This window comes from Uloborus diversus, chromosome 6, assembly GCF_026930045.1.
Source record: "Uloborus diversus isolate 005 chromosome 6, Udiv.v.3.1, whole genome shotgun sequence".
Classification (NCBI taxonomy): domain Eukaryota; kingdom Metazoa; phylum Arthropoda; class Arachnida; order Araneae; family Uloboridae; genus Uloborus; species Uloborus diversus.
In genome coordinates this window covers 124872666-124923376 of record NC_072736.1, presented here as the reverse complement: position 1 = coordinate 124923376, position 50711 = coordinate 124872666, and the positions used below count along the sequence as shown (strand labels likewise).

The 50711-nt window shown below is 31.4% G+C and overlaps 2 protein-coding genes across 2 annotated transcripts in view; one reads left to right on the top strand and one right to left on the bottom strand.

Moving 5' to 3' along the window:
- Positions 1–7675: 7675 nt before the first annotated feature.
- On the top strand, positions 7676–40024 carry LOC129224966 (twinkle mtDNA helicase-like). The gene is made up of 13 exons (XM_054859513.1): positions 7676–7727; positions 8117–8183; positions 8842–8983; positions 10496–10662; positions 13547–13703; positions 20022–20140; positions 24437–24605; positions 25860–25994; positions 31264–31337; positions 33812–33926; positions 36335–36526; positions 38884–38997; positions 39891–40024. The coding sequence occupies exons 1-13, from the start codon at positions 7676–7678 to the stop codon at positions 40005–40007; spliced, it is 1620 nt and encodes a 539-aa protein (XP_054715488.1). The 3' UTR covers positions 40008–40024.
- Positions 40025–44983: 4959 nt separating this feature from the next.
- LOC129224965 (beta-1,4-N-acetylgalactosaminyltransferase bre-4-like) overlaps positions 44984–50711 on the bottom strand; it is a 17053-nt gene continuing 11325 nt past the window's right edge. The window contains exons 5-6 of the mRNA XM_054859512.1: positions 46272–46367; positions 44984–45119 (exon numbers count right to left, since the gene is read on the bottom strand). Of these exons, the coding sequence (XP_054715487.1) occupies positions 44984–45119; positions 46272–46367 (232 nt within the window). The remainder of the gene's footprint in view (positions 45120–46271; positions 46368–50711) is intronic.

Genomic DNA, 50711 nt, shown 5'->3' with positions numbered 1-50711 from the left:
TTATTTGTATTGAATTTACAAACGTTACAAAATAGAAATACGTACTTTTTGTATTGTAGTATTAAATTACAAAGTATCAATCATACAATTTGCATTATTAAGGTAAAATCAGTTTGCTTTTGTTTGTTTTATTTTTAATTCAGTGGCGAGAAGGTCAACTATTTATTACGTGGAATTGTAATGAAAGCATAAGTTAAGAATTCGTGGTTTTGAAATTTCAAGATCACTTTTACGCGGATATGCCACATTTAAAGCAGAAAAAGTTAATAATAATAATAATAAAAACACAGAGCAAAATACTTAGTTCGGCGACATTGATTTGTGATGCTATATAAATAAAAGGCATCTATGCAGTATAATTTTTAATTTTAACACTTGATTATGAAGCATTTCATGTAGATGATTTGAAATTAGTATTATGACTAATCTAAATGCTGGTTTGCCTTGTAGATTATTTTCAAGATTTGAATTTGTTGCAGACTGCTAAAAATATTCTGCTGAGGGGTTACTAATAACAAAAAAATAGCTTCTAAGTTTAAAGCTCTTTCTGAATACTGACAACTAACTAAATGTTTCAATTTTCATGTCTAACTAACATAAAGTAACTTTTCTACAATAACATAAAAATTTGCTCCCTGAAATTAAAAGCAATTTTGAAATATTATTTGGAAAAAAAAAGAGAAACTAATGGAGAAATCAGTGTTAAAAGGCATCCTTCATCAGCTGATTATATCAACAGTTGAATAATTGATTGGTCACCAACCAGTATGCTTATCTCTATATTCCTAATTTGTCCTTTTTTTTTTTTTTTTTTTTTTGCTACATAAAAGCTACTAAAAATTTTTAAACTTAACAATAATAAATAAATATATTCAGTAGCTGGAATTTTATGCTTAAAGTGGTGGGGCAAAAAATAACCACTTTAAGCCATGAGAACTTATATCGGCAGCAAAAAATGAAAAAAGAAAGAAAAAAGTATAAAATTTTGTTAATGCTGGTTTTGAGAATATTGAAGCAGATAAGTGGAAACTGATGCAAATCTAAAAATTTAACTTACATTTTTCGTAGATTTTGATAAATTTTGTGTACAAAAACTTCCTCCAAAGAAACGCTTTAGACATGAATTAGACTTACATAGTTTACCTTGAAGTATTTTGAGGTGTATAATTTTTGAGGTGTCAAGTATGGCATGTTTAAGTAAAACAATTGATTTACTAAAACAGAGGGGTACCCTAGGGAGGTTCAAAAAAAACTTTTTTTCAGTTAAAGTTCAGGACACCTTTTTTTTTTTTTCCAGACTTACTAATAGTATTATGCTGTATAAGTTTTGGCTTATTGCTCAAATTTTAAGAGGGTGCTCAATGATCCCTTAATTTAACATTAGTGGTAGCACAGAAAATGTCACAAATTTAGAAATATTAAATTTCTTCAGCCCTTTTTTCTAAATAATAATTTTTTTGCAATGTATATGTATATTACTTGTGTATATTATAATATGTAGCATTTTTTTTTTTCAGTTCAACGTAATTTTTTAACCCCTCCCCATACTCATAATGTTTGGGAAGGGGGTTCAGCATTCTCTTTCAGTTGAAATACGAATCTAAACTACTTCCAGTACATTACTATCCCCAAGTCAAAAAATACAGAAGGGTGTAATGTAATATAGGAGGAACTTTGTTTACAAGTATTTTTGAAAGACCCTAGGGTACCCCCCCCCCCACACACACACAAAGCAAGAGCCCCTCCCCTAAAAATGAGAAAAATACCCCTCAAAACAACCATCCCCCCTAAAAAATTTAATGGTGCAATCTTAGCCATGACCCATCCTAGTGGACACACCTGACTAAAAAAATTAATATATAGTTATTACTTGTGCTAAATAATGTTTTGTAAACAGATATACAAAGTAAAACAAATAATTATATTCTGAAAATTTTGGCATTTCTGCTTTTTTCATAATTTTGGTTCTTAAATTGGAAAATAAAATAAATAAATAAAACAGTGGGGGAGGGGGGGGGCTTGAATTACCACTACTGAATATGTTGATTTCTTTTCATTTAAGGAACTTTTTTTAATCAAATTATATTTTAAGCATATTTACGCATATATCTACTCTGTTTTTACTTTCTTCTGTATCTAATATATAGAAGAAAGTATTTGATTTTTGAAAATTTTTGAATTTCAAATTTTGACAGATTCGAACGTTTTGAGGTGTGCAGAGTCCATTTCGACCATTTTTGGAAAATGTTTGCCTTTCTCTGCGTGTATCCTTGTGTGTGTCACGTATGTGTGTGACCAATTTTTTGTGGCCGCTCTACAGCAAAAAATACCGCATGAAATCGGACAAAATTTGGTAAACATATGTGCCCCTATATGAATTTGTGCCAATTGGTTTTTGGCGCGAATTCCTCCAAGGGGGATAGAACAATGGGACGTTTCTTGAGTTATGCATGACTGCTATTCCCCTGGAAGTTAACTGGCTGAACCAAACAAAATTTGGTCCATATGTTGCCCTTAACAGGTACAGGTGCTGATTCATTTTTAGTGTCAATAGCTCAAATGGGGGTTGAGCTATAGAAAAATTTTTGTTGTCAATTATGACTGCTGTATCTCAAGAAATAATGAACGGAATCAAATAAAAATTTATCGCTAAGTAGCCCTTAGAGGGTATACGAGCAGATTTTTTTTGGCGTCAATAGCTGAAAAGGGGGTGGCCCAATCGAACATTCTTTTTTTTTCCATTGTGAGTGCCATATCTCAAAAAGTAATGCTATGTCCTGGATGAAATTTGGAATAAATAGAAATACATATGTAAACAGGCGTTGGTTCAATTTTGGTGCCAATCGCTCCATGGGGGGCTGATTTTTTTTGTGTGAATAAAAATAGCTTTATAAATACAACAATAAAATATATATATGCTGACTGTCGTCTGCATATTTTGAATTATTTTAATTGTTGGAAAATGACCAGAAAATCACGATGATTTAAACTTCTTAACTGTTGCCATCTTGTGTTTGTTAACAAATAAATGTTTGAAATTATTTTAAGCAAGGCTTTTAAAATAATATTTAATTTTTATTCTTTGCTTTGCTTTTAAGGTAAAGCGAGAATTGGGATGATCGTCAAGTTTAGAGGTGTGTAATTTTGTTTTTATTGTGAATATTGCTTCCTCGTCAAGCATGGGGAGGGATCAGAATTATAAAAAAATTTCTTAATGGCCACAACATACTAGTTTAATTTTGAACCTTTTAAAATATTTTGAAAATATGATTATTATATTTAAAAAAAATAGTATGCCTTTTTAATCACTCTTTTTTTCTTCTCTTAGTGCAATGGCATATAGCAAGATTTTACATTTTCATAAGACATGGAAAAATTGTCAAAAAATGAAAAATTTGGTTCTTCGATTTGAAGGCAGTCCATTTTATGCTTCTAATTTATTATATGATAGAAATTTGAAGAGTAAGTATTTTTTCATCACCGAAACAAAACTATTTTTTAATAGCAATAGAGAAGATATGTTTATTTATTTTTTATGTTTTTTCTTTCGTTTTTCTCTGTGTGGGTCTAGTAATTTCATTTATGCTGTTTCTTTCAAGAAGTAGAAAAATGTTTAAAGTTAAACCTTATGTCTTTTAAACGGATACAAATATGGATAATTTTAATAGATTTGCAAGCATCATAAAATGTTCAACATTGTTTTGAAATTTTTAAAAAAAATGTATGAATTCTTTTTAACAAGAATTCCTTTATGTTTTATCAAGCTGGTGAGGTACATTGCATTTTTCTTCTTCTTAGAAGCTTTTTAGTATTCAGCTATTTCTTTGGCATAAAATATCTGAATACCTAACTTGAAAAAAATGTGATGTAAGTAATACAAAAAAGTTTCATAATGCACATAAATCATTGCTTAAGTGCTAGTGATTAATTTTTTTTTTTTAAGAAGCAAAACATCTAGCTACATATTGATAACTACTGTCAGCCCCGCTTAATCGGGTAACAGATAAACCCTAGAACCGAAGATTTCTTCATAGGCACAATGTTAAAGATCCCTGCTTAATTGAATAATTTCCCCAGATAATCGAATATTGATCAGCTTTCGGAACTGTTTTTGCTGAGAAATTTTTTTAACAAATTAGAAATAAATTAAGTACAACCAATTGTTGACTTAAAAATATAAAGTAATATTTTTGTCAACAATGGGCGAGAAAAACAAAATTCATATTCCATCAAAACGATTCCACTAGTCTATACAGTTTCTTTTGTCTTGGCCATTACAAAAAAAAAAAAAAAGCATAGTCGATAATTAAATGAAATAACACCAAGAAATATATATTTTAGTTGATAATAAATTGATAAATATTAAATGTAAAACACAGCAGATAAGGAAGGGAAAAAAGAGAGTCAGAAATATGCTCCTAAAATACCTTGAACAAGTAACTCACTGTTATGGAATTTTTCAAAAAATAATGTACTAAAAAGAGGTGCTGAATCAAGGATTTCATAACTCAAATTGTAAGTTTCTCTTTATAATTTTCATACGTACCTATAATATATATGCTTATTATTATTAAACTATTCTGTTGTTTATTTAGCTTATTTCAAAAAAATTTCACCAATAACATTAATTAATTCCTCGATATAGAAATTGATTTATTATTATTATGTTTTAAGACTTATGTTGTCAATTTAAAAAGGTAAATATAATTTTGCTGCTTATTTAAATACCCCGCTTAATCGAATAATATTTCTTGGAACCAACAATATTCGATTAAGCGGGGTGGACAGTATCTTTTTTATAGGTTTTTCTGGCTGTCCCATTCCTCAACCTTGTGTCAATTCTGAATACCCCTCACTTGGTTTTTGATAGATTATACAAAAATAAGCTGTTTGAAAATTATGTGAATGCAATAAATTATTACCAAAATCATTGTGACAGTTGAAAACAAAAAAAAAAAATTAATAAAAAACCAACCTGTGATTTTATATAACAAAATTCTGCTTTGTACTACCATGTAGAAGTGGATAGTTTGGCTTCCCTAAGCAGCATCATGGATTGTCTTTCACCTAATCACATTCTGTTCTAAGGTAGTTATGGAGGTGCTCATTCCCAGTCTTGCATAATATAGACAAACCCACGAACGGAGTTCACAGAAAATTTTTGGCTCTCCAAAAAAAAAATTTCAAACTGCTAACGTTAATTTATTTATTTTTTTAAGGGAATTTTTTTAAAAAATCCTAGTTTATTTCTGTTAAAGCCTTTCTCCAAAAGTCTTTTAAAGCACATGTGTGAAAAAAAAATCGTTTTGGCAGTTTTCTTCAGTTGGTGAAAAATAAGCACTAACTATATTTTATTGCAAAAAAAAAAAAAAGATTTATAGCTTTTTTTTTTTTTGCCTCTTTCATATTTGAATACAAATTTAATTCTTTATTCAAGGGCGAGTTAGGCAAAATAATTTTTTGCTGAAAATTTTCTAGTTAGGATTTGTGTTTGCAGAAAGTTTTTCATTTTATATTAGTCTGCCTCTGCCTATTCCCCCGAAGTTCAATAGCTCAAATCCTCCCCCCCCCCCAACAAAAAAAGATTCTCAACTCTTTTCTTTCCACGGATTTAAACGTTTTGAGGTTTGCTGTCTCCATTTTGACCATTTTTGGAAAATGTCAGTCTGTGTGTGTGTGTGACCGATTTTTTGTGGTCGCTTTACAGCAAAAACTACCACATGAAATCAAACGAAATTTGGTACACATATGTGTCCTTATGTGAACTTGTGCCTATTGGTTTTTGGCGCGAATTCCTCTAAGGGGGGTGGTGCAATGGAATGATTCTTGAGTTATGTTTGCCTGCTATTCCCCAGGAAGTACCTGGCAGAATCAAACAAAATTCGGTCCATACGTGTCCCATAACATGTGCAGGTGCTGATTCAATTTTGGTGTTGATAGCTAAAATGGGGGCTGAGCTATAGACTGTTTTTTGTCCTCACTTGTGACTGCTATGTTTCAAGAAATAATGAACGGAATCAAACAAAAATTTATCTACAATTAGCCCATAGAGGGTACAAGAGCTGATTCTATTTTGGCGTCAGTAGCTGAAAAGGGAGTGGTGCAACCGAACATTCTTTCTTTTTCTTTGCTAGTTATGTTTCTCAAGAAGTAATAGTTCATTCTAGATGAAATTTAAAATAAATGTGAACCTATATGTAAACAGGCATTGGTTCAATTTTGGCACCAATCGCTCCAAGAGGGGCTGATTTTTTTAGAAAATTTTATGCTAATAAAAATAGCTTTATAAATGCAACAATAAGAAAGATAAATTGTAATAGACTTTCGTCTGCATATTTCACATGATTTTAATTGTTGGGAAATAATTGGAAACATTATCTCAATGATTTAAAATTTTTAACTGTTGCCATCTTATTTTTGTTGACAAATAACATGCCTAATCAATCCAAGCAAGGCTTTTAAAATAACTTTCAAGTTTCGCTATTTGCTTTGCGTTTGCGATGATTCAGAAATTGGGACGGTCGTCAAGTTTTTGTATGCGTAATTTTTTAATTTTATTTATTTTTTGCTGGGAATATTGCTTTTTCGTCAAGCATAGAGAGGGATCAGAATTCATAAGAAAGATATAGAAGAATGTTTTGTGATGGCCACAACATACTAGTTTACTTTTAGCCCTCTTTTTTATTTCATCCATTTTTTTAAAATATGTTTTAATCATTTATTTATTTATTCATTTTAAATTATTATTATTTTGTTAGTAACGTTCTGTGCTACGCCAATAACATACACGCAAAATACTTTAAATTAATAAAATAAAAATAAATAGTTTAGATTAAAAATGTATCAATAAATAAATACATTTTAAAAATCCCCCCCCCTCCAAAAAAAATCTTGATGGCACAATTTGCACCCCCCTTGACATGATAGTTGAGCTTAAAAACTAAATCAGAGCTTTCTCCTCTGACTGGCAAACGACATGTGCCACATTTTTTAGCAGACCTATTAGTATTTTACTTCTTTTCATTTCACAAATAAAGCTTATGATTAAAAACTCATATATGAAGCACAAATTTCCAAATATTGCATATTGTCTTAAAGAAATAATAATTATATTCAAAACTAAAAAAAAAACTGCATCAAAATATCATGCACCATTTTGGAGATAAAGTAGTTTGAAATTTTTCATCAAAGTGAGAAATGGTGCCCCGGTTGCCATCTTTGGCGGGCTGTATCTCGGGCCGGAAATTTTTTTCGGGAAAAACAAAAATGTGCTAGTAACTTACTTTTTTCTGTATTTTAACCTATGATAAATTCAAAAACTTCCTAAGCTATGAAGATAACTTTTTTTGACTGAATTGTGATGGATTTTACCAGAAACTTCTTTTTTGCAAAAAGTGTTCAAAAATAGAAAATATTTATAAAGTGCTGTTGTATTCAATCCTTTTACATACTTGAAAACTAAATTTAGGACACGCTCCCTTTCTGTTTGAAAAATTTCCATCTTGAAAATTTTTGTAGCTTTCACTCCTAATTGCAAATTATTTGGCTCAATCTGTATATACTAACTTATTTGATACAATTTAACCCCCCTTGGTATATGGGCACTTTAAATATTTTTCTCTGTTCTGGACTGAGCTTTCTGTCCCCACAAAAAAAAAAAAAAAGCTGCCTGAACATGTCGTGGAATCAACTAGTTAATATAGCAAGTGGTTTTCCATTCTCATGGAGTAATGTTAATCTAAAAATGTATACTGTTTCTATGTGTGTAAAGTGACCAGATGGCAAAACACAACTCCTATTTTTGTCTCAATGTCCAGCAAAAATGGCAATCTCCTGACATTCCTTTAAAGTCCTGCTGTTCTGTTAACACTCAGACAAACCAGGAAGAGATTCATAAGCTAGATTTCTTTCTGTAGTTTTGTGGGTATTGATCATCAAAAACTTAAAGTTGTTCCAAAAAAAAGTTGAATGCATGAAAAAAGATGAATAAAATTTTTAACACCTAAAAAATCTAAACTGTCAGTTTTACTTTTTTTTTTTTTTTAACTTTTTTTTTATCCATCATTTATTCCTTTTGCTATATGTTATTTGAATATATTTATTTATTTATTTTCAGCTGCATTTGTTTCTAATGCTACATTTTTCTGCCATTCTAGAATGGCATCTATACCATTTGAAAACAAGTAAGTATATTTAAATATTAATATCAAAATATTTTCCCTGCATTTCTTTAAATTCCTAAATTTAAGAATATGGATGTAACAAATAGTGATTTGATCAAATAACTGAATATTTATTTAGTGGCCAAATAAATAGTGACTTTAAATTTTTTAAAAAACTTAAAAGTAAATACATATTTTTTATTATTTTAAACTAATTATTTTAAGGTCTAATTAAATTCAGTCTTACTGTTAGTATTTGATTTCTTTTCTTTTTTCTAAAAAAAACATTCTTGATGCATATTTTGCAAGTTTTAAGTTTTTAAAAATTTGCCAAAGCCTTGTTATGATGTCTTTGTGGTATTTGGGGGGAGGGGGAAGTGCTATTGCTCTTGGGGGAGATGAGCACCCCTGCAATGTGTAAGTCACGGTCTAAATGAAATGGAGAAAGTTATACTGAAAAAGTATCTTTATAATAAAAAGTTGTTTTTTTGTAGAAGTATACATAAGTTAATCATCAATGACAATACCTACATGCACACCTCAGATATTTTTTTTTTCCTTATTATTTTTAACATCAGTAATTTAGCAGATATGTCAAATTGGTCAACTCTTTATGTATTTACATATGTTGATGTTATATGTTTTCAAATCTTGTAAAAATTTCAATATTCTTCTTTAGAATTGCTTGTAAAAGTAAGCCTGGTTCAGTTCAAGACAAACAAATATCATTGAAATTGCTTTTTACTCTGGAAGAAGGGTTTTTACTTGATGACTTAGATGAGTGTGATTTACAGTCTATATTTTTGAGATTTGGTCTTAAGGTATGTATTTGTGATGAAAAAATGTTTTTGATAATATGACAGTTTCTTTTAAAATTATTCTTTTTCACTATATGGAGATGATCAGTGTTTCTGTGTCATTAATCTGATATTTTTTCACAAAAAATTGAAAAAATTTTACAGCGTTCCATCTAAGAAGTTATTTTTTAGGGTAAATCAATAAATAACTAATCAGAATAGAACCCAATTTCCCAATAGGCAGAGTAGGCAGCTGCCTAGGGTGGAAAATTTTGCATGAACCACACATTTTTAAAAATTATAATTTTTCAAAGTGGAATTATTTCATTTCCATGGTGACATCCTTTTCTTTTTCTGTAATAATGTTTACTTTCATTCTTCTCTTGAAAATGAAATATTTTTCAAGCATGGTAATAGATTAGTATAAAACAATAAGTGTGAAGACGAAAAGCGGTCATCCGTTGAAGAAAAGCAGTTGTCATTAGAGCTGCGTTTACATGAGTCATTTGTACCTCATATTTCCCCGCTCCAACTCCGGGAAAAATCAGATGGAAAATACGCTGCTCACACATGCAAAAAGAGCTTGTACCATGTATCCAAGGTAACGGTTTTACCCAGCATCCTTCGCAGCTATATTCAGCTAGTGCACAAAATTGTTTTGCAAAGTGCATTCTGTGTAAAAACCCCGCTTTGACTCCAGTAGATTGCAGAAGGAGGAAAACTCCACATGTCCTCGGCAAATATCCGGAGTGTGGTTAAAAGCAGGGCTTTTTCTGGTGTAGAAAATTTCCATGTAAACACGGCTATTGCGTTTGTCCAGAAGTCGCAAAAGATGGCAGTGCAAGGTTCAACTGCAAGTACATGGTACTTGTTAGTTATATCCCAGAAAATACGCTAGAAAATAATCTTTTTTCTGCTGAAATTAAACATTTTATTCTCAAAAAAAATCTGAAAAAAATTTGCCCATGTAGAAATAGACTGCAGATTTTCTTAAGAATCTGACAAATGTTGCAGTGTGGTACTTTTTTACTTTTGAGTACACGTGATTCATATAGTTAGGCCTTTTTTTCTTAGCTATAATGTATGTTTTATAGAATTTCAGAATTATTGAATAACAAATTTGTATTTTTATTCAACATTAAACTTAAAACATGCTTTACAGGAAAATAAGCAGAAGTTACTTAGCACATTTGCGCACTAAACCATCAAACTTCAGTCATGAGATGGGGTCACTTTTATTTCCCCTTTTATCAAATGCTATTTCTAGCATTAAAACTTTTCTCTGTAAAGCCTTCAATTGCACCATAGCATAATATAAGTGACAGGTTCCTCACATGCCTGGTATTGAGTTCAGGTCCTCTTTGTGAAAGACAGCAGCCCTAACCACTAGACAGTTTCATACTAGTTTAGCACTAAAACAGGTACATTATAAATTCTGCTGCTGAGAGGAAAAAGAAACATAAACTAATTATAATACATTTTTTGTCTTGATAATTTTTTTTATGAATCTAATTCTATTGTGCAATATTTCAACAGGGTCTTGGTGTTCAGTTTTTTCGCAAATATAATGTAAAGCTCTCGGCTGATAAGAATTCTTTATTGTTTCCATTTGATGATCTTAGTAAGGAATTTGCTGCCCTTCAGACTTATGTTTGGGCCAATGACTTAATTGATGAAAAACTGATTTCGTATGCAACTGAAAAGTAAGTTTACCTTTTGAAAACCTTTATTATTATTATTATTATTATTATTTTAAATTAGGAGTTTCAAATTAGTAAAACAAACTAAAGTAAAATTGTTGCTATACATTTAGTTTGTTAGTTTAATTTATACCAGGGGTGATTGTGTTCCGGTATTTTACCGAATTTCCGGTATTTTCGGACGTATTTTCGGTATTTTTATGTCCGAAAATACCGGAATTATGTTTTTTTTTTGTTATGCTTTTATCTCCCTACCTCCGCAATTTTTTTATATTACATAGTACTCATCAAATATACCTGCAAGAGCCTTAAGATGGACACCTATCCCTTAAGATGGACAAATGTCAAGATAATTTGTATAACACCAGCTCAAAAGTAACTTTGTAACCAATTAAAAATTTAATCAAATATACACACAATAGACTCAGAACTATTTAATACTATGGCAAAGGTGCACTTAAGTAATAGGGGCCAAAGATTACCCCCCCTCCCCCCGTTCTCGCTTTGAAACTTTCAGGTATTTTTTAATGAACTCACAATCACCCCTGTTTATACCCTTTTGAGACAAATTATTTGTCTTGTCAAATCTGGAAAACTGATTTTTTTTAAATGGCATTGTTTAGTAGGGTAGCTTTGAACAGTGCCATTTGTTAAAAACTTATTCAGGGTGTATATGTAAAAAACATATTTGATAAGGACATTGTATGTTTTGTTTCAGGAACCTTTAAATAGTTTGATAAAAAACTGAAAGATTGAGTTTCTTAAAATAAGATGGAACAGTGTTTATTTCACAAAGTTTGCAGATTACTGCAGACTCATGTTTCGAGGTTTCAAGGAACCCCTTTTTTAATACAACGAACTGTGAACTTTAGGATGAAAAGTCATCCCAGAAAAGCAACAGGGTAGAACAGAAGAAGTATGACATGTATAGTGATAGATAGATATTGACAGTGAATGTATGATGTATAGATATTGACAAAACAAAATGAAAACTAGAAATGAAATTTGTTATGTAATTCCATCAAAAAAAATTAGTAATACAGGGTTTGTACGCTCCTTCAAAACTCCTCCAATACTCCTTCATTTAGGAAATTTTTTCGAAGGGCCCTTCAAACTCCTTCACTTTGGTTTTGACTCCTTCAATACTCCTTCTTTTTTACATAAAATACAACCTTCCTCTATGACAGTAACTTAAAATACTTCGATCGGCAACTTAACTTCGTCACAAGGGCAAGGGTATAAGGGCAATTTTAATGTAGTAATTTGTTTATTTATCTTTTTCATAAAGATGTGATTTACAAATTGATTATAGAAGTCATAAAAGTTGAAAATGAAAATATTATTAGATGGATTAAGACAGTTCATAAGTGAAGTAAAACATGCTCAAATGGTGCTTGGCTATTTTTTAAGTTTTATGATTATTGTTTTTCCCTCCACCACACTCTCAGCAGCAAAGGTCAGGTTTTTAATTATTATTTAATTATTTAAAAACACATAAGTAGATGTACTATATTAGGTGATTGTGTTAAAAGGACAATTGTTTAGTGAATCACAGTTATGATATTGTAAAAAGGTCATCACAAGTGATGTCATGCCTTGAGGGGGAGACAGGTTCATGAAATTGTGACAAGAGGAAAAGAGAGGAGGACAATATGTAACATCACTCAGTTATTGTAACAATATGTTTACAAAAAATATGACATGTGACAAGAGGAGGAGTAGGTGAAGTGTGACATATAGTGACAAAGAGGGGTTAAGTATGTTGTTAAAAGCGTGACATTTAATGACAGCCCATTAGTACTCCTGCAAAACCTTATTTTACTCCTTCAAAACTCCTTCATTTTATTTCTGAAATTGAGTACAAACCCTGTAATAATCTTCCAAAAAATCTGAGAAGCAGTAAATATTGTCAAATAAATGAAAAGTCCTTACTTGTATGGGAAATCATATAGAATTGGCATTAATTTTTAAATCAAAGGCTCCAAACTGTTCCCCCCCCCCCCATGCTCCTGTTCTACTTATTTGAATTTCTTAAAGCTAATTTACAAAGGCAGTGGTGTTGCTATGGGAGACACCCAAAGTGAAATTAAAAGTTTTTGAAAAATATAAGACTAAAATGCATTTTTAAGACTACAAATTTTTAAAAAACTCTCAGGGGGGGCGGATCCCCTCTCTCCCACTTTACATTATGGAGTGAATATTATACTCAGGATTATGTTCATATTGTCAATACTTAGACCTAAAGGTGACTTTCTCTTGAAACAAAAAACTGAAAGTCATTATCTTTCCCTGTGTTTAAGATAATTAAGGGTCCATCAATTTCATATACCCCTTTATTGTTTTGACTTCAGGATAAGATATGCATTCTATTTTGATATTGTGTATTCAAAATAAATTGTAATATTAAAAAGAACAAAATATTCAAATGTAATAGTTTAGAGATTCCAAAAGCTGTTTATTATTATTATTATTATTATTATTATTATAGAGTTTCTGATACACTAAATACAGTAAAATCTCTCTAATGCAGACACTAATGGGACTTTTGTTTTTTGTCCGCAATAGAGGTGTGTCCCCAGGAGAGGGGTTAAATAATGTTATTTGCCATGGAACCCAGGAATTAAAAATTGTCTGCATAAGAGGGGTGTCCACCTTTGCGGGGTGTCCATTAGGAGGGGTTTTACTGTATTTGTTTAAAATTCAAAGTATTACTATTACACTAAAGAGAACTTTCCTGTCGCTGTTGGTCATGGTTATTGATCCAAGGGTAAAATAAAACTGATTTTAAAGAAAAAGATGGTGTATAAGTGAATAATTAAATAAAATTACAAAAATATTTTTAATTGAATATGCAATAATATAAAACATCATTTCTATATTGTTCCAGGCAGAAAGAATCATTACTGTTTGGGTGGTCTCTGATTGGTCCAAATCAAAGACATCTTGTTGTAACTTCTCATCCATTGGATGCTATAGCTATAAACCAAGAAACTGATATCTCTGCTTTATCTTTGTCTTATGAGTTTAAAAACTTTGTTCCAGAAGTAAGTTTTATAAAATAAAACTAGTTTTAGTGTGTTTCATTGTTGTTAATAATAGTGTTAAGTTATTGATGCATATTATCATGCTATTACTCTTAGCACAACCTTGCCCAATTAATGACTCAATATTCAGCTCATTTATGTATAAATGTGATTGTTTTTGAGCAGAGTTTCCCAAAATAATCAATACGGGTAAATAAAATTTTCAAAGGAGTCAATGAAGAGGGTTAATAGAGAGTTGATGAATCTTTAGGGGTCAATTGCAGTTGCTGGAGGCTGATCAGTCCAAAATACATTAAAGTAAAATGAACTTAGAATTTAACTAAGAAATAAGGACCGTAGTCCAAATGTAACTGCACCCATGCAAAAAGAAAAAAAACTTAAGTTCGTAAGCACTGTCAAGTAGTTTTAAAAAGGCTATGTCAAGGTTTGCTCACAGTTTCAGTCATGTCCTATCAAAAAAGCGTGAAATTTTTTTAAATTAAAGAAAATTTTGGAGTTTTTATCTTTTTCATTCCCAGGCTCTTTAGTGAAATACACCCAAACCTGTTTTTATGCAGTGGATAGGGACCGCATATAAAAAGTCTCACATAGAAAATAACCCAAAAACTGACAAAATGTTAATTTTTTAACGAAATAAAAATGAACCAATTGATAATTTTTGCTGAGTGCTCAGACAAAATTTTATACAAATACAAAAGTGTCGACCAGCAACAGGCTCTGGGCCCAGCTAGACTGGTCCTAGTCAATTTACAATCACCAGTGAAGATCAATGGCCCTCTTAAAACTATCTACTCCCTTGCTCATTACCACCTCTTCCGGTAAACTGCTCCAAGGTTCCACTACCCTGCTAAAATAATAATTTTTCCTAACATCCATGTTAGCCTGAGATTTAAATAGCTTAAAACAATGACCCCTTGTCCTGTTTTCAGTGCTAAACTTCAGCCCCATAACATCTTTCATTTTAATAAATTTAAACAACTGAATCATGTCCCCCCGGTCTCTTCTTTGCTCAAGACTGTACAGTTTTAGCCTTCTAAGCCTGGAATCATAGTCTAAGTCAGAAAGCTCGCCTTTGAACCCTTTCCAATACATTAATGTCTTTCTTAAGATAAGGAGACCAAAACTGAACAGCATACTCCAAATGAGGTCTTACCAAACTTCTATATAAGGGCAGAAGAACTTCTTTAGATTTGTTTGAAATAGATCTGTTGATAAACCCAAGCATCTTATTGGCCTTGTTACTAACAATGCTGCACTGTTGGCTAAACTTTAAATCCTGACTTATTAAGACCCCCAGATCAGTAACTTTGTCTGCCCGACTAATGACTGAACCTTGCAAATAATAACTTGTACACTTTCCATGCCCTAAATGTAGCACTTGACATTTCCCAACATTAACAGCCATACCCCATTTATCAGCCCACTCTGTAATACAGGGGCGGCATTTCAGCATTTCGTTTGGGGGGTCGAGTTTCTCAAATATGTATTGCTAGTGTCCCAAACACACATTAGCTAACAGGAAGTGGTCATAAAATCGGTTTAATATGAATAAAAATTAGTGTTTAGAAACAATTAAAATTCTGATTCACTCTCTAATAAGTTATCATGCAAAACATCTCGATACTAAAGGTATAATATCTTTTGGAAAAGTTTTAATGCATGATTTTTGGAATTCGGAAGAGCAGGGAATCGTGTTACTAATCTATCAGTGCCCAGTGTCGTGCTGTTTTGCCAGTACAGCTAAATAGAAAAGATGGTGAAAAAGCTCATGCTCTTTAGCATGTATGAATTCGTTTGAATTTTTTGCCCATTGTGCTTCAAAAATAATTCTCTAAACACCTGAAACATAAAAAATCTTTCTCTATTAGCTGAGCTGATTGATAGTTAAAAAATAATTGAAGTAAAAAAATTATGTATCAAAACACTTTTTATATCTTGCTCTTCAAAATCACCCAGGCAACTACAAAAATTGTGAGGAACTTAATTTTTCATCGTTGAATAATCTAGTTTCGTCGGCGCTCTCAGCTTCAATGAGATGTCCTCTGCCTCCAGCTCTCTTATTCACTATTTTAGAATGGTGGGTCCATATCAAGGACGAAACTGCAGTCTCTGGATGTGAACCGGTCTTGGCGGTATATTGCTTGTAGTTTTTTTTGCCTCATGCTAAAAAATTTTCTCATAATTGAAACATTTTATTTTTCGTTTTCGAAATCCTATTCAGATAATATAGAGCAAACCATACGGAAAAATATTTATCATCAAATCTTGTGTTAGTTTCACTTGAAACTGAATCTATTATTTCATACAAAATATTAAAAAATAAATCTTTGACTTCACATCATCATGTGGGTTTATGTCACTTTTATTTATTTATTTTTTTTTTTTTTTTTTTTTTTTTTTTTTTTTTGCGCTTTTTTAAAATTGGCACGCAGAAAGAATTTTTTTGAAAAGTTTCACGCTTGATTGAAATATACATCTATGCAAAATCTATTTTAAGTTTCAATTGTAGATTGAACTATGGTAGTATGGTGCACAGATCAATTGTAGATTGAACTTTGGCTTGAATAGTCCGAAAATTAAGAGTAGCGGATTGAGGATGTTTTGATAGAGTAAAGCATTTTTTTTTTTTAATTTCCTCAATAAAAATTCAAACAATGTCATACATGCTAAAGGGCATGAGCTTTTTCACCATTGAAAGAATCGTTTTGCAATAATTCTTCCAGTCGTCAAATCGGTGCTTTGAAGTTATCGAGAAATGTTTTAATGGTTTTAACTCTTGAAGACCACTTTTTGTCACTCCAAGATTGCATAGTTATAGAGCCCCATAAAAGGTATTTGTATATGTTTTTTTTTTTTATTCAATAATCACATGCATTTTTAAGAAGTTTCCATGAAAGCATATAATACATTGAGCAGCTGAAACGTGTTTCTAGCAAAAGAATGCGATGGACACTCATTAAATAAATATACACTTAAAAATGAGTGTAAAAGTGAATGTAAAATATCAAGAAATTTTCTTGTGAAAACCTTGCAGCCACACCACTTTGTACTAGCCTCTCATATTGGACAGATCATCGTTACACTGGGCATACAAGTATGAAATATTTAGGCTATATGAGGAAATGTCTTCTTTAGTTAAAATCAACCATTATTCTCTATCAGCTTTCTATGTTCTGAAAAGGCCGGAAAATACTTCATGAATTTCTAAGTCGTCATCCAAATAACGAAAAACACTTTTTCTAATCTGGGAATGTGTCACGTCTCATCAAATAGTTACTGAGAACCAGCGAGATTTTTTTAAATGAACATTGATTTCCGACTTCCATAAATTGAATTCACCCATTTTCTATCCTTCTATTCAAAACATTTGGGGGTGCAACCGCCCCCTCTTGACCCCCCTATTTGCCGCCCCTGCTGTAATATGATCTAGATCCTCTTGCAGCTGTTTTGCTTGTTCTTCATTTTCTACAGTCCCCATAACTTTGACATCATCAGCAAAACAATTCATGTTCCCAGAAATATTTTTGTGAATATCGTTCATAAAAACAATGAACAAAACAAAACATTTTGCGAATAAGGAAATTTTTGGGAGGTCACAGTGACTTCCCATCTGGGTGCCTTATGTCGGCACTTGAAGATACTAGCTACCAGTTTGTTTGGTACTCTTGGCGTCCTTAAAATATTTTCAATCTCCAGCTCAATCACTTTCCTATGCCGAGCTGATGAGTGCAAATAAGCACGAAACTGCAGCCTCGACTGGAAATGACTGAACTGGCGGTGTATTTCATGCATTTCTGCTTTAGCCCTGGCTAATGGGCGCAGTAATTTACTGAATATAAACTTGTACACTTATTTCCATGCCCTAAATATAGCACTTGACATTTCCCAACATTAACAGCCATACCCCATTTATCAGCCCACTCGGTAATATGATCTAGATCCTCTTGCAGCTGATTTGCTTGTTCTTCATTTTCTACAATCCCCATAACTTAGACATCATCAGCAAAACCGTTCATGTTCCCATATTCAGTAAATTACCGCCCATTAGCCAGGGCTAAGAATATACCTCGCACTCGTTTTAAAAATAATTCGTTAGTTGAATCCCAATCTGATTGAAATTTTAATATACCGCACAAAAAAAATTGCATAAAAAACCCACATAAAAACAGGTTTGGGTGTACATTTTGTTATTTGAATTATTGCTTATGAAAATCTAGAAATTTATTAAATGCTTCAGAATGAGATACTTTATAAATGATTTTAAGTAACTTAAAATTAAAATAAATAAACAAATAAATAGTAGGGTGTAGTGGGGGAAATGGTCACACTCCAAATAAATGGCTATAGCTTAGAAACAAATGTTCAAATGAGTATGCTTAGGACTCTCTCTTTGAGGACAAGGGCAGAACCTGGATTATCCCTCACCCCATCTCCTAATAAATAATTCGGATTCTTAAGTGGCGTAGCTATGGAACAAAAAAATCAAGAAAGGCTAACATACCTTCAAGACCTCTGGTTGTAATCCTTTTAGAAGAAAAATCAATTTCATTCCAATCTAGTTTAACTTTATATCAGGGATGAACTAGGCTGGAATACACCAAAATGCCATTCCAGTGCTGCTTTTTAGCCTACTTTCCCAGTAAAAATCAGAGAAAGAAGAAAAAGGCATGAAAGAAGGCTTAATACATCTTAAAAATATCCCGAAAAACAAAAAAAAGTCAAAAATAAATAAAATAGTTAGATAAATATTGAAAAATTAAAAATTGGAAAGTAGGGTATTGAGATGGGGAAAAATGTCTGTCGGTCTGTCTGTCTGTCCCCCCCCCCCCTAATAACTTTTGAATGAATAGTCCGATTCGAACAATTTTTTTTTTTGTTAGAAAGATCTCGGCGAGGACATCTCATTCCCATAATTCATTTTTTGATTTGAACAATTTTTTGTTCAATTTTGAACAGCTCAAAAAAACTTAACATTAGCGCCTACGGGGAAATTCAAATCAAAAATAAATCTTGAACTTAGAAGCGAAGTGGCTTCAAACAAACTTTGTAGGGAAAAACTTTTGATAAAAAACATGTATCAAAAATATCTTTTTGATTTGAACAAGTTTTCGTTCAATTTTGAACAGTTCAAATCTCTTAACATTAGCGCCTAAGGGGAAACTGAAAGTCAATATAGATTCCGAACTTAAAGGCGGATTTACTTCAAACAAACTTTGTTGGAAATAGCTCTTGACGACCTACTCCCGACTCCGACTTCGAGAATTTAGGTACACCTGACACCGACTCTGACTCCTGTTCCCGACAATTAATCGGACTCCGACTCCCAGACTTCGTAGCTTTGGCAAACATTTATACACGGAGGACAAATGACTGACTCCGATTCTTGGATATTCGACTCCGACTCTTTTATCCCAAAATGAGATTGACTCCGAATCCGACTCCGCTGCTGTGGTTTTAACTGTGAAATAATTATTGTTGATATGATTTGTTTTTATTTTCACGCTAAAGTTTTAATTTAGGTATTTAGTTTTCGGTGAATAAACTCGAAAAATATGCGCAGACGATTTTTTTTTTTTTTTTTTTGACAATGAAAATTATTTCTTTAAGTTGACATTTTATTGTTTTTTTTTTATTTTGGTAAGTGCATTAATTCGTTTAAAAAATTATTTTCGGCAACAGGGGAAAAAGAAACGATTTTTTTTATATGATGTATTTATTTTTATGAACTTATTATTATTTTTTTTAGTTTTGAAAGCTGTTAAAAAAATTTTTTAATGGAAAGAAGTGTATTAGCTGCTTTGTTTAAAAGGTGCTGCTATTTTATTTGTTCGTTTTTTTGAAGAAAAGTAAGGAATATTTTATTCCTAGAAATCAGCTTAAAATATTAAAAAAAATATGTTTGAAAAAATTTGCGATTTTAGCTATTTTTGAGAATATTGATCAGGTACTAGAAAGTAGTATGGGTATACGGGAAAGTAGGCTCGTCTAGTTCTAGACGGAACTTCTTGTCTTGAAAGGTAAATTTCCCTTTCACATAAAATTGGTCACGGCTCAGGATTCAATTATTTCTCATTGGCATCATAGTCCTGGAAAATCTAAATTCACTCCTGATGTATGTGTATAAATGTCATTATATGTCGCAACTTTCATTATGATTTACTAATTTCTATAGAAATGTCTTTTTTATTTAATTTTACTGTCAGAAATGAGATTAATATTTTTTGTGTTATGTACTCTAAAATTTCATTATAAAATTACTCACACACACATTTATAGCATGGTATCATAGAATTGTGCATAACTTTAATGTATTTGTAGGTTCTTTATGCCTTGAAAAAATTTGTTAAAGTCATTTTCTGGTTGCATCCATCTTTACATAGCTGTGATAATCATAAAATCATCGGCCATTATCTGGGGAAATCTGCATATTATATAAGGTAATTAATATTATCATAGCTGTTAAATAGATTTCTTTACCAGTTTAAATAGGATTGTCTTTTTTTTTTTTTTGTTACACATGCTTAAAATCTCTATACTATGGCTCTGATAACAAGGTGTTTGTCATTGGACGAGTTCATTTATGTTTTGGTTGAAAAAAAGAAAAATTCTTGTACTGGCATTTTGTAAGTTTGAAAAGTAATTTCAATTTTATGATCACTTGTAACATTTAATTTTGCATTTAGTTAAATGCTTGAATTGAGTTTAGCTTAGGACTTTCGCTTCAATAAAAACTCCTATGTTTGCTGTTCTAACTGAGAAAATTAGAACAATCTCAATATGATAAAGAAAAAAAGGTCTTTCAAGGGACATAAAATGTTAAAGAGGTGTAAGAAATCTTTCATCCCTTAATAACAAAAAAAAAAAAAGCTAATTCAATTTTTTTTAAAAAACACTGCAAGATTCAAACTGATGGAGCTTGAAGTAATTTTGTACCCAGTTTCAAGGCTCTAGGTGCTGTGGAGCCTCCTTGACGCAAGCACACCACAAACATCCTTTTGCATTTTTTTTTAATATATAGAGATAAAGCTCAATATATTTGATGTGCATGTTATGTAGAGAAGGAATTATTTGCATAAGCGTTAAAACTGTCTATACTCTGCCTTTTAAAAACATTTTTAGTCCTAACAGAATCATTATAGAAAGGTTTCACTGTATATATGTATAAAGAGAGAGGGAGATACAGATTAATGGCGTCTTATTTTCTTTAATTTCATTTCAATTGTGTATTTTGTATTTTATACCCATGTTTGGCTATTTCCCGAGCATATTAAATTTTTGCTTTCTGCCTTCATTTTGAGAAGTAGTTTTATATATAGAGTAAACTCTCAATTACGCGCGAGTCATTTAACAATCAGGAACATGTATTTTCATAACAGAAAAAAAAACATCAATGGCTGTTTTTTTTTTTTTTTTTTGAAAAATTGTAAATTTAAACTCAGTTGTTTTTGTTTTATTAATTTTTTTGGTTATTTATTTATTTATTACTCTTTCTTCATCATACATACACTTGTTCTTTATTGATGTTAAGTTCTGTTGGGTAAAAATACAAAGCATTTTTACTTTACTGTATATATTTTCACTGTTTGTAGAAAGTACTATGCATCAATACAGCCAAGTTTTTGAGGAACAAACAATTTGTCTCTTAGTCCCTAATTTTAGCCTTTTTGCGGTTTATCCATGATTTTTATTACCAGCGGCACTTGTGGCACTCAATTCTGCGGATAACTGAGAGTTCACTGTATGCATATATATATATGTGTGTGTGTATATGCATTAGAGTGGTCACAAGGTACATGGGGAAAAACTTTTTTCAACTAATCTTTTGCGGCACCCCCCTAAAATGTGCCAATTGACTGGAAAATGTGATTTACAAAGTTGCAAGTCATTTCGATGATATTAACACGTGCCGCAAATAGGCTAAAGTTACAAAAAATAGCAATTTTTAGCAAAAAATCATAGTTTTTCATCTGTAAAACCAAAACTATTTATTCTAGAAACTTCGTTCTGGTTTCATTTTATAGGGAATTTTATTCTCTTTAAGTCTAATTTCGATTAAATTCTTGTAAAAATTGATTGAACATTATTCAGGATTTTCCAAGTCAGGTCGTAGCCTATATCCTGAAAATCGAGCAAAACGAATGAATCATTAAAAAATAAATTGTATTAGTTCTTTTAATTGATGGTTGTAACCCCTTACAATGCTAAGTAATCAGAGCAAAAACAGCAATATTATCAGAAATGTATGCAGTGAAACCCCGTTACAACGAATACCGATACAATTAAATATCAGATTTAATGAAAGAAATTTTCAGCCCTGATTTGATTTCCATTACGTTGCTCGAATTTCATTACTACTAAAACCTCGTTACAACTAAAATTTCTGGTAATTCGAAGTTCGTTGTAACAGGATTTCACTGTACAATAGTTTTGTCCCTAAAACTCAAAGTTAAAACAAACAACTGCGTGCAAAACTTTTGAAATTAGCTGTAGAAGCCATAAATACGGAATGTTTCTTTATTCCTCGGTGGTCAGAGCTAAACAATAGCTTAAAAATCCCAGTCTTGTAAGGGCTTTCGACCCCCTAGAGAAAGGAAAATTTACAATTCCCAGAAAGTGGTCTGTGTTCTTAGACGGGGACTTGTTAGGGATTCTGCAGTGCAAAACTGCATTTTGTGAGTACAGTTGTTACAGAAAAAGTTTTTGTATTTAGAAAATCTCTACCATATATTAGAAGTTGGTTTAAAAGAAGATTTGATTTGCAAAATAGGTACGTCCACTAGTCCTCTACCAGATATTTTTCAAAAATTTCAGGATGAATGGTATAGATAAGTAGCAATCCAAAGCAAGTATAGAAGATTAAAAACAAAATAAGCAATCCTGGTGAAATTTTAAGCTTTCTTTTTGAGAAATAAAATCAGCCGCAGCCTAAGGATGACTACAAGCAATTCATTCAACTTTGCCTAACTTGTTTAAGGAGTCTTTTTCCAAACAAGGTTACTTTTCGAGTACCCGGCGCTATTCATCGTACCAGATGGATGACAAAGGCCATATGAGGTAGTGAGAAACAAAAGGATGTAAGTGGACTTTTTAAAGTTCTTTATAAAACGTGTTTAGAATTCAGATCCTAGGCTTTCATTGAACTTTTTTTCTAAATTATGCTATATAGCAGCCCCTACCAGAGCTAAAAGTACCATCTCTTGCCCCTAAGCAGAGTAGAGGTTCCCCTATTATTTGTAATGATTATCTCCAAAATTTTAATTCTGTCAATTACATCCCTTTGCTTCTCCCTGCCTCATAAACTCTTTAAAAATATATATTCTCAGGGATGAACTTTTCTTAATCGATTTAAAGATAAAATGTATTGAAGATATTTGGTTGTTTATCATCTATATTTACGGAAAAGTATGGTTTATGTATGTGATTTAGCTTTGGCTCCCAACCAAGATCTACAATTAGTAAAATCCTTGGTTCAATACTAGAGTATTTATGAAGATGATGTAGGCACAGAACTACATAAAATAATTAGCCATCTGTGGTCCTGAACTCAGAGAAGGTTGCACTTCCCTTTTTTGATGATACTTAAAAAAAAAAAAAAAAAAAAAAATCAAAACAAGGGAGGCTACAAAATTAAAATCTGAAGTAGGAGATAATGAAGATGATTGTGATGATATGGATACATAAGTACAGCTCAATCTGAAAGAAGCTTAGTTTATTGGACAAAAAAGTAGATTTTTTCATTTCTCCTCCAACTATTTAAGAGATTCATTTTTTTTAACAAGAGATTCGAAATCGATATAAAGTTTTTAAATACTGATCTTGATGGATAGTGTAGAAACCAATATTATAATAAAGCTAAAAATATAGTAAACAGTTTAAGGGTTGTCAATGTCACAGCTGAAAGAGGTGTAAAACTAATTTCTAACTAACTTATATCTATTACAAGTTATGTCTGAATGCAGGCACATTTTTCCACATTCATCAAAATCTACCATATTGAAGCCATTACTACTTTAATTTGTCAATGAAAAGTAATAACATAATGATGTATGTCTTTTTCAGTGTATGTCATTTGACAGTGTAAGTAATAAAATGCATTAGATTTTTTTATTCTTTTTTGTAGTTGAAACTCTTTGCTTTCTCTTCTAAACAGCTTAGTTCCTTTATTTTAAATCAGCATTTTGTTGCATTTAATTTTTAAAATACCTCCAAATAAAGCCTTTTTAATGGATAAATTAAAATTAACAAAGAGCAAGTAAATGTAATTGAATATTGTAACGCTTTTAGGTCTTTGCCTGAAAATTCCTTATTGATGATATCTTCCATGACCTGACTTGAATAATGCCAAGAATCATTCTGTAACTTCTATTTAAAAAAATACATTAAACATCCCATCACAAGAATAAAATTTCCTATAAAATGAGACCAGAACAAAGTTTCTGAGATAAAAAGTTTTGGTTATAAAGAGGAAAAACTACAATTTTTTGCTAAAAATTGCTGTTTTTCGTAACTTTAGCCCCTTTGTGGCACGTTTTAATATTATCTTCGGATAATATTATATTCGTACGGATTAAGCTGAAACTTTGCAAATCATGTTTTCTAGGCCATCGGCACATTTTAGGGGGGTGCCACGGAAGAAATTCGAAAATCATTTTTTTGTGACAACCCTAATGTGCATGCACAGAAAAATCTTTTAGAATTTCTTTTTAAATAGAAAAATAATTGTATACATACAGGACAACCGACAGTCATTGTGCATTAAAGTGCCTTCAAAATGGGTTGGAGTTAAGACAAATTCTTGCGGAAGCTTGCCCTCTTTATGATGAAGGACTGGAAACTTATGATTCCTACACTAATATTGTAAAAGAAGAATTGAAAGGTCATGAGAAAAATGCTGGTTTAAAAGTGAGTTTTTTCATTCTCAAGTATTTTAAAGTGTTTTTCGCATATGCAGTGTATTATATTATTTATTTATTGAACAATCAAAGATTGCTTATAGTTTTCATTTTGCCTTGAGTGATGTTTGCTGATTTTCCATAACAAAGAGAGGAAATATGTGAAGAATGGAGAGAAAATGTTAAAAAAAATAATTCAAACAGCAGTAATGTCATGATTGTCAAGCTTTTGGTTTTTATTTAGTGCCGAAAAATGAGAGTCCAAATCCAGTATCAGTTTGATATTTGGTGAGCTTCCAACAGAACCCAAACCCTAATGTTAAATATTGTCGATTATTCTTTCATGGATCTCTAAAACTCTTTCGTTATAGTGTTTTCCTAGGCATTTTCAGGAGGGCATGATGCCCTGCCTTCTTTTTTGGTCTTCTCAATTCACCCATTGTGCCCTTTAAGTTGAAACAGCGATTGATTAGAAAATAGAAAATCTCCTTTCTTGAAAGATAAAAAATATTCATGCAACCCTGACATTTAAATGTAAATCCCTTGTTTATCTTACTTCAACTAGAATGGCATAAAAATGATAATAATAATCACACTTCATAGTTGTGAATTAGTTATAAAAAAATTAATGAAATTTTGAAAAATCATTCAATTTCTGATTTAAATATTTGTATTTACTCTATATTCTTCATCTATGTTCTCTTAATCGTTTGAATATGAACCTGAATTTACCTGACCATAACTTATTCAACTAGACATTGAAAAGCTTTTATTATTTAAAAAGTAGTTTTCTGTTGAAAAATACTTGGGTTATGTATGCATTCAGTGTGCAAAAGAAAATCACTGCTTCTACTGAAAAAAGATTTTTTTTAATTACTCTCTTAGCTGAATTGAAGTGATCAGGAAATACCCTGACATTTTTTTGATCTGGAGGAGACATTAAATTATGTTATAGTAAGCTCATGTTATAGTTTCTGATTTGGTATAATGTGCCTCGGCTGTAGGAGTATAAAGTAATTTTTCATTTTCATAGCCAATCTGAAATTGTTGACTGACTGATTTTAAGCTCAACAAATATATAAATTAACATAGGAAAAATTACCAGTATTTTAGGACCAATCAAGCAGCCACAAAATTTTCAAATAAACTGAAAAATATCTATTTGTCACGGAGTGTTTATTCATGATCTTCATCTATGAATAGTTTCTACCAATATAGATATTAATAGAAGGTATTGTTTTTAACTGATGTTATCCATTTGTAGTGGAAGAGATTTTCTGCCCTAAATGAATTGTTGAAAGGTCATCGCAAAGGAGAGCTGACTATTTTTTCGGGTCAAACAGGGACTGGTAAAACAACTTTTATGAGTGAATATTCATTAGATTTATGCATGCAAGGGGTAAGTACCATTACTATTAGTACGTTGCATCTTGAAATGTAAAAACATCAATTCATTCAGTGAATGTTCTCAAAATTATCACAGTAATTACATCAAATTAAGCATTTTATATGTCAGTGAATGACTTGAATAAATATGAGAGTATATATTTATAGAATACAATTAGAGAGTAAATCTATATATATAAAAATGGATGTATGTTTGTGGGTATGTGTGTATGTTCCTTATACAAATCCACAGTTTTCATTGGATTTCTTTCAAATTTGGCACAAAGGTAAATTGCTGCTCAGGAATTCATATAGGCGGGTTTTTGGAATTTTAAAACGACCCAAAGAGGTCTAAATTCATACCTTGAGTCATAAAATTACTCTTTTCTGCACGAACGAATTTTTGTATGGTTATAAATTTAGTCTAAATGAAAAACCAGTAAAAAACTCCCCTGGATGAAGTTTTTTCAAAGATTAACTTTAATCGTTAAATTTGTGAGTCTTGGTTCAAAGCAAATGAAAATGGTTATCAACATCTAACCAAGAGGAGCTATTTTAAATGCAATCAACACAAAATGTATCCTGAACGATTGCCGTCAATGCTATTTAGAGAGAGCGTTAAAGCATGTTTGACGAGAAAGCCGTAGATATAAGAAATGATGCTGTAACATCGTTTCTTAAACTGCGACCTACGAAGCCCCAGGAGTCCATTGATGCTACTTGATTTGAATACTACCGTTAAATTATAATTCTTAAATATTGTTTAACTATAAAATCCACAACAGTAAGGGTTGCGTGTATTTTTTGAATAGTGTTTTTCCCGTTAATAGCAGAGAAAATACGAACATGATTAAGGTAGTAATATTGCATTCAATATTGGCGTACAATCTTCGAATGTTTCAGCATTAGACTACTTTTATTAAAACCACATCTATTTCATCCTTGCAACATAAATGTAATTTAATGTTCTATGATCCTTATGAAACCAATTTGCAATATATAAATTTTCTTTATACTATTCCTTGATTTACATCGAATCTTTAAGTAATTCGGTACAACTATAACCGATAACTTAATTCGGTTTAATAGAAGTCGCTCCAGGCGGTCAAAGAACAGGGGTACTAATAAAGCAAATAAATTGCAAAATAATCATAGTAATGCACAATAGCGCATTCGCAATTTATCTTTCAAAGAGGAGGGATGTTGTCAAGGCTTTCCTTACATGTATCTATATATATAAAAATAGATGGATGTTTGTGTGTGTGTGTTCCTTATACAAATCCACAGTTTTAGTCGGATTTCTTCCAAATTTGGCACAGAGGTAAATTATTGCTCAGAACTTCATATAGGCTGGTTTTTGGAATTTAAAAAAGATCCAAAGAGGTTAAAGTTTATATTTTTAATCATAAAAAGGCTGTTTTCGACGTAAAGAATTTTCATATTTTTATGAGTTTGGTCTGAATGAAAAGCCTGTAAAAAATGCCCTAAATCTCTTCAAAGATTAACTGTAATCATTCAGTTCGTGAACCTTGGTTCAAAGCAAATGAAAATGTTCAGTAACATATAACCACCAGGAGATATTTTAAATGCAATCAACACAAAAAGTACACTTAACAGTGGCCGTAAAGTCGATCAGCGACAAGCGTAAAGCATGTTTAGCAAGAAAATCGAACGGAAAAGAAATGCTGCTATTAATTGTTTTTTGAATAGCATCCTGCAAAGCAGGAATGCATTGCGGTTTCTGACGGTTCTACTTGCTTTGGTATTTCCATAGCAGTAGTGGTAGAGCGAAATTATGGATCAGTATTTTCCACATGAACAGCCCAGAAAATACCAAAATTAGTTCGGTATCAATAATTCATTCATTATCTATGTACAAGCTTCAACAGTTTAATGTTGGATGGTCCTTAAAACCATATGCATATGTTCTTTATGCTATTCCATGATTTACGTCGGATCTTTACATAATTCGGTTCAACTAAGTTTAATCGCTGAAGGCTAACAAAGAACAGGGGTAAAAAATACTAATTTCTCAAATAAATTGCAAAATAATCATATTTGTGCGTAGTAGTGTATCTGGAATTTGTTTTTCAAGGGGGAGGGGAGATGGTCATGATGTTTCTTACATGCACATAAACTACCATACTAGGATTGCCAATGTGTGCTGAAACTAAAGGTTGTGCACCTTTTTTATCCGCAAAACCACACGGAAATATAATTCGGCAGAATTCATACAGTTTGGGAGGGTTGGAGTTTCAAGTTTAAAAAAAATCCAAATAAATATTATTTTAAATTTAAACTGTATTAAACTGCAAAAAATTGCTACGTTTTTTATATAAACAAATATCTTTATTTGAAATTTTATATTATCTTAACGCTCGAGTAATAATACACCTGATGAAGCATCTTCGCCAACTAGCAACAATTTTAAATCTTTCAGCTGGTATGATGCAACTTTCGACAGAGATTACTATTGAAAAAGGCATGAGGAAATATTGCTCCACAATATGAAGTTTTTTTATTCATCGTGAAATTAACTGGACAAAGCTACATCCGCAATTACAAAGCTCAGTTCGATAACTGCTATTGTAAAAAATCGAAAAATATTGGAAGTTTGTAGCTACCACTAAGCATTTCAACCGTTTTTAAAAAAGTGCTGTGAGATATGAATAGAAAATTATCACTGTAATAGCTGAAATTCTCTTTAACAGTATAGGGATAAGGTGAAACACTTTGTATCTCACGTGTAACCACAACGGACCTTTTTTAAACTTCAAGAGATCGTGATCTTGAGTGAGACTTTTGTTTTCTAGCACGAACAACAAGTCATAAGAGCAGTCGATTAAGTGCTGTAGATGCATTTAAGATGTAACTATTTTTGATATAGATAGCTTTATGTTACTTGCTCGGTTGGTTTCACTCACAAATGTAATTCTTCTTGCTGCTAGAAGGCAGACTAAGAACAATATTTAGTAGAAAGTTTTGAGTTTTGATCAAAAAAATTTGAACCATTTAAGTTTTAAATTTTTAGACCACGTTTCAAAACGAAAAATACGAATCGTTTACATTTAAGCTGTGGATAAGGGGAGCAAAATATGCAACAAGATTCTGTAAAACATAAACAAAAGATTTGTCTGTTAGGCAGTTGTAAGTTCAAACAAGACGTTTCTTTTTGATTTCATGGACTGCAAATAATATTTTTAAAGAAATCTAACACGGATATTGACCAAAATGCGTACGCCTACTTCTTTCTCTATAACGCAGTTTAATTAACGGTTTTTAAATAGTTCGTTCAATAAGTTCACGTCCACTTACTTCTATTTTTATTGTTTTAAATAACTTAAAATAATAACTGTGATGTAGTCAATGGACCCATTCCCATCTCTCACGACCACTGTCTCTCAATAAAATAAAGTTTTGGTGTTCTCTAAGGAATACTCTGTCTAAAGCAACAAAACTTAAACATGTGCTCTCTCTACCTGCATCAGTGTGAGATATCATGTATAACATTTACGGCAAGTATTAGGTTTTAAAAATTTGAACACGAACTTAAATCTTGACAAATTTCAAATTGTTACAAGACATTAAAATTGCTGTCTAACTATCATTTTTACCTACGAAAATAGAAATTTGACGTCAATATATGAAATTAAAATGTAGCTGACGTGCGTCTTTTTAGGCAAGTTACACTTATCCAATTCTACTCTATGGCATGGCACTAAATCACCATGGAAAGAGCGAGCAGACACATTTTGTAAAGTTTTTTATAGTAAGCAAACTTTTTCTGCGAAATGTGCTTGCCTGAAAACATACAAAATAACCTATCACTTGGTCGCTTCATTCGAAAAACACCGCCAAAAAATCTGTAAAATGGAGTGTTATCGTCTTTTAACAACGCAGACTGAATTCTTTATTTTCTGTACGGTGGACTATCTGTTTAGCTTTTGGACATTGAGGATGATTTTAAATTAATCTGAAAATATTGTAACTGTGTCCAAGAAGACTATTTTGTACATATTTATGCCTGATAATAGGGATCGACTTTTTTTTTGGCAAACTCACGACTCCTTCTAAGGAAACATTCAATGATTTATTTCCGAATAAAATGTATGTGAAAAGTACTGTTGTATTTTTTGATGTATTGGGGGAAACAAAACCTACAAAGGCAGCACAATGCTTTTCTTTCGAAGCATTACGTAAAAGGTTTTTCCACAAGATGTGCAAAAGACAATCATTTGTCTTTGCCATTAAGACAATTTATGTACCGCCCGTCTGATTTAACCTCAGACAACGTACCAGTGGACACTACAGAGTCCAAACAATATTCCTCATACTTTTTTGCTTTAAGTTGATGTTACTTTTTCGGCAAATGCTTAATTTTCTGTGTTATTTAAAGTATTTTGAAGCTTTGAGCCTAGAAAGCGGTGTGAATGTAATTTTTTACGTTCATTTAGATAGAATTCATTCATTTGATTATCCAAAAGATATGTTGCATTGAAAAGCACCCGGGCAACGCCGGGTAATAAGCTAGTAGTTATAATATTTGGAAGAATGATAATCAACCGTTTGAGTATAAAGTTGAATACCTTTGTGCTTGAAAAGTAAAAATAATAATTAACAACATATAAATTGCAGATTACTACAGACACGCATTTCAGGATTGCAAGGAACACCTATTTCAATGCAAAATAAGTGAGCTTATGGATGAAAAGATATTCAACAAAAGCAAAGAGTCAGAAAAGCAAGCAAGTAAAAATAACGGATTAACAAAACACCAATGAAAAAATTATAAACCAATAAAAGAACCAATAGGAATGCAAATAGAATAAGCAAAAGCATTCTCACAGGTACACAACAAACGCAAAAAGAATCTGGCTGGAGGAAGATCCTTCCTCTTTGATGTTACAAAATGAACTATAATTGCTTTATGCATCTAAACCTAAATAAAATATTTTTGATTACATTTCTACCGGCATATTTACTTGCTGTTAGCCCTTTTTATTTAAAAGAATATTTATCATAGAAGAAAACATTTTAAATTTTCAGGGTAACTCTCACAGAGATATCATTTGCAACTTTTTCAAATGAATGACGTCATTCAATTGATAGGGGTTCAACGGGTAAAAAAATTAACGATCCTCTGATAAATGGGTGATTTAAAAGAAAGATATTGCTCATCTCTATTACTAAAATTTGTTAGGGTTTTTAATAAATGTTTAATATTAAATTTGAATATGCATTCTACTCTTTCAAGCAAAATAATAATAATGTTTACTTTTTAGCTTCCAACTTTATGGGCCAGTTTTGAAATAACAAACACAAGACTTATGAAAACTATGCTGTTTCAACTTTCTCAGTAAGAGTTTTATTTATTTATTTTTTTAAAGTAATTAAGATTTTTTTTTTAAATCCAAGTTTTAGTTTTGAAAATAACAATCATTACATTTCAATTACAATGTTTCTTAAGTGTTCAGAATTTTTCTTAATAATGGTTTTTTAAATATTTGAACTTCATTTAATGCAAATCATGAATGATCAGTTTGTCTCCCATTAAGATTGACTTTATATTTGGACAGATGTTTCCAAACTTCTTAAGCTGAGAAGATGGATAGGAATAAAATATAACAGTAAAATATGTGCATACAAATACACAGAAAACATTAATCACTGAAAGCTTTGAGCCTTTTCAATTGGATGGTAATTTGTGGGGCATAATCAACAATTGACATAATGAACTTCATTTAATGCAAATCATGAATGATCAGTTTGTCTCCCATTAAGATTGACTTTATATTTGGACAGATGTTTCCAAACTTCTTAAGCTGAGAAGATGGATAGGAATAAAATATTTAACAGTAAAATATGTGCATACAAATACACAGAAAACATTAATCACTGAAAGCTTTGAGCCTTTTCAATTGGATGGTAATTTGTGGGGCATAATCAACAATAAACATCTAACAAACTAAGCCTATTTAGTGTTCAATTTGAGGGGAATTGAATACAGAACACCCCTCCCCCGATGATTTAATTTACATTCTTTAATAAATAATATGTTGTAACTGATGTCTGATTTCTCAAGTTTGACCAGTATTCTAGATTTACTATTTCACAATGCCGCCAGTTTAATTTGAAATTAAGGTTATACTAATTAGCAGGCTTCAAAATTAAGAGGAGGTTCTGAACTCGTCAGATTTGCCTTTCTTTGTACAATGTTCCATAAATACTCGAAGACAGCTGTACCCGGGGGGGGGGGGACACCTGTTGGCTCGGGCCGGAAGATGGGCCCAATATTTTTAAAACTAGGCATGAAATATAGAGATAAACAATATGGAGGGGGCTCGTAAAAGTCATTTGCAATGGGCCTCAAAATTTCTGTGCACGCCCCTGAATCAGTTTTGTCACTCAAGAATGGTGTTTATTCTTTGATATTTTTTATAGGAGTGTAAAGAAGAGAAACTGAGCAGTAAGATAGTTGTTTGACAACTCAACCCAGATAGCTTGAAAACGGCAAGTCAATTGCAAACGGTCTATTGACGGTTATCAGTTAAGACATTTCATCCTGATGTTAAGCCCCTATCCAGATTTAAAGAAGCTAATCCAAAAAAAAAAGATTTTTTTTAATAAGGAAATTTTATTCAGTGCATTCCTGTTCACATCCAAATTGCCAGATAGAAAGCTATGAAAGCAGCTAAAAATAGCCAATCTGTGTGATCAGTGCTGGATCTAGAAAGAAGTAAACTGTGGACCAGGCCCTGGTACTGTAACTGGGGTGGCAAATTCACTTTATTTTTATGGGGGGGGGAGGCATCATAGAAACTAAGTACAGGGAGAGACTGGGCACATTCAGTAGGTCTCAATTAGTTTATTTTTATTGATATTTTTTTTTTTTTTTTTCAATCTATGACCAACAAATAGTACTTATGGTTCTACAAATCCTAAATAAAATTCACTTGGTAGTTATATTGAACAAATTTTCTTGCAGAAAGTTATTTCAGCAGTGTTTAGTAATTTTCAGAAATCATTGGCAATTGTTTTGTTCCTGTCAATGTCAATGGTTTTTTTATGATTGTTCTCCCCCCCCCCCCCTTTTGTTTTATTTCACCATTAGGGCTGTCTATAAATAATATTTTTTTTTTCAAAATAATTGACCTCCCCCTCTTTTCACTCTTCACCTTACCCCCTCCTGTCCACTTGTCACACTATTTTTTAAAAGCATATTTTCATGAAAAAGATGTTACTCCCTCTCACCACTTAACACAAATTCATGAAACACCTCTCTCTCCTCGGAGTGTGGCATCATTTATAAAAGACCTCATTTCATTTAAGGCTTGGTGTTTCATTAAGGTGCTAATTTTCATTTCCTGAAAAATTTTGCAGCATTATAGTTTGGGCAAACCTAACCTGCCACATTATGAAGGCTATGCAGATTTTAATCACAGTATTACAACACTTTCAAGTTATTTTTGATCCAACTATAGATAGGTTAAATCTCTGCTATTTATTGTGCTTTACAAATGCTGCTTTATCTGATGGTATGTGTCAATACTGCTGCAGAAAACTTTTAGTATCACACAACTTTGATAATATGAAGAGTTTCAAATGATAACATCAATACTACAAAAGTATAAATTTGTAAAAAATACTAAATGTTTACATGTATAAATATAATTTATTATTCTTTTAAATAAGCAATAAAGTTAAATTACTTTTCAGCAACATTATGTCATATAATTAATTAGTTTTTAGCAATTATTTACTTGTTTTAAATTTATACAGTATTGATTATGTTTTTAATTTCATTTTGCATATGTACCAAACATGTTGCAGGTGTGGATTAGATGATCTCTTAAAAGCACATGATTTTTGGTCAAAGGAATTTTGCAAGCTACGAATGTTCTTTCTGAAGTTTGGTGGTTCTCGTTCTTTGAAAAAAATATTAAAGGTTTGTGCTTTTAACACCTTTTTACATAATGAGTTTTTGTATTTTAACCTGGAGAAAGTCATTAATTAATTTTAATCTTGTTGAATAATGTACTATTTATTTAATCTCTTACTAATTACAATATCAAAGGGCAAAATGCAACCTTTTAAGTGGACAGAGGACATTTAAGCAGGGGCGTGCACAGAAATTTTGGGGCCCGTCACAAGTGACTTTTCCGGCCCCTTCCCCCGACTCCATATTGTTTACCTCAATATTTCACCCCCTAGTTTTAAAAATATTGTGCCCCCTTCAGGCTCGGGCCAACATGTGTCCCTTCTCCCCCCCCCCTGTGCATGCCCCTGCGTCCAAGCATACCCTTTATGTCAGGAAAAGTCACAATATTCTTTTAGTGTATTGCTTTTTGCATTCTCACATTTTAAAACTTTTACTTCTACTTTTAAGCCTTTAAAACTGCACTAAAAGTTAATAAATGCTTTGGCTCAAATAAAGCAAAATTAGCGCTACAGTGGAAGGGACATTACCAGGGCCTAACGAACTAAAAATGAGGCTCTATGCCCATAATAGTTAGGAGGCCCCTGAAGGCTGTGTGGCAGAATGGAGTAGTTGATTTACAGGTTTGAGGTTCGTTGCAATGCATTTTGGGGGGCCTCTTTGTCTATCACAGAACTATGTAAATCATTTATCATGTGCATTTATGAATCTCCTTCGGGATCTCTCTTAATTGTGTCATGGAAAATTCGCTACTGGCAGCAAAATGAATTAAAATTATCCTTTAAGAAAGTTTTTTTTCCCATTAACAGGTCATTACTTTTAACTATTATTTTTAAAATGCTTGTATTTTTCATATAACAAATGCTATGCAAATATTTAGGCCCTGGGTATCACTAGCCCTATCTATGGGTTTCTTCTGTGTGAGTCTCTTTTCCAGACTATTTTCAACGACTTCATTTGAGTAACTTTGCCGAATGTCTCGCTTTTTCATCTAAATTTTAGCTCCTGAATATGAAACACTTAAACTATAAATATCATATATATATAGTAATAAATAGTAATTTTTTTTTTCTTTTTTTCAAAAAAAAATTAAAGACAAAATGTGATGATAATTACCAGTTTGCTGTCCACAACTTCAGACAAAAAAAAATTATCATTTTGTCTTTTATTTTTCCCTACAATAGAGAAATACTGTTTGACAGTTCCGGCCAATGGTGCTCAACCTACGACCCGCGAAGCTGATCTGTCTGGCGCTTTTTTTTTTTTTTTTTTATTAATTGAAAAGCATGAATAATGACAATGTTACTAATTTGGATCCAAATATTCATAAATTGGTTTCTGAAAAACAGATACATTATAATAAAAGAAGCATAGCACTGATAACAACCATCATTGGTTTTTAGTTTTCGCTCCTTTCCATATTTTCTCATGTTATTTAGAAAAAAATTAAATGTTTTGAAATTTTATGTGACTGTGTTTTGGCCCGCAGGAATCATTCAAATTAAATGTTTGATTAAATGTTTAGTTCCATGAATTCCTAATAGATGGCGGGGTAAGTTAACTTATCAAGAGAGCGCTGACTACCCTATTGTGGGACTGTTGTAATCAGAGAACTGACTTTTGAATGCTTTTTATTTCGATATTCAAGTACACAATTAGATTTTGTAGGATTTTTCTAATGGGTTTTGTTTTCCTTATTTCTTCAACATTTGTTTTTGTTCTTATTGTTGAAGATAGTTACTTATCTAAGTAACTAATTTGATTTGTCATATTATTAAATTGTGATTGGGTTTTTTTACGTTTTTATCATAGTATTGTTTATTGGGCAATACATTTTAAATTGCAGAAAAAAAACACTGCATTTGCTAAAGGGCAGAATAACGGTAGCATGGCTGCTTGGTGAGTAAAGCGATTAACCATACAGTTGAAGGAATATTTTGAGTTTTAAAGCTACTGTTAATCTTTTTATTTGTTTTGGCGAATAGTTTTAAAATCCAAAAAGACTTAAACGGGTTTTTGAAGAGGCGTGCACTCATTTTGCTTGGGGAAAAATGATCATTTCAACATCAGAAGAGGGAGGAGGGGGCGTCGATTTTTTCTACTCAAAGCACTTCCTTTAAATTCTTAGCATGGGCATCGCCGTGTGGGTACTGCTAGTGATAACATAATGACAAATTGTACAACACTTATTATTAATCTTCTACTAGCCATTGAAAAAATGAAATGTAAACTTTTCTTATGCTCTTGCAAATGCCTACCTTTTCTGTTTTTTGGTTATGTGTAAAAACTTTTTTTTTTTGTACAGATTTTGGTATGATTTTTACGAAGTTTTATTTTTGATAGTTTCTTTTCTTTTTAATTTATCACCACTAATATTAACAAGACTACTAAGGTATTATTTATTGTTATTTTCTCAGACTATGGCTAATGCTGTTCTTATATATAACATTCAACATGTTGTCATTGATAATCTTCAATTCATGATGAATATGGAAGAGTATGGATCTTCAATTGATCAGTTTAGGAGACAAGACCAGATATTTTCAGCCTTTAGAGAATTTGCAACAAAATGGAATTGCCATGTTACTTTAGTGATACATCCTCGCAAAGTAAGTAAAAGAAATCTTGTTTAAATTTCCTGTTTCACTTAGCAGCTGCCTTTCTTGATCATTGCAATGTTATTATTATTATTATTGCTGCTTATTGTTATACTGGTTAATGTATTAGTAATGTGATGGTTGTAATGATACAGGGGTCTGGCCAAAGGATATTTGGGTCCGTTAACGGACCCTTCACAAAAATCCGATCAACCAAAACGGACCTTTCACAAAATCCCGATCAAACAAAACGGACCTTTCACAAAATCCCGATCAAACAAAACGGACCTTTCACAAAATCCCGATCAAACAAAACAGACCCTTCACAAAATTCTGATAAACAAGATCGAATCTTTCACAAATTGTTAATTGAAAGAGCAAATCTGAAAGCAAAACAATGCATATTTCTGTGTATAAACCGATAATTTTTGGAACCTTTTTTGAAGTCAAATTAGAGGGATCAGCTTATACAAAATCGGCTAATTTTGAAAGAAAAAAATCGGCACTCTTGCGATGCTCCTGCAAGCGATAAATAATTGCTACTGCCAAATAAATATAATGGTTGTTTGTTTGTTTTATCACAGCTAATTAGCAGCGGTGTTGTTGTAAATTTTTCTGAAAAGGCATTGGTAAGCACTCCCCCCCCCCCCCCCCCGCTCATGATTTAATAAACAATAATATATATCTGCGAAATGAACTTAGAACTGCAAAAGGATAGTAAGGGTGAGGAAAAAATATGATCGCTTCAGATAGGGTTACCAACTTCAAAATTATCACCACTTAGCATCTGGCGTTGAACCTTTATAATGACTTGATTAGAAAATATTCTCATTTTACTAGCTTGTCAATTTTTGCGTTTTTACAGTGCGGTGCGATGTTTAATTGTTATTTTGGGAGAAAATTATATGGGTTTTGATTTTTCGATGCTAACAAGGATGATTAACTTTAAATAAACTCTTTTAATTACCGTTTTTTTTTCTTTAGATATCTACATTTTGAAAAATGCAATCCTTTAAATCTGATATGAGAGTCATATTTTGTTCTTTTTTCGAGCTAACTTCGCTTTATTAGGATGCAAATAAATGAAAAGTCTCTTTATTTCTGTTAGAACTCTCATTTCAAGTTTTTAAAGCAAAATTCCATTTTCTGTTATGAGTCAAAAATTAAAATGCTAAATAGATGGTTTATTTTATTTCATTTATTTATTTATTTATTTTATTTATTTTTTTTTTTTTTTTTTTTTTTTTTTTTTTTTTTTTTTTTTTTTTTTGCTTCAACTGTGTCCACAGATGTTAATGAAATGTTTATCATAGGACTCTAAAATGCAATTTTAAAATAATTTTATCAAAAATATTTCTTTTACAAGTCGTTTTTATACTTTTGATGCCTTCACTTTGAGAATTGCGAACTCTTTGCATCCGCTATCGGAATCCGATTTTTCGAATTTTTGATGTTTATTACGTTTTGTTAAGAGGTAAACAATTAAAATAACTTTTTATTTTTGTTAAAATCACGGAATTTATACGTTTTAAACGAAATTCTGTGCTTTTTAAGAGCGTCTTGGGTCACAAAGTTAAATGCTGAACCTTATTCTGAATTTTTTTTTTTTTTTTTTGTTTTTTGTTACAATTATTTTAAATACTGGACAGAAACATTTGTAGTATAATTTAACAAAATGTAGAATGGTAGATAAATATTGATACTTGAGAGAGCGATGCCCCCCCCCCCCCCCCCCCCCCCCGCCAAATATCAGAAAAACACTCCAGAATGATATTCTCGACATAGAAGAGGAAAACACTCAACTTTAAGTTTAATTGATGCAGTTTGTGCCATCTCTAAATTATAAAATTTTGTTTTAACAAAAAAAATTTTTTTTTTTTGCGAAATTAATTATTTTTTACAAATCTTATTCATTTTTTCACAAAATTATTTAATTTTTCACAAAAAACGGACCCTGTGAAAAATCCTGGACAGACCCCTGTGATATAAAAGTACTTAACTATTTTGGTCAAAGTTCTAGGCTAAACTCACTTTAAGCCCAAAGCAAAATGTTACAGGAGACTACGAATTTTTATGTGACTTTTTTAACAGCAAAAACAGCCATTTCGCTATGCTCAGAACTTCTGTAGCACCTGTACCTGTGGGGAAGCCAGGGAGAGGGGTGCTCTTTGAAGCGTTTTGAGAGAAAAAAAAAAAGAACTATTAATCTCTGAATATAACAGGAGGTATGATGGCATCAGTGGGATACATGGGGATAATGGGCATGATATAAGAGGATTCTACTGTGTTTACTGGATGTACAGTAGCAATTTTTCTTGTTTATTTTGAAAGAAAATTAATTATAATTTAGTCCATGATATTCAATTTAGGAACCAGAATATTCAGAGTTGAATACAAACTCAATAGCTGGCACTGCTAAGGCATCTCAAGAAGCTGACAACATACTTATTTTACAGACAACCAAAACTAGACAGTATCTACAGGTATTGCAGTATTTTTAAGTCTTGATATCTATCTTTGTGATTATTTGTTATTGTAAAATCAGCTTAAAATGTTCATCTGCCATTTTATCTTTATGGAAAGGGATATTATTATTAACTAGAAAATCACCCATCAAGGTATGACAGGTGAAAATTGATTCTCTTCTTCTACATTTTAACGAAGCAATTGCTTGTTAGGGTTAAAATTTCGATTATAAAAATATTACCAAACTCCAGTGGATTAAGGCATCCATGCTCCAGTAGATAGCATTCATAGTTGACCGCTTTTTTGTTTATTCATTCCCATGAAATGACAGTCTTCAGCCTTACCAGTAAAACAGTTAAGTTACCGGATCGAGTTCAGCTTTGCATAATAAAGCTTTTCTCTGCATGTTAAACATTACCAAAACATATTATCAATTCAAATTATCATGCTGTGGCGCGAGTTTCATTATTGAAACATACGCGTGACTTGATCATTGGCTGTTATATATATGATTTTTTTTTTTTTAATTTGACAGACCAATGAAGAATATTGGGTTTTGCATTTTCTGTGAAGCAATCAATTCTTCAAACATCATTAATCCTCAAAAGTGCTTTGCCTGTCTCATATCAGTTGCTAATTGTTCATGATTAGCAACCTAAATAAAAGTATTAAAAAATTTAAATGTTATGAAAAATTAAGAATCATAACTTTGTTTAAGCACCAAAGATGATTTAACTGAGATATTGGAACATAGTACGTTAATTTCGGAACTGATAACCTGAAAAATTGTCTTGAACTTTTTATTTTTTTTGAGGGGGGGGGGGGGGGGGGCTATTACAATTTATACATTAATGAGACAGTTACAATGAGGGGATTTTTTTACTTGCTAATTGCTCTTAACTATTTTCAGGTTACGAAAAACCGATTTGACGGCCACAAAGGATGTATTATCCTAGACTTCAACAGAAGTAATCAGACATTTAGTGTAAAAAAAATAAGTTCTAAAACTAAAGAAGATATACGGTAGTTTTTCTGTTCCAGAAGTCATAGATTGCATTTAGCGAAACCTGTACTTTGCCTGTGATATTTTGTTTTTGTACTAAGTGTTTTGTATTTGTAATAAGGAAAGTGTTTGTATTTGTTTTATAAATAAAAGAGTAATTTTTCTACCATCCAGCCACATTATGAACTTTTTTTGCATTACATTATTTTAATTTTACCTAAATATTTATTAAAATTATTTAGAGTATATTTTAAGATATATAAGGGCCAATCTCACAGTTATAATATGCAAATTTTTATGGTTGTAATGTATTTATGTTATAAGTTTAAGTAGGTTGACAACATCGAGGACTACTGAATACAAAACAGACTACATAACATGATATGAGGCATTCTTATTTAAAATTGTACTTATCTGAATTCTTATAAATAAAATGTTACACTGATCTTTTGTGTACAGATTGACAATGTTCTGATTTATCTCGATGGATATAAAATGTCTCTTCTATAAATTTCATCATTTTCCTTTTAATACTTTCAGAATACAATTAATAGTTTAATAAAAGTAAAAATTGTTTCATTTCATATTTTAATATTTTGTGCGTCAAAATGTCATTACCCTCACTTGTCCCTACTGTTAGTGAAAAATAAGAAAACCCTTTTTTTCAGCAAACAAACAATAAGTTCACATTCAAAATATTTATTAATATAATGCAAAAAAATAATAATTTAACTTCTATTAAAAATAATTTCCTACCAAGTTTTTTAAGCTGAACCCCTGTGAGACCCCCTCACAATAGTAAGTTAAATCCTAAAGAATTGCAATAAATAAAAAAAGCTATGATAAAAGGTTCAGTAGTTAACAGCTCCAACAAAAAAGGAACATTGCAGCATATTTTAGTCTTCAAGTAGTTAAAAATTTGTCTCTGGAATCAATTTGAATTTAAGAAACTAGGTGATGTTTTTTACATGTGTCATTTTCTAAGTGAAATTTTAAAAAAAAGCATGAAAACTGAATACAGTAAACTCCCGATTATCAGCGGTCGGATTATCTGTGGGTCCTTTCACCTTTTTTTTCTTTTTCTTTTTTTGAAACTTGTGATTGTGTTGTTGTTTGCTTTTAGATTTTACATATATATTTTATATTCAATGTTAGTATGTTATGTTCATTAATATCAATGTTATAATTTGAATGAATGTGTGTCATTAATATCTTTTATCTATTACATACACTAAGTATCTTTTTTTACCTATTATTCAGATTATCTGCGGTTTTGCTTATACGCGATTACCGGGCCACCCCATTCCGCGGATAATCGGGAGTTTAGTGTAATCATAAGTTACGTGTTTAGGAATATTTCAGTGCTATTAACATCAGAAATCGATTGGAATGATGGAATGATCATTAAAAAAAAATTTTTTTTTCCTGGGGTTTTCTGGAGACATTTATTTGCACTTGGGAAAATCTGAACGATAAAAACTAATTTGAAAGGTTTTTGTTTCAAATGAAACTAAACGTTAAAATTGGTAGCTAAAAAAATTTTGGAAAAGCAACAAAATTTGAACTTTAAGAACAGGAGTCAAGATTCTAGATTAGTGAGATTTAAAAAAAAAAAAAAAAAGAGAAATGTCTTGAATTGCTCAATTAAGCGTATTAAACAATTAAAGCTGAAAAACAAGTAATAAAAATGGCAAATTAAACATAAAATATATTTTTTACTATAATTCACAAAATGTTTATTTGAAAAATCTATGCTTCTTGTATGTCTATGAATCAAAATGCATTTTAATCAATAGTTGAACAAAATTTGAATTTTAAATCTATTTACCATTGTACGTAAATAACTTATGAATTTTCTGATCAATATATGAAAAACAACAAATTAGAATTTTAAAAGGCAAAACAAATCAAAATTTATTTTAAAGCCAGTTTAATAATGTTAGCACATACTGTCCCAATTAGAGATGTGAGTAGTGAATATTGTTGTGTTTAAAGAATCTTAAAAAGCTATGCCTTAGAAACAACAGATTCAAAAGTGACAAGGACATTACTTATACCGTCAGTCCCGCTTAATCAGGTAACAGATAAATACCCCGCTTATACCAATAAAACCTCTCAGAACTGAATATTTCCCCATAGACATTGTTGAAAATCCCCGCTTAATCAAATGATTTCCCTGGATAATCGAATAATATTGACCAACTTTTGCAAATGTTTTTGCTGAGAAAAATTTGAAATAAATTAAGTAAGAACATAAAAATATAAAGTGATATTTTTTGATGACAATGGAAGAGAGAAACCATATTTATATTTCATCAAAACATTTCCCATGTTCTACAAAATTTCTTTTGTCTTTGCTATCACAAAAAAAACAGATGATAATTAAATTAAAAAACACAAAGAAATATACACATTTTAGACAATAATAAATTGACAAATATGAAATATAAAACACGGTAGATGAGGAGGGGGAAAAGAGAGTCAGAAATATGTTCCCAAAAGATCTTGAGTAAGCAATCTACTATTATGGAATTTTTTCAGAAAAGAATGTACTGAAAAAAGATACCAAAACAGATTTCATAACTCAAGCTTTTTATAATTTTCATATGCATTTGTAATATACATACTAATTATTAACTACTTTGTTGTTTATTTAACTTAGTTTAAAATCTTTTCGCCAATAACATTTAATATTTCCTTTATATAGCTATTGATTTATTATTATTGCGTTTTAAGACAAATGTTGTCTATTTAGAAAGGTAAAGAAAACTTACCAGCTTAATAAAATAAAATTTCTTGGAACCGACGATATTCAATTAAGTGGGGTCGACATTACTTTTTTACAGAGCATTTAAAAACAGTTACCTTCAGAATTATTTTCACATCAGTAGTTTCATTAATTTATTAGGGGTGTCTCCTTTCATCAGGGGGACACATAACCTAATTCAGCATTCAGTGGAACCTTGATAACTTGACACCCCAAAGGGGTCATATGACATAAAACATGTCGACTTAAGCATATGTCAACTTACTGAGGTTCCATAATTTTAATTCCTAAAGAGTTTCTATATCACTTACTTAATAAGGCTTAACATTCACATTATGAAAAATTATTCCAATAAATAATTTTTTTTTTTTCGTTTAGTTTTATTTTTTTGAAAACTAGACAATAAAATTGCGAATATTATTTAAATACCTCATGAGAAATAAATCCATAATTTTTGAAAAGAGATAAAAGCTTCTTGTTAGTCAGGTCTGTTAAAGTCCTGCTCATACGTGATGGAAAAACATGTCACAGTGCCTTCTTTCTCGAGAGGACTCCGCCAGGTACATTTATCCTACCCTTTCCTAGCCTTTTAGAATTGCACTAACAGCACAGAGTGTGGTTGCTGACTCTTCTGGATAAAAGGTGAAATTCTCTCTAAAAGAGATTTCCAAAAACGGATTGACTGATCAAGAAAACTGCAGCATAAAATTCTGAGAAAAGGTCAATATGAAAGTATAGTAAGATAAAAATAAAAAGCATCTGCGCACAAAACTATCTGCAGTTATGAAAAGCAATACACAGTGGGTAAATTTAAACAAGATTTTTAACAAGACACTGCCTTTTGCTTTCAATCATATATCCATGAAAGCAAAGGGCAAAATTTTTTATCAATTTATTGACCTATTTTGAAGATGATCAATATTTCATATTGATATTAATAACAATTATCAGGTGATGCGAAATGTCTCTACACACGCCGTGTGCATCTATATTATCCACTTATGTATGAAAGAATGTGAGTAGCAAAGATTGGAATAGACTAGCAATTGGATGTTGACTTATAAGGGTTCTTGCAAATATGCATCAAGTTAGAGAGGTTTTCAGCCATTGAAATTAGTATTGGGCCAACCATAAGAAAAATAAATGTCGAGTTACTGGGGTGGTTGAGTTACCGAAGTTTTACCGTATACGTAACACACATTTCTTTGCAAGTTTTTCTTAATTTTTGACTATAATGTTTTTATTACTTTCATGATGCTACATATTCTAATTTCCCACTTCTTTCTGTGAACAGTCACTTCCGCTATGATTCAACACATTGTCCTCTTTGATTTTAAAGTACTGATAGTCTTGATTGCTCTTATAAATCGGTAGCTCATTATTTCGAATTTAAAAGTGCTTTCAAGTTCTGGGCATGTTAAGAACTTTTAAAAAATCCTGAATGTTTCTAATAATTAACAGAGAATGGAAATAATTTAGTTTAAATTAAATTGCTTGAATACAGGTAATTTTGCTTCCAGAAAAATCTTACCATTTTTTTGCAGTTGTAAAACATTTGCGCTACAGCATTTTCTTTAAAATAATTTCTCCAGTATTTTCTCCATTTTTGAGTAGTTATTCACATTTAAAATACGAAATTACCTTTTGACTGTATAACGAGTTTGTACAAGAATATTCTGACCATGAGAATATTCTCTGACAGATTATTAGAGAATTTTACACCCTTAACCATAGCAAAAGTTATTTTTTATATTTTTCCTCTTTTTATTTTTTCCATTTTCTTTCCATAGTTTCAATTAACTCTATAATTGAAAAGGTTTGATAAAGAAACAAAGCAATTTTTTCAAATATTTTATTTTGTTTAAAAAAATGTATTCATAAGTAGATGAAAAGAAAATATTTTAAATCTAAATTTTAATATAAATATATATGATGTTAAAATATACAAATGTACAGTAAAGCAAAATCACTAATTAAAATCTTCATGTATTCTTTTATTTACTAATAGCCAATTTGCAACTGTTTTACTCCATCATTTTCAGCCTATAAGCAGACTTTAATATTTCAACGTAGATGATGACTAGAACAAAAGTATTAACAATTCTAAAATTTAACCAATTTAATTATCCTGTATAAATTTTAGAAAATTACATTATTTTTTGAAGCCTTTTATTGCTGTAACATAAAAGGGACTAAGACATTTGAGTCATGATACTTACCAAAATTTTAGAAATTAATTTTCAATGGGTTCTATCTCAACCAAGACCCAAGTGCATAATTTTTTAAGGACTATATCCAAACGCTTATATTTTAGGTTACTTAAGCCATCTTTTTTAAATCTTGATTGCCCACTATACAATTTTTGGTATCTGAAATTAATGAATGAAAGATTAATCTTGCTGCTACTCAACTAATATATTCAAAATGTACACTTTGTGATTCATTTTCTTGTACAATTATATCAGGTTCAAGGTGTAAAAAGTATGCAGTTTCAGTTGGATACAAAGGACAAAACTCCTACTTGAAAAGAAGAAAGAAAGCTTTAGCATCTTAAAAAAGTAATGCTTAACAAGCAGTTATTGGTTGTTAGAAGCAGATAAAAATGTTGAAATCAATGAATGGCTAAGAAAAAAAATTAGAAACAAATGTATGTTAAGTAAAATAGTTTTCAAGGGGGATATAAATAAATTCTTAGGGCAATTCAAGTTTCATTTGTGTGCATACATTTTCTTTCAACAGGAAATTAGGATAAAAACCTATGCCTTCTGCAATAAATTATGTAGTTTTGCTAACATCTTTACTAATAATAAAGCTGAAAGTCTCTCTGGATCTCTCTCAGTCAGGATCTCTGTGACACGTGTAGCGCCTAGACCGTTTGGAGGATTTTCTTGAAATTTGGCACAGAATTAGTTTATAGCATAGGGGTGTGCACCTTGAAGCGATTTTTTGAAAATTTGATTTTGTTCTTTTTCTATTCCAATTTTAAGAATTTTTCACCGAGCAAATTATCACAACGTGGGCAAGTAAATTACCAAATTATCATAACATGGGTAAGCATAGCAAATTAGCGATAAATTCATCATCTATTATTTTTAAATATACAGGCGAACCAAATGACCTTTTAATTTTCTACTACAGGCAAAGCTGTGTGGGTACCACTAGTACTTAATAAAGTAATATTCCAAAATCTATAATTAAAAAAAAATTAGATTGTGTGTGAGTGTTTTTTTTTTTCCCCTCCATCATTTTTTTCCTTTATTGTATAAACAAATCAAACTGCTTCAGAATCAAATCAATCTGAACGATTTTAGCTTGGTCTACATATGTTCCAAATATCATTGATTGGTTCCAGTATATCAGAACATTAAATGCTCCCTCCTCCCCCCCCCCTTGCTAAAGAAAACTAAATACAATTTTAAAGTATCACTAATTTTACACAAGTGTTTCAATTAATCAAATAATGATAACACTGATGCAAATAGAATTAAATTATTTTGAACTAAAATACTTTTGTTATATACCTCTTTGGATTAGGTTCATCTTTGTTATGTTTCAGCATAGTGTACCGGGCAATTTGAGCAGAATACCTGAAAATTTGAAGTCCATGGAACTTTAACCTAAAAATAAAGTATAAAACATAATGAACAACAATAATACCCATTACTCCAAGTCTCTTTAAAAGAAAGATACTTCAGCAAAACAAGATTTGAATGAATCTGTATCAGAAAGTCGGAAGTCATTGTTCAAAATCACTTGTGATTCATTGACTGATTTCAATCACAAAGAAGAAAAAATCGGTAGTCTGCGGGATCAAGGACCATTCGGAGTTAATTGACCCATTTTATAATATCTATGTGTTATAATTATTGCAGTAAACTCTCGATTATCCAAGGTCACACTTGCAAAAAAAAATTTTGATTAAATGTATGTTAATAAATGTACCTTTTTGATTTAATAAGTGCACAATCTATTTTTTGATATTCCTACCCTGCCCCCTGCCCCTCTTCCAATGACAACAAACCTTCCAAGGTCAACTGACTAGTTAAAAAAATCTGATTTTTAGATATACAGTAGGCGCTGCTTAATGTGATCACGGTTAATGTTAACATTCACTTAATTTTATATCAGAAACACGAAGTCCAGGAACACTTGTATGTTAACACATGTTAAAAAAGTCGGATATTGTAATCAGCGTCTTTGTTAATTGTTATCACTTTTTCATAAACTTTCAATTTTTTCCCCATTTTTATTCCTCAATTAACAGAAATACATAGGCAAACCCTGACGAGACTTTCTGTGTAGCATTTTGTGGTTTTCAATAGCAGTTCAAAATTTTTCTAGGACAGAAAAATTTTGAACAAAAAAACCTAGAAATTTTGAAAATTTCTGCTGCAGAAAGTTCGCCCCCGGTGACCACACTCCCCCTAAGAAAACTTTCTTTTGCACCTAAAAAAATTCAGTCACTGGACATTTTGCAGGCATTGATGTAGAACCTCCATTGTTGCCATTACTTTGTAAACTATTAAAGAATTGTGTCGAGATTGAAAACAAAGTGAAGTTAAATTCAAATTTAAACAACAAGCAAAACCATGCTGGAAAAGTTAGAAAAGCTGAATGTGCTTTGAAACTGGTTTATGAATGTCAGGGAAAACGGTCATATTTTACTTCACCTATTATTCGCTCGGGGGGGGGGGGCGCTCTGCCCCGGGTGTCACGCGTCTGTAGGGTGACACCCAAAGTGGAAATGCAAGTTTTGAAAAATATGTGAACCTCCAGACCCCACATGCTTATTTGTTTTCTGCACATTAGCCCACTTAAAATTTCATTATCATACAAATGTAGTTGTTTCTGATAATTGCATGAATTTCATGTTTACATAATTTTTTTTTCGTTTGCATTTGTGGGGGAGGGGGGTACGCCACAAATTACTGCCCCGGGTGTCACCCATGCTAGATACGCCATTGTATATACAGTAGTCTCTTGTTTTAAGTGGGTTAATTTTACAGGGATTTGATTATACGCTGTTTAAGATTTGACACTTTTTTACGCAGATGAGTTTTGATTTTACTCGGAAGTGGCATTGGAAACAGACAAAATTTTCTCCTCTTTCAAAATCCAGACTCCTGAGATTGCAGATAACACTTTAATGAGGATTTTGAAGTGTTAATAAGAGAGCTCGGGCCGCTGGAGACATTTTTACGATTGTTTCCAGAGCTTTTTCCTGAAATGAAGTTATTAATCTCTTACAAATCAGAGCTCACCGGAAGAAGAGCTTTCAGAAGTGACAAAGGAAAATGGAACCAATGACTGACTTCGATGAAACACCACCAAAAACTTTCACTCTGAAAATGTTGAGCCATTCCTTGAATGATCTTTCGGACTTGTTAGTGAAGTAAGATCCCATCATGGAAATGATGCAAGTGATTATGGAAGCGTTATAGAACCTAAATCCTATTTTAACACTATTAAGTCTTAATTTATGCAGTTTTAAATTCCTTGGAACATAACCCCCCCCCCCCCCAGTAAAACGAGGGTCGCCTGCAATGCATATTTGGTTGTTCCCAAGCGGTAATTCTGTAAGCCACACTATGTTTTTTAAGATGGCTTGGTTTCTTCTGTGCTCATTAGATGGCGCCACTACTTTTTCATCATTTTTTGCGCTCTTTTCAAAAATGTCTTATGTCTTTTGAAGTTTTAACCATAGATAGCTTACTATCCGGCTTTACTTATTCAAATATTAATATTACAAACGATCAAAATGAAAATTTAACTTTCAGAATAAAAGAAATCACTGATAAAAATGCAGCAAATGTAAGTTTTAAATTATTTTTCTTAATTTAATTGCGGATAATTCCGAAAAAAAAATATTATTAAAGGGACAGAACAGTCGATTTAAATTATTGGAATTTTAAAAAAAATGTGACAATCCATGTGCCCATAGGTTTAACGTTGTAATTAATAATTTAATCAACGGTCTAATTGCTACAACTATATCAATTTGATAACATTATATGCAGTATTGGGGGGGGGGGAGTACATATATATAGTGTGAAAATGTAAGTCAGAACAGCTCTTTTACAAAAGTACTCCAATAGGCTTTCTAGTCTTTTTATTTATTTATTTTATTTTATTTATTTTTTTTTTTGCAAAACACACACACACACACACACACACACACACACACATATATATATATATATATATATATATATATATATATATATATATATATATATATATATATATATATATATATATATGCCAATGATTTTCTTTTTTTGGTGATGGGGGTGTGATCGCTTCCTTTTGGGGGGAGGGGGGAACATATTCACCCTTAGTTTTATTTACCCACGTTTTGAAGCATTTTTTAAAATTAATTTCCTGTTCTTTAAGTTTTGTTGTTTTTTTTCGCCAGTACTTACATGTTCTTTACTTAATTGCTATGTTGGGCCTTTTTAGGTTAAAGATTTTTTAGATTGTATTTGTGTTTTAATAGAAATTGAATTAATTTCTCTTTTGAATGGCTTCTACAGGTTTAACTTAAATATGCTTGTTAATTTTATACACAGAACTGGTTACAGCAATACAGTGAAGATACAAAAAGTACATGGCGTGTTGCAACAACATATCCGAAATCAGAGAGATTTAATAAATACAAAATCAGCTATTGCTGTGTGCATAAGACAGACAGAAGAGTTCCTGGGGATGGTCCTTCAAAGCATACAGGATCAGAGCCTTATTACCGCAGGGGCATGCGGGGCACAGGCCCCTCCTCTTAGATTTCAGAGGGCCCCAAAATCCCCTTTATTTATCATGCTAATTCAAAATAAATAATAATTTCCCTCAAAATCTGGAGTACAATGATGTCATTGATATTTTTGCAAATGCTAAGACAAGGAAAAAAAATCTCTTATTTGTTGATAAAAATTCCCCTTAAAAACTTGATCTCTGTGCAAATCCTAAAACCACACCAAGTTTAGTCTGTATTTACTATTAAAAGTTATATCATAGATAACTTTAATATTTACAGTTTACTGCAACGGGCTAAGTGCAACTACATCTTTAATAATTTTTGTATACTATATCACTTCTACTTTTTAAATATATAGTACTATATTTTGATATGAGGTACCACCAAATTTAGCATGGCTGTGCTAATACGCAAGTATTGAAATATTTTATAGCTTCATTACATAGAATAAGCAGGAATAGGAGGAGTGGGGCACAAAATGAATTTCATGTCCAGCGTTCTCAAAAACCTTTGTTGGGCCCTAAGGGGACCCTGAAATAGAATTGTGCCCCCGTGTCCAATATCAGAATGATCAGGCTCTGTACAGGATGTACTGCTAAATTGACAATTACAATACAAAGGCAAGTTACTTTCAATCAAATGTATATATAATATGTTTATTAATATATGTTTATGAAATCCTTCAGCAGCTTTCATAAAAAAAATCTCGAAAGAGTGCTACATGCAATATACCAACAGCCCAGTTATCTCACCCAGAGACTGCGGTGTTGTCCAGTACTGGACAGCGGGGTGGCAATTTAATGAGAGAATTTGTATTACATTTCTACACACAACTTTTTTTAAATAATCTTTCTTGGCGAATTAGGACTGTGGTGGTTTTTCGAGGGGCGGTTTAACAAGAGGTTTAACTGTAGTTCTACCTTAGCTCTGGCTTAAGGCAGTAACTTACTCTTTAATACCCAAGAACACCATTGCTGGTGTTTCTCGCTGGTTTTCTTAATTTAATTGCCAGTCTGTTCGTATTCTGAGCACCAATAAGAGGATATTTGCCTCCAGCATGGTTATTGACTGTTCCAAACTGATGAGTTCATAACTGGGACAAAACAGCAGCTCTGGGTGGGATAACCAGGCATTCTATCAGATATGCATGCAGATTGCATGAATAAGACCAGCCTGGTTAGTAGTTTACAAACCAATACCAGTTTCTGGT

What these genes read in the sequence shown, in the direction of transcription:
- LOC129224966 (XM_054859513.1), top strand. Translation starts at nt 7,676, where the DNA reads ATGTCGTGGAATCAACTAGTTAATATAGCAAGTGGTTTTCCATTCTCA. An exon ending in TCTATACCATTTGAAAACAA is followed by an intron (nt 8,184 to 8,841) that starts GTAAGTATATTT and finishes ATTCTTCTTTAG; the next exon opens with AATTGCTTGTAAAAGTAAGC. An exon ending in TAGATTTATGCATGCAAGGG is followed by an intron (nt 25,995 to 31,263) that starts GTAAGTACCATT and finishes TTTACTTTTTAG; the next exon opens with CTTCCAACTTTATGGGCCAG.